This window comes from Triticum aestivum, chromosome 5B (assembly GCF_018294505.1).
Source record: "Triticum aestivum cultivar Chinese Spring chromosome 5B, IWGSC CS RefSeq v2.1, whole genome shotgun sequence".
Taxonomy (NCBI): Eukaryota; Viridiplantae; Streptophyta; class Magnoliopsida; order Poales; family Poaceae; genus Triticum; species Triticum aestivum.
The window spans coordinates 120,734,612-120,806,700 of record NC_057807.1 but is presented as its reverse complement, the minus strand read 5'-3'; the positions used below and the strand labels follow the sequence as shown (position 1 = coordinate 120,806,700).

Here is a 72,089-nt window from a genome sequence, read left to right as displayed (position 1 = left end):
GTCCAGAAACGCTTCCTTCTCAAACGAGCAGAGTCATATGGGTTATGGTCAGTGAAGAACACATGCTCATTGAAGAAGGCATCAACCTTGAAGTTTGGAGTCTTGGAGAAGGGATTCTTTGGTTTTGGCTGAGGAGTATCAGTCAATTGCAGCACGACCTCAGGAATCTCAATCCCTGGAGCCGCAGGCTGAGGAATTTCAGCTTCTGCTTCAGTTGCAGCCTGGGCCTCCATTTCTTTAGTAGCTTTTTCATCGGCACTAGTGGCTGGAATTTCTTCATGAATGGAAGGGGCAATATGAATTTCTTCAGAGCCCATCTAAACTTCAGTTGGTGCTGGAGACTGAGGAATTTGTTGGAGTGGGGTGAACAGAGGGGAGTTAGGGTGCTGACTATCCCAAAAATCATCATTCATCACAGGTGTGATGCTCCCAATATCCACATCCTCATCCTCTTCCATTTCTTCAACGCCGGCCTCTTCAGCTATGAACTGAGGCGTTGGCGATGATACCTGGAGAGTTGAAGTGAGAGTATCAACTTCAATTTCTTCATCCATCTGCTATGTGGAAGCAGCAGAGGGATCTTCTTCAGCAAATTCTTCAGGAATCTGATATTTTTCACCAAAAGGAATAATTTCCTTTGATGGCATGCTTGAGAGAGGAACAGCATCAATGGGATTCTCAAGAGAGCTTGTGAAAATCTTCGCCTTCTTGGGTGCAAAAGATTCTGAGGCAGATGATGCTTTCCTCTTCTTCAGAGCAGCTCGCTCCGCAGCTTTTGTTTTCTTCACTTCCAGAGCAGAAGGAAGAACTGGGCTTGGTGTTGGTGTAGGAGGAGCAGAGGAAATTGGAGCAATTTCTTCAGGCACAACTGATGTAGTTGCCCTGTCTTGTTTAATTTCTTCAGGCGCAGCAGCCGATGCTTCAGCTGGCCTCACAGGTTCTTCAGGCGCAACAGTAGTGGTTGCCCTAGCAGTTTCTTCATAGGCTGGAATTTCTTCAACAGCCCTAGTGCTAGCAGTTTCACCAACAGCCTGATTTTCATCAGCGGTGCTGGCATTTCCTTCAGTGGCTTGTGCAGATGCTTCAGCCGGAGTAACTTCAATGTGCGCAGGATCAACAACATTGGAAGTGAATTTCTTCGCCATTTTGACGACTCTGACTTTGGCTCCCGGCCATTCTGCCTTGTAGGCGTCAGATTCATCACTAAGCTTCTTGATCTCAGATTGCATAGCAATGAGTTGCTCAGGCGATAACCTCAGAACGTTATCCTTCAGATATCGTTGCTTTTTGTACTGGGCTTTCTTGGCAGCTCTTGCTTGATCATACTTCCATTTTTCTTCAGCTATGAATGCCGTCACCATGTGACTTTGTCCAGGAGTGAGGCCCAGCTCTGGCATTGGAGCGTTCGGATCTTTGTGCCAGAGGTCGATGAAATCTAGGATCTTCTTCGGATCCAATAGAAGGGGCACAACACTCCCTTTGGCTCTAGCGGCCCACTACTGTCTGTCCTTGATGATATCAGCTAATTCATCATCATCAGCCTCATCATCAAATGGAATTTGGAAAACCACCTGCTTCGTGTGAGGACTTGGTCTAGTGCCTCGTCCAGCAGTGGCCTTGGTCTTCAGCAGAGTGGGACCAGTTGAACAAGGATGACCAGAAGAACTTGCAGAAGCTCCTGGGGCAATTGATATGCAGTGGTCCTTTGGCAAGTGGCAAGATGCACAGGTGCCGAGGATTTTGTCGGAGGAGCTGAGGGTTTTGAAACCCGAAGAATTTGTGTAGCTTGAGGAACTAGGGCAGTCTGAGGAATTTGCCTTGATGTCACAGAGGAGCTTGGCCTTGAGGGCATTGAAGAAGAACTTGGCCGTGAGGGCATTGTTGAGCCTGGAGGTTTGTGGGCAGGCTTCTTGGGCATAGCGTTCTTGCTTGAAGAAGCCTCGGCAGTGGCAGCAACAAAATCTTCGTTGAATTTCTTCACTGCTTCTTTGGCTTGCTTGGCCAACTTAGCTTGCCGCCTGGCCCATTCATCAGCATAATCCTCACCATGTTTAAGGCTTGTTGGATCAGCTCTTTGGCCAGGTGCCAAAGGAGGTATTGAGCATGGAGGGTGAAGAGCGAATTTCTTCATGTATTTAGGAGTGACATATTTGTACTCCCTCCATTCTCGTGCCCATCTTCGTTCAATCCTCTGCATGCGCACTTTGCGCTCGTTCTTGGTCTCCTTCATGTGAGTTGCCTCATCAGGCGTGCAGTACCCTGCGTAAATGTCAGCAGGGATCTTTCGAGGACAAACAATCCTCACTGTATTCTCCTTGACCTAAGATCACACAGACCTTGCTAATAGTAGTGGTAAGTCTTCACATGTGATTTCCAAACCTTCACAGACTTGGTCACTCGGTAATCAACAATTCCTCTTGGATGCTCAGACCATGACGCCTAACCGTTTGGAGGATACACAATCCTCAAAGGTAACAAGCGTTGGTTCCACACAGGAACAATCTCTTCAGTGATGCTCAATCACTTTGGGGTTTATAGCTTTGGGTTTCGGATTTGGGTGTTCCTCACTTGATGATTTTCGCTCAAAGTCCTCGAAGGATGGGATGCTCTCAAATGACAAGTGTCAGTTTCTCTCCGAGCAGCCAACCAGCTAGTGGTTGTAGGAGCGGCTATTTATAGCCTTGGGAGCAGCCCGACATGATAAGACATAAATCCCCTTGGCTGATATGACCGTTAGGTGGTAGGATATTTTTGGACAGCTGGCGCGCGGCATAGCAACGGTCGGATTTGAGGTTCGAATTCCTCAGGGCTATCATGTTCCTCACAGTGTAGGCAATTCGCACTGGCGAATTCCTAACTCCTCAGTCAGAACAAATTCCTCAGAGACCAGAAGATCTTCGTCTTTGTCACTGAATAAATTGACTGAACTGATATGAGATTTCCAACGGCTTCACTCGAAGGATTGGGTAGGTGTAGGATTTTGAGATGAGAATCACTTGGAAATCAGTTTCCTTAGTATTACCTCGACCCCCTTTAACAGTACGGTGTTTCCTATGACTCAAGAAAGAGAAAATGAAACTACGAAAACAAAAGTCTTCACGCTTCGTAATCCTTGCATGAATATCCAAGTCTTCAAGGTCACACCAATTTCTTCACTTTCAAAGTCTTCAGGAGAACCAAAGTCTTTAGCCGAAGACATTCATTTTTAGGGGTCGACTTTCATTGTCAATATCAAACTCCTCATCGACTTATAGAGCCTGTGTACACTCACAAACATATTAGTCCCTTAACCTATAAGTCTTTAATACACCAAAATCACTAAGGGGCACTAGATGCACTTACAATATCAAAGGTATTTGTAGTTTCCTCGGTCATGCAGGTTTCTATAGGAGGTTCGTTAAAGACTTCTCTAAAATTTCTAGGCCTCTTACAATCTTTTACAAAAGGATGTTCCATTTGTTATTGATGATGACAGTGTAGAAGCCTTTGAAACACTTAAGAAATCCTTAATTTCTGCACCTGTTGTTCAACCACCTCATTGGAACTTGCCTTTTGAAATTATGTATGATGCTAGTGATTATGCTGTTGGTGCTGTTCTAGGACAAAGAGTTGATAAGAAACTAAATGTTATTCATTATGCTAGTAAAACTCTAGACAGTGCCCAACACAATTATGCTACTACTGAAAAAGATTTTTTAGCAGTGGTGTTTGCTTGTGATAAATTTAGATCTTACATTGTTGACTCTAAAGTTACTGTTCACATCGATCATGCTGCTATAAAATATCTTATGGAAAAGAAAGATGCTAAACCTAGACTCATTAGGTGGGTTCTCTAGCTACAAGAATTTGACCTACATATCACTGATAGAAAGGGAGCTGAGAACCCTGTGGCTAATAACTTGTCTAGGCTAGAAAATATTCTTGATGACCCACAACCTATTAATGATAGTTTTCCTGATGAACAATTAACTGCAATAAATGTTTCTCATAACAGTCCTTGGTATGCTGACTATGCTAATTATATTTTTGCTAAATATATACCACCTAGCTTCACATACCAACAAAACAAAAAAAATCTTTTATGATTTAAGACATTACTTTTGGGATGATCCACATCTTTATAAAGGAGTAGATGGTATTATTAGACGTTGTGTACCTGAGCATGAACAGGGACAAATCCTACGAAAATGTCACTCCGAAGCTTATGGAGGGCATCATGCGGGAGATAGAACTGCTCGCAAGGTATTGCAATATGGTTTTTATTGGCCTACTCTCTTCAAGGATGCCCGTAAGTTTGTTTTATCTTGTTATGAATGTCAAAGAATTGGTAATATTGGTAAGCATCAGGAAATGCCTATGAATTATTCTCTTGCAGTTGAACCATGTGACGCCCCGAGACCGAAGCTTCAATTGCCTTCCATTTATTTTAGTTGTTCTCGTGTGTTTATTATGTTTGTTGCATTATCATAATCGTTTTGCATATTTCATTCCTATATGTTTATGCCATGATCATGTTGAGTGCCTTGTCATATATCTTTGCTTCTTGCACCATGCTCTTTTCGCTTGTTATGCCATGTGTTTGCATTGTGCCTCTTGCCATTATATTGCATTGTGCCATCCCATGTTGTTGGCAAAATCATCTCATATGCATTGTGGTATTCATCTTGTTGTACTTGCACAATGCTTGTCAATGTTGCTTGCCCTATGCATATGTCCCATGCATCGTCACCTCCTTCCTTCTTCTTTCTTTCATTTTGGCAAGTGACCTTTTCCCTTCCTCCATAAACGTTCATTCTTTCCCTATTAATCTTAGGCCATGCCAAGACCTACTCCTAAATGTTTTAGCTCATTTGGGTTTGATTTGGTTGGGTTAAAAATAGCTCAAGTTTGAATTTAATTCAAACTTGAATTATTTTCCTATCTATAAAGATTGCCAAGTCCATTTATTCAAATTGTGCATAATGCAAGGACTCCAGATATTTTCTCATATCTCTCACGCCTTACCTTTATCTCTAAGCTTTTCTCTCTTATTCTCTGTTTGAGGAAATTGAGAAAAGGAAGAATAAGAGGGAGAGAGAGAGAGAGAGAGAGAGCCCAGCTCCAGCAGCAGGAATGCAACCCAGCTCCAGCAGCAGCAGCCCATCTCCACAGCCATCCAGCCCAAGCCCACCTATGCTCCTTCTTCAACCTACTTCACCTCTGTACGACCAAACAGTAGCCATCAGATCGCCATGGCACCGCTCGATGGGCTACCGTACAGCTCCCTAGCGCCCTATATACCACCCCTCGACGTTTGTGCCCTACCCTAGCTTCTCCTCCTCCCTTCAACGCCGCCAGAACCCCTCTCCTTCTCTAGTTGTTCTTCTTCCTCAAGAAAAGAGCACCCGAGAGAAGAAAACCACCGGCGTCCGTCGTCGTCCTCGCGTCCGGTCTGTGCCAGGATCCTCTCCGTCATGTCGTCCTGCGCCCCGTCACCCTCCTCGATCGATCCCGGGAGTTAGTTGGGTGGGAGCCTCCCGCACGCGCCTCCCTGTCGTCGCCGTTGCCATGACCGTGGTCGGGCCGAGTTGATGCTCGAGCCCGGTGTAGAAGCCGATGTCCCCAACCTTCTTCCTTCGTGGCAAGTCCCACGACTCCGGCAACACCTTCCCGCACCTCTCCGAGCCCCGGATCGCCAAGTCCAGCTTCTTCCCTGTCGTCCTCTTCCTCCCCTACTTCCTTTTCTTCACGGAACCGAGGACGCTGCCCCGATCAGCGCACCTTCTCGCTGATAACCCACAAGTATAGGGGATCGCAACAGTTTTCGAGGGTAGAGTATTCAACCCAAATTTATTGATTCGACACAAGGGGAGCCAAAGAATATTCTCAAGTATTAGCAGTTGAGTTGTCAATTCAACCACACCTAGATAACTTAGTATCTGCAGCAAAGTATTTAGTAGCAAAGTAGTATGATAGTAATGGTAACAGTGGCAAAAGTAAAGATATCAGTTTTGTAGTAATTGTAACAGTAGCAACGGAAAAGTAAATAAGCAAAGCACAATATGTGAAAAGCTCATAGGCATTGGATCAGTGATGGATAATTATGTCGGATGCGATTCCTCATGTAATAGTTATAACATAGGGTGACACAGAACTAGCTCCAATTCATCAATGTAATGTAGGCATGTATTCTGAATATAGTCATACGTGCTTATGGAAAAGAACTTGCATGACATCTTTTGTCCTACCCTCCTGTGGTAGCGGGGTGCTAGTGGAAACTAAGGGATATTAAGGCCTCTTTTTAATAGAGTATTGGACCAAAGCATTAACACATAGTGAATACATGAACTCCTCAAACTACGGTCATCACCGAGAAGTATCCCGATTATTGTCACTTCGGGGTTGTCAGATCATAACACATAATAGGTGACTATAGACTTGCAAGATAGGATCAAGAACTCACATATATTCATGAAAACATAATAGGTTCAGATCTGAAATCATGGCACTCGGGCCCTAGTGACAAGCATTAAGCATAGCAAAGTCATAGCAACATCAATCTCAGAACATAGTGGATACTAGGGATCAAACCCTAACAAAACTAACTTGATTACATGGTAAATCTCATCCAACCCATCACCGTCCAGCAAGCCTACGATAGAATTACTCACGCACGGCGGTGAGCATCATGAAATTGGTGATGGAGGATGGTTGATGATGACGACGGCGACGAATCCCCCTCTCCAGAGCCCCGAACGGACTCCAGATCAGCCCTCCCGAGAGAGATTAGGGCTTGGCGGCGCCTCCGTATCGTAAAACGTGATGACACTTTCTCTCTGATTTTTCTCCGCGAAACAGAATATATAGAGTTGGAGTTGAGGTCGGTGGAGCAACATGGGGCCCACGAGACAGGGGGGCGCGCCCAGGGGGAGGGGGCGCGCCCCCCACCCTCATGGACAGGGTGTGGGCCCCCTGGCCTTGATTCTTTAGCCAGTATTTTTTATATTTTCCAAAAGTTATCTCCGTGGATTTTCAGGTCATTCCGAGAACTTTTGTTTTCTGCACAATAAACAACACCATGGCAGTTCTGCTGAAAATAGCGTCAGTCCGAGTTAGTGTCATTCAAATCATGCAAATTAGATTCCAAAACAAGGGCAAAAGTGTTTGGAAAAGTAGATACGTTGGAGACGTATCAACTCCCCCAAGCTTAAACATTTGCTTGTCATCAAGCAATTCAGTTGATAAACTGAAAGTGGTAAAGAAAAACTTTTACAAACTCTATTTGCTCTTGTTGTTGTAAATATGTAAAGCCAGCATTCAAGTTTTCAGCAAAAATTATGAACTAACCATATTCACAATAACACTTAGGTCTCATGTTTACTCATATCAATAGCATAATTATCTAGTGAGCAATAATAATAAAACTCGGATGACAACACTTTCTCAAAACAATCATAATATGATATAACAAGATGGTATCTCGCTAGCCCTTTATGAGACCGCAAAACATAAATGCAGAGCACCTTTAAAGACCAAGGACTGACTAAACATTGTAATTCATGGTAAAAGAGATCCAGTTAAGTCATATCTAATATAAACTAATAGTAATACATGCAAATGACAGTGTGCTCTCCAGCGGGTGCTTTTTAATAAGAAGGTGATGACTCAACATAAAAGTAAATAGATAGTCCCTTCGCAGAGGGAAGCAGGGATTTGTAGAGGTGCCAAAGCTCGATTTTAAAATAGAGATGAATAACATTTTGAGCGGCATACTTTCACTGTCAACGCAACAACTATGAGATGGCGATATCTTCCATGCTACATACATTATAGGCGGTTCCAAAACAGAATGGTAAAAGTTTATACTCCCCCACCACCAACAAGCATGAATCCATGGCTTTCTCGAAACAACAAGTGCCTCCAACAAGCAACAGCCCTGGGGGAGTTTTGTTTTAATTATTTTGATTTGCTTTGATCTTTTTGATCATGGGACTGGGCATCCCGGTTACTAGCCATTTTCTCGTGAATGAGGAGCGGAGTCCACTCCTCTCGAGAATAACCCACCTAGCATGGAAGATACATACAACCCTAGTTGAAACATGAGTTGCTCGAGCATACAAAAAGGAATTTCATTTGAAGGTTTGGAGTTTGGTACATACAAATTTACTTGGAACGGCAAGGTAAATACCGCATATAGGAAGGTACGGTGGACTCATATGGAACAACTTTGGGGTTTATGGAGTTTGGATGCACACGCAGTATCCCCACTTAGTACAGGTGAAGGCTAGCAAAAGACTGGGAAGCGACCAACCGAGAGAGCGATAACAGTCATGAACGTGCATTAAAATTAATTTACACCAAGTGCAAGCATGAGTAGGATATAATCCACCATGAACATAAATATCGTGAAGGCTATGTTGATTTGTTTTCAACTACATGCGTGAACATGTGCCAAGTCAAGTCACTCGAATCATTCAAAGGAGGATACCATCCCATCATACCACATCACAATCATTTTAATAGCATGTTGGCACACAAGGTAAACCATTATAAGCTCCTAGCTAATTAAGCATGGCATAAGCAACTATAATTTCCAAATGTCATTGCTAACATGTTTACTCATAATAGGCTGAATCAGGAATGATGAACTCATCTTATTTACAAAAACAAAAGAGGTCGAGTTCATACCAGGTTCTCTCATCTCAACCAGTCCATCATATATCGTCATTATTGCCTTTCACTTGCACGACTGAACGGTGTGTATAATAATAATAGTGCACGTGTATTGGACTAAGCTGGAATCTGCAAGCATTCAATTCAAGAGAGAGGACAAGGTAATATGGGCTCTCAGTTTAAATCAACAATCATGCATATGAGAGCCACTAAACATTTTCAATATGGTACACGGGAAAGCTCCCAACAAGTAAAAGAAGAACGAGAAATCTTTTTGGGTTTTCATTTTAATTACTACTACAAGCATGGAAATTAAGCTAACTATTTTTTTGGTTTTTCTTAAGGTTTAACAAACACACAAGAAGAAAGCTAGAAAAAAGAAATTTAAACTAGCATGGATAATACAATGAAAGAGTATGAGCACTGACGACTAGAATAGTGGGTGAACATGAATGTAAACTCGGTGAGAAATACGTAGGCTTTTGGCCTAAGTTGGTCTAATGCCAAGGACCGCGGCTACTCTCCCCGGTGTACTGAGGAGTGTCATCAGGATACCACTGGCTAGTGATCTCCTCCGGATCCCACTGATAAGATGATGGACGATAAGGGTCTAGTGGAGGTTCCGGTTCAGGTTCTGGAGCGGATGTATGGCCTCGATGAGCATACACCGCTTCCGGCAAGACAAGATAATTAACTGCAGTCAAATCAAACAACAGAGGCGCAAGCAGGGTAATAATCTCATTGTGTTTCTTATTAAATCTTAGGTTATACAAGAGCATTTTATCATCATTGTGAACAATAAACTCATGCGCTACCATGCTCCTATAATCTAAAAGGGAAAGAGGCAATATTGTCTCCTCTTTCTCATAGTGCCTAATAGGTATCTCAAAATGTTTAGGAAGGCGTGTAGCATAGATACCTCCAAAGATGGGGCCCTTTGTACGGTTCAGGCTTAGCCGTTTAGCAATAACGGCACCCATACTAAAACTGTTATCACCAAACAAGGCATGGGACAGAATAATAATATCAGGAACACTGAAGTTTCCACTATTTCCACGACCAATTAAGCATCGACTAGCAAATATGGCAAAGTAGCATAAAATAGGAAAGTGTATGCTAGTGATTCTCGCATCGGAACCCTTCTTCGGATCCCCTAAAGTAATGGTGTTAACAAAACCATCCACATCTTTACGATGTGGTTCATCTAAACTGCCCTCAAAGGGTATTCTACATACCATGCAAAAACTACGTAAATCAATTTCCTTGAATTCATCATATAAATGAAATGATACTGATGGAGGTGAATTCTTGGGATGATAATAAAAGTTTTGCACGAAAGTATTGGTGAGTAAGAGATACTGATCGATCCGGTCGTGGAGGAAGTCGGTGAGGCCCGCATTTTCAATCAAAGAATAAAAGTCTTCATAAATCCCGGCTTCTCTCAAGAAATTATCACAAGGCCATTCACACGGCCGCACTTCCGCTATGCGAGGAAGATTATACTTGGCCTTTTCCTTCTCTTTAGTTTGGTTATCCTTGGAGCCTTGGCTAGACGAGGCCCTCAAAAATCTCCTTATCATTTTCTGAAAATTTCTAAAAAATTTAGTAACTTCAAAATAAAAGTGAATCAAACTAAACAAGATTGGTAGCAACTACTCCCACAAGTGCCTAGAGCCTATATCATGCATTATAATTACTTGGGACCTCATAAATTTGACATGCAAGCTCAAGAACAGGGTCACCTATGCAGCAAAAATTTGCAATGAATAAAGAACTAGAACAAAAACTAATTGGACCAATGGAGGAGTCACATACCAAGCAACAATCTCCCAAAGCAGTTTTGTGAATGAAGCTTTGAGCAAGGAGATAGAAAATCGCAGGAAAATGAGCTAGAACTCGTGCTTGAGCTGGATGGGGATTTTTTTGGGAGGAAGAAAGAGTGTGTCGGTGCAGGAATAAGTGGAGGGGGCCACCGTGGGCCCACGAGACAGGGGGCGCACCTAGGGGGTGTGGGCGCGCCCTCCACCCTCGTGGCCAGGTGCTTGCCCCCCTGCAGTGTTCTCAGTGCCTAAAATCCTCAAATATTCCATAAAAATCATACCAAATTTGCAGGGCATTTGAAGCACTTTTATTTTTGGGATATTTTTTATTGCACAGATAATTCAGAAAATAGATAGATAATACTATTTTTTGCTTTATTAATTCTAAATAACAGAAAGTAAAAAGAGGGTACAGAAGGTTGTGCCTTCTAGTTTCATCCATCTCATGCTCATCAAAATGAATCCACTAACAAGGTTGATCAAGTCTTGTTAACAAACTCATTCCGAATAACATGGAACCAAAGAAATTTTGAATAACACTAGGTTACCTCAACAGGGATATGCACATCCCAAACAATAAGAATATCATACTTTTTCTTGACAGTAGGAAGAGAAAATTCAAAACCTCCAATAATGATAGTTGAAACTTTTCCAATAGAATTGATGCTATGAACTTGAGGTTGTTTCCTCGGAAAGTGTACCGTATGCTCATTACCATTAACATGAAAAGTGACTTTGCCTTTGTTGCAATCAATAATAGCCCCTGCAGTATTCAAAAAGGGTCTACCAAGGATAATCGACATACTATCGTCCTCGGGAATATCAAGAATAACAAAGTCCGTTAAGATAGTGACATTTGCAACCATAACAGGCACATCCTCACAAATACCGACAGGTATAGCAGTTGATTTATCAGCCATTTGCAAAGATATTTCAGTAGGTGTCAACTTATTCAATTCAAGTCTACGATATAAAGAGAGAGGCGTAACACTAACACCGGCTCCAAGATCACAGAAAGCAGTTTTAACATAGTTTCTTTTAATGGAGCAAGGTATAGTTGGTACCCCTGGATCTCCAAGTTTCTTTGGTATTCCACCTTTAAAAGTATAATTAGCAAGCATGATGGAAATTTCAGCTTCCGATATCTTTCTTTTATTTCTAATAATATCCTTCATGTATTTAGCATAAGGATTTAATTCAAGCATATCAGTTAAGCGCATACGTAAGAAGATAGGTCTAATCATTTCAGCAAAGCGCTCAAAATCCTCATCATCCTTTGTCTTGGATGGTTTAGGAGGAAAGGGCATGGGTTTCTGAACCCATGGTTCTCTTTCTTTACCGTGCTTCCTAGCAACAAAGTCTCTTTTATCATAACGTTGATTCTTTGATTGTGGGTTATCAAGATCAACAGCAGGTTCAATCTTATTTTTGCTAGGTTGAGTTTCAACATGAACATTATCGTTAACATTATCACTAGGCTCGTGTTCATCACCTGATTGTGTTTCAGCATCAGAAATAGAAATATCATTGGGATTCTCATGTGTTTGTATAACAGGTTCACTAGAAGCATGCAAAGTCCTATCATTGTTCTTTTTCTTCTTTTTAGAAGAACTAGGTGCCTATAAATTATTTCTCTAAGAATCCTGCTCGATTCTCTTAGGGTGGCCTTCAGGATACAAAGGTTCCTGAGTCATTCTACCAGTTCTAGTAGCCACTCTAACAGAAAAATCATGTTTACTATTTAATTCATCGAGCAAATCACTTTGAGCTTTAAGTACTTGCTTTGCTTGAGTGGTAACCATAGAAGCATATTTGCTAATGAGTTTAAGTTCACCTTTAACTCTAGCCATATAATCACTCAAGCATCCTATCTCGAAAGCATTATTCTTTAATTCTCTACCAACATAAGCATTAAAACTTTCTTGTCTATCCATAAAGTCATCAAATTCATCTAAACATGGGCTATGAAGTTTAGTAGACGGGATTTCAACTTTATCATATCTATAGAGAGAATTTACCTTTACTACCTGTGTCGGGTTATCAAGACAATGTGTTTCTTCAACAGGCGGTATATTAAGGCCATGTATTTCTTCAATAGGGGGTAAATTCTTAACATCTTCAGCTTTAATACCTTTTTCTTTCATTGATTTCTTTGCCTCCTGCATATCTTCAAGACTGAGAAATAGAACGTCCCTCTTCTTCGGAGTTGGTTTAGGAATAGGCTCAGGAATTGGCTTAATTGGCTCAGGAATTGCCTCAAGAATTGGCTCAGGAAAAGTCCAATTATTTTCATTAGTCAACATATTATTCAATAGTAATTCAGCTTGGTCGACTGTTCTTTCCCTGAAAAAATAGCCAGCACAACTATCCAAGTAGTCCTTATAAGCATCGATTAGTCCATTATAAAAGATATCAAGTATTTCATTTTTCTTAAGAGGATGATCAGGCAAAGTGTCGGATGTTGGGTTCCGGCAGACCCTTAAGGTTCGAACTCTGGGGTGCGGGCGAAGATCTTCCCCCTACCAATCCACGTCCAATCGCCTTGGGAGAATCTAAGCTAAACAATGAACAACACGAGGGACACAAGATTTATACTGGTTCGGGCCACCGTTGTGGTGTAATACCCTACTCCAGTGTGTGGTGTGGTGGATTGCCTCTGGGGCTGATGATGAACAGTACAAGGGGGAGAACAGCCTCACGAGAGGTGTTCTTGGGCTGGTGCGATGAACTAATTGGGAGAGTTCGATCGCCTCTCGATCTGGTGGGGACTCTCTCTTCTCTACTGTGGTGGCTAGCTCTATATATAGAGGCCCTGGCCCTCTTCCCAAATATTGAGTGGGAAGGGCGCCAACAACGGCCATTTTGAAGGGGAACATCTAGTACAGGCTATCCTGACTAAAGTTGGTCTTCGGCTGCCAAAGGCACTGGCGATGACGCTGCCTTGGGCTCCACGGTGACCTCCATCCTGCCGCTCTGCTGGTCTTGGTCTCGTTGCACCGAAATGGTAACCTTTGCCTGATGCCTCGGTACTCCACACCTGTGCTTGCCCCCTTTGCACCAAAGAGGAAACAAGGACACTGCGCAGGCCGGCGCCCGCCTGGTCTTGATCGTCACGGCTTGCGTCACGAGCACCTCACGAGGTACCCTTGCCTTGATCTCTACGCCTCCTCGCAAGTCTGCCTGGCGAGGCCGCTCCTGAGGAAGCCTTGCGTCGTACGCCCTACGAGGCTTGGCCCCTCGCGAGGGTCTTGAGTTTGCGTTGATGAAGATGGGTCGTACTGGGCCACCACTCGAGCCATGCCGCAGGCCGCTGGCAGGCAAGTCTGTGGACCCCCATTCCCACAACGCCGACAGTAGCCCCCGGGCCCAAGGCGCGCTCGGACTTGGCTTAGCAGAGAAGCGAAGGGGCAACTGTTGAGCGTCGCGCGCCCCAACAGCCTGCGGCCTTGGGCACCGCGTGGCGGTTGATTGGACATGGGCGTCTCCACTTCCCCATGCTCCCTCATTATGCGCCTAGCTAGGCGGCCACGAGGCTTGTACATAGTTATTCTCCCCTTGCTGCCTCCGTGCTTCTTGTTCCCCTCTCCTCCTTGAGCCTCTGCTTCCGCCTCCAATCCATCTTGAGTTCTTCCCCCTTTCCATTGCCATGGCGCCAACGAAGAAGGAGAAGGGGAAGAAACCTGCGCCTTCGTCCAGCTCGCCTCCGGCAGCTACTCTCGTCGTCGACCAGTCGCTCATACTCAATCTGGAAGCCTTGGAGAAGGTTCGCTCCGCGCTCGCCTCCAGCTTCAACGAGTGCGGGAGGACGACGGTCTAGCCCGCGTCCCATGCCTCCTTCGACAGGATCGTCATGGAGGTCTGATTCTTTGCTGACGCCCTATGGGCGGGCCTGGTTCCCCCCTTCTCCGCTTTCTTCAATGCGGTGCTTTCCCATTACCAGATCCATATGATGCATCTCAGTCCCCAATCTATTACTCTGCTTGCTGTCTTCGCCTTTGTCTGCGAGGCCATGGTGAGGATTCCTCCTTCCGTTGCTCTTCTGCGCCACTTCTTCTCTCTGCGCGTGACTGACCCTTCCCAATGTTCGGGATGCATGAGCTTCCAGTCCGTGCTGGAGACGGCCGCCTTGGGGATCGATTTTGGCCTCCCATCTTCTGCGAGCGGGTTCCGGGAGCGATGGTTGTATGTGGATGTTGGGGTGCCCAGCCCCCTGCTCGCGCACCTGACATTGCCTGCTATTCCCAATCCTGGCTGGGGTCACGAGGAGCTCACGAGCCCCCAGCTTGCTTTCGCCTGGCATCACTTCAAGAGGCTGAGGACGCTTAGCGTGACGGCGCCTCGGGTGGTGAAGGAGTTCCTCCAGCGCCGCATCGCTCCTGTCCAGCGCCATTCCCGTCCGATGTGGGCCTTTTTCGGGCGTCAGGACCGCATGAGGCTCCAGGAAGGGGATCTTGCGCCTGAAATGCTGAAGAAGGTGTTGAAAGTCCTGACTAGCGACCCCTCTCCAGGCAGCGTCCGACATGGAGGCGCCCTCTTGTATCTCTGCTCAAACAGGGTTGAGTTTGTGAGGCAGATGCCCTGCTTCAACGAATGGGGGCTGCATCCGGCTGGACTTGTGGGGCCCCACGAGAATCCAGTTGTTGTGGCTCCTCCCCCGGTCGCCCGTGCCGGTCTTGCCTCAGGAGTCGGTGCCGGGAGGCAAGCATCAAAAAGAGCTGGGGGGCTGACATTGAGGTGCTGATGTCGCGCGGGGCTCCTGAGGCATCATCCTTCGGAGCTTACGGAGCCCATCTCTAGGTGGTGGCTGATGAGGGGGCGCGACCTGCGGCTCCCGAGGCCGAAGCCCCCGAGGCCTCGGTAGGCCACCAAGAGGTGGCACCTGATCACTCCCCTCAGACTGGCGCCCTTGATGTAGGTTGTCCTGATGCTTCCGCTCCTATGCCACGCACCGGCCCTCAAATCGCGAGCTTGGGCCGCTTCCGCATAGATTTTGAGGCCCTCCGCAAGAGGAAGGAGGCTTCGGGTGGTGATCATCGCCCGTGCCGCCCATTGAAGCACTTGAAGTACTTTGCCATGGACGAGTGAGTCCCTCCTTCTCATAATTCCTTGTTTGTCGTTCCCTTCACTGACCGTGGCCCTTCAGGATCCCTCCTGCCGAGCCCGTGGAGCCAGCCAAGGAGCCGCCTCCTCAGGCTTCACCTCCACCGCCGACCTTGACCGCCCCGAGCCGGCACGCTGTAACGCCCCGGATCCGATGCGCCAGGTGTCCGCCAGTTATTTGCCGTTGTTGCCTTGTCATTTGCTTGCGTGTTGCATTTTGCCATGTCATCATCTGCATTTCATCTGCATGTTTTTCAAAACTTGCATCCGTTTAGGTTCTCCCGGTTCTCTCCGTTGTCCGTTCGGAGTCCGGACCATTCGCGCGCGCCCGTCGCCCCCCTCTCAGACCTTGTTTCATGTGCGGGTGTTAAAGGTTCTCGGAATGGACCGAGTCTTGCCAAGCGGCCTTGGTATAGCACCGGTAGACCGCTTGTCAAGTTTCGTGCCATTTGGAGGTCGTTTGATACTTCAACGGTTAACTGGGTAACCGCAACCCCCCTTTCTCTTTGCAGCCCAACGCCCTTCCAAAGTGGCCCAAAACCCATCTAACTCCCCTCCATGCTCTCGGTCGTTCGATCATGATCGCGTGGCCGAAAACCGCTCCTCATTTGGACTCTCCTAGCTCCCTCTATCTATAAATATGCCCTTCCCCCAAAATTTTCGCGCAGTCCAAACCCTAGCCCCGCTCCTTCTCCGTCGCCGGATGTGTCCGCCCCGGCCGGACACGTCCAGCCGCCGTCCCGCGCCCAATCGGAAGCTGCCACGTGGGTACCGCCGACTCCCCGCACCGCCGGCCCGCCCGGGCCCGTGGCTGGCCCCCGTGGCCCAGATCCCGTGCCGCTTGGGCCGCCTCGCCCCGCCGCCCGTCCCGCGCCGCCGCGCCGGGATCCCGCCGCCGCGCCACTCCGGCGTCCCCCGCGCCCGGCCTTCACCGCCGGTGCCCGTCCGCCGCCAGCGCGCCGCTCCTCGCCGGCCTCGCCATCCGCGGCCCCGCCGCCGTTCCCCGCTCCCCACCGCCTCGGGCGCCGCCGTCCGCCGCCGGCGCGGCCCGGCCAGCTCGCCGGCGCCGCCATCTCCTCCGCGCCGAAGCGCCCGCCTCCGACCCTGCTTCCGCCGCCTCCGCCACGGGCCGCGCCGCCCCGCGCCCCGCCGGCTCCCTCGCCCCGGCGCGCTTCGCCCCGCGTCCCCCCGGCCAGATCCGGCCTGGCCGCGACCGGATCCGCCGCCCCCGCCTCGTCCCCGACCTCTCCGGTGCCTCTCCGGCCTCCTTCCTCAGCTCTGGCGAGAACCCCGGCCGTCCTCGTCATCCGCGCCCGGGTCAACTCTCAGATCCGGAGGTGAAATTCGTCTAAGTCCCCGACATTTTGACATTATCATGCCTTGTTCAACGCATCATATCTCTGCATCCGTAGCTCCGTTTTGTGCGTGTAATATGTCAAATTGTTCACCTCGACGAGTACTTCATTTCATTCCATTGCGTCATGTTCATTTGAGTCCATCTTGATGCCTCAATCATCGTTGCAAGAGTGCTTCATGATGTTTTCTGCTGTCTGTTAACAGAACATGCTCATTTGTCATTTTTGCCATGTTTGATGTGTGCATCCTATGAGGTTGATGTCTACACGTGTTTTGAACTATGCCATGTCTTCTTTACAGAGGTGCTTACCATGTATTTTTGTGATCAATGTGGTGACTAGCACAAGCATGCAAACTAGGCATCATGATGTTGCTGATTTTAGTCCCTGTTCTGCTGTTATTTTGATGCCATGTAAACTTGATGCTATGGAGAGATCCATGCATATTTTGAGATACTTAAATAAGGGTGTTTTGAACATGTGGTTGTCGTCTATCCATTAATGCCTCTGTTTGCAATTATGGAGTAGTCTAGCATGTCATTTTCGTGCTCTACTTTTGCTTCAAAATGTTTCCTGGCAATTGTTTACATGTTATTCAATTTTGCCAAGGTTGTTGTAGTTGATCCTTGCATGCTATGAACTTGTTCTTGCCTTGGTTTGTTTCACAAACATGTCTTCTTGGTGATGCTATGCTTATCTTGTCATGCAATGACTTGTGGTGAGTGGATCGAGCTTGTTAAGTAGGGTACTTGCTGTTACTGTTTTGCTAGGCTGAATCTGTTATTTCGTGATGCTATGTAAACCTGCTGCTTCTAGTCATTCTATGCATAATCTAGAGATGTTCACTAAATATGTTTTGTTCTACATGTTATGCTCTATCCATCCATGCCCCTGGTTATATTTATAGCTTGTTGTAGCTTGTTCATATCTTGCTCCAAAGTTGCTTCATAATGTTGTTGTCAGCCTGTTAACATTAAGTTCAGTTGTTGCCATGTGTTTTGCTAGTGTTCCATGCACCCTATGAACTTGCTATTGCCATGCCTAGCTTATTAAACATGCCTTATTACTGTTGGTTGCCTTGCCATGCCATGTTTTGCTCTGTAGTGAGTTGCACAAGCTCACCAACATGCCTTCATAATTCTGTTCCTGCCATGTATGAATCTGTATTATAACTTGCTATGTTTACATGGGTGCCATCATATCTTCTGATCCTTTTTGGCTTATGGTCAGTAAAGGACTTTTGATCTATGCAATTAGTAGATTCATGCCATGCCTTTGTTTGCCATGATAAGTTCCTGTAACATGTTGTTTGATAGCTGTAAACATTGCAACCTGATTTTATTTTCTGCAAAGTCTGAATTGTCATTACTTGCAATCTTGACATGTGTGTTTGAGCATGACCTAGTGATTTCTGGAGATAGTTCAGTGTTCATCTTTTGTAATGCTTTACCTGTACATCATGTCTATACCTTTTATTATCATGTTGAGGTGTTGTAGCATGTTGTTTTGATGCTTGCAATATGCCTAGTTGCTGTTTTGGGCAGCTTGTCCTTTAAACTTGTATAGAGTGCATGTGTTGAACCGTTGCTCCGTTTTGAGTGTGCTCTATATGAAACTTGCTTAGAATTGCATGTAGCTTCATATTATCATGTTGCATCCTTGTTGTGAGGTGTTTGCTTGATGTTTGGGTGCATTTTGCATCAATGCCATGTTTAACTTGTTTTGCTCATATCTTCTAGGTCGTAGCTCCAAACTAAATAAACTTTATATGTAACTTGAGTAGAATCTCGTGTAGATCATCTTGGTGCATTTTAAATTGCTGTTTAACAACTTCAACATAAGGTTTATTCAGATCTGGACCAATTTCGAAATTTGCATATGAGGACTTACCGGAATTGTTATATGTTGTTCCCGGCCTCTTTTGAACTTGCTTTGATGTGTTGCTCTTGTTTGCATCTTCTCTTGCCATGAGTAGCTTCATGTAACCCTGTCATGCATCATGCTTGTTGCGCATCATGTCATGTTCTTGTGTGGTGTGTTTACCATGTTGTGTGCTTCTTTTCGATAGTTCCCGTTTCGTTGCGATCGTGAGGATTCGTTCGTCTACGCTTGGTTCGGCTTCATCCGTTCGTCTTCTTCATGGATTCGTTCTTCTTCCTTGCGGGATTTCAGGCAAGATGACCGCTACCCTGGATCTCACTACTATCATTGCTATGCTAGTTGCTTCGTTCTATCGCTTTGCTGTGCTACCTATCACCTGTTTATCAAGCCTCCCATTTTGCCATGAACCTCTAACCTTTGACACCTTTCCTATGCAAACCGTTGTTTGGTTATGTTACCGCTTTTACTCAGCCCCTCTTATAGCGTTGCTAGTTGCAGGTGAAGTTGAAGATTTCTCCATGGTGGACAGGATTATGTTGGGATATCACAATATCTCTTATATTATTAATGCATCTATATACTTGGTAAAGGGTGGAAGACTCGGCCTTATGCCTGGTGTTTTGTTCCACTCTTGCCGCCCTAGTTTCCGTCATACCGGTGTTATGTTCCCGGATTTTGCGTTCCTTACGCGGTCGGGTGATTTATGGGACCCCCTTGACAGTTCGCTTTGAATAAAACTCCTCCAGCAAGGCCCAACCTTGGTTTTACATTTGCCTCACCTAGCCCTTTTTCCCTTGGGAGTCGCGCTCTCGAGGGTCATCTTTATTTTATCCCCCCCCCCCTCGGGCCAGTGCTCGTCGTGAGTGTTGGTCCAACCTGTCAGCCGCCGGTGGCCACCAGGGGCAACTCTGGGCTGGCCTACCGGAAGTTTGGACAATCCGGTGTGCCCTGAGAACGAGATATGTGCAGCTCCTATCAGGATTTGTCGGCACATTCGGGGGGCTTTGCTGGTCTTGTTTTACCATTGTCGAAATGTCTTGTAAACCGGGATTCCGAGTCTGATCGGGTCTTCCTGGGAGAAGGTATATCCTTCGTTGATCGTGAGAGCTTGTCATGGGCTAAGTTGGGACACCCCTTCAGGGTATAATCTTTCGAAAGCCGTACCTGCGGTTATAGGCAGATGGGAATTTGTTAATGTCCGGTTGTAGATAACTTGACACCAGATCCGAATTAAAATGCATCAACCGTGTGTGTAGCCGTGATGGTCTCTTTTCGGCGGAGTCCGGGAAGTGAACACGGTCTTTGGGTTATGTTTGATGTAAGTAGGAGTTCAGGATCACTTCTTGATCATTGCTAGCTTCACGACCGTTCTGCTTGCTCTCTTCTCGCTCTTATTTGCGTATGTTAGCCACCATATATGCTTAGTCGCTGTTGCAGCCTCACCACCTTACCCCTTTCTTTCCCTTTAAGCTTTGCTAGTCTTGATACCCATGGTAATGGGATTGCTGAGTCCCCGTGGCTCATAGATTACTACAACAACAGTTGCAGGTACAGGTTATGCGATGATCATGACGCGAGAGCGATGTTTGCTTGTTTGGAGTTCTTCTTCTGCTTCTTCTTCGATCAGGGGATAGGTTCCAGGTCGGCAGCCTGGGCTAGCAGGGTGGATGTCGTTTGAGTTTCTGTTTGTGTTTCATCCGTAGTCGGATGTTGATCTTATGTATGATAGTGTTGTATTCGTGTGGCATTGTATGCCTTATGTATGTATCCCCATCTATTATGTAATGTTGATGTAATGATATCCACCTTGCAAAAGTGTTTCAATATGCGGGTCTATCCTTGGTGGGACCTTCGAGTTCCTTTTGGATAGGGTCGCATATTGGGCATGACAAGTTGGTATCAGAGCCTCGACCGACCTTAGGAGCCCCGCTTGATTGATCGTGTAGTTTGGCCGTTGTTGAGTCTAGAAGAAAACTATTTTTTAGAGTCTAGTTATATCGGAGAGTAGGAATTCTTTTTACTCCTCAGCCCCTTCGTCGCTCGGGTAAGGAATCTTGACGTAGGTGTTTTGAATTACTCCTCTTCCCCTTCAAATTTTTCTTTAGGTTCATGCAGTTGGTTCTCCGATCGTTGTTCCTCAGCTCTTTGCATCCAGTGCATTTCTCGTCAAGTCGACTCGAGCCTCTTCATCATTGAGTTCAATCCTCAGTTCAATCTCAACGAAGTTGTTTTTCTGTCCTCATTTGTTTTCTTTTCCCACCCGCCCTCCCTTCTTCTTCTCGGAACCGGAGTCCGTAATCGAGTATCCTTCCTACTCGTGCGAAGTCTTTGCTTTCTCTCCTCAATGATTTCAACCGGTGTTTTCCTCTTCAAGATATTCGTCGTTTCCCCTTCCAAGTTGCTTTTGTTTTCCCGCCCTCCCACCCTCTTCTTCCCGGAGCTTGAATCTCTTTCGAGCATCAATTCCATTCGTGCGGAGTCTCTTCAATCTTACCTCAATTATCTCAACCGGTGAATTCTCGTCTTGTTCGTCATTCTTCATCTCTGAAAGCTGAAGGCGGCTGTTGGTCTTGCACGCCACCAGCGTGATCTCAAAAATGCCAAGGCCGAGGCATCTCTGGCGGCCTCTCGGGAGGCCTGCTCCCGAGCCATTGAGGAGGCTTAGGAGGCGGATCAGCGACCCGAAGCTGCGGAAGAGCACGCGTGGGAGCTCCAAGACTGGTGCAATTCTCTGGAGCAGCAAGTGGAGTTGCACGGAGCTGCCCTTGCATCGCTGAAAGGGGCGCCCGCCGAAGAGGAGGAGCTCTGGAGGCGCGAGGAAGCGCTGACATTGGAGGCTGCCGAGCGCAACCTTGATCTTGAGCGGTTGGAGACGAGGGAGCGCCAGGTCACCCAGGCGGAGGACGACGTCGGTGCGAGGGAGGCTCAGATCCAATAAGAGATCGACTGTCGCGTGGCGGAAGCTCGCGCGGGTATTGAGCACGAGTATGAAGAGAGGCTGGAGCTGATCAAGGCCGAAGCCGCGGGGCAAGACTGCTCCTCTCAGAACTAGGCTGACCGAAGCCACGCAGCAAGCTGAGGCCACCGTAGCCGCCCTAGGCACGGCGCAGGCTGAGCTGGCCTCCTCCCGCGCCGAGTTGGTTCTTCTTCAGCGACGGGTCGATGATGCCGAGGCTGTTGCGCGGCGAAATGAGGATGAGATTCGCCAGCAACAAACGCTGGAGCACATGCATGGCCCCATGCTCCGAACACTCAGGGAGAGAGCCAAGCGGCCTTGGGCAACATCTGCGAGGCAGCCGCTAAGGAGCCGCGTGTGACAAACTACGCCGGCAATCTCCGGTTCCTCACTGACGTGGTGACGCATCTGGAGAGCCGCTCTGAGAGGTCTCACCAGCTGGTAGAGGAACGGAGCCGCGGCCTGCTTGCACGGGCATTCTCTCGTGTCTTCAGCCATCTCCAGAACATCGACCCCCTCTTCGACTTCGACGCTGCTATCGCCCCGGTGCCTAAGGTTGTCCGAGGCGACCTAGCGCGATGGGTGGAGGACAATGTAGATGCACTTGTCCGGGCCTTCACTTTTGATGACGACGGGGTGATCGTTGCTGCTGACAAAGGCCACGTGGTAAACGGTGGTGAAGATGGTGCCAACGGCGGCGATGGGGAGGCCAGCGACAGCGACAGTGGTGCCAGCGATGCTTCTGGGGACGCCCTGGGGGACGCGGTGAGCGACATGTCTGATTGATCCCACGCTCCCCCCCTGCTGTTTATCCTGCGCAGGAAGAGACTCAGGCATGGCCTTGAAGGTTGGAAGAGCATTTTGGGAGGGGAAGGCCCTCATGTAAAAAAAGATTGTTGCATATGTGTTGCTGAGGTCGGCGCCGGATGGGCGCCTGTATGATTGCATGATTTTCGTGAGAGTTGGTTGTCGTGGTCTTACCTTTGTCTTGGCGAGCTTTGAGTGGGCTTGCAGCGTCCATCCGAGGGTCTCATGAAGGTCCCATTTGACCACGTGGCGAGAGCCTGGCGAGAGCGGACGCCGGCCACGGGACGGCGGGCGCACATGCTGGGCCCTGCCCTACTCGTGAGGGGCTCGCGAGAGGGAGGCAGCTGGTGTGAATTCCACTTGAACAGAAATCGGAACACGAGAAAGCACACGAATAAGACAAGACACCCCTCCCCACATACGCAAACACAAATTCGACTTCAACTTAGATCCGGAATGAGAAAGCTTGTTCGCAAAAAGGAAGCAAAAGCAAAAGGCCGCGTCTGGCACCTAGTCTAGTCTTCGACGTCTTCTCACCAGCGCGGAGCTAAGTGCTGCCACTGGGTGTGGGAGGGAGCCACTAAGGCCCGAGGGCAGCTCTCCGGAGACTCCGGGGCGTGTACAGCCCCAACTCATTATTACGTGAGAGTGTCACGGGCGGCGAGCTTCACAGGCACTGGGCCTTCTTCACAAGTACCGGCCTTGCTTCATATCGCCAGATGAAGGCCCCGCCTTGCGCCACCCTTGACCACCATTAACGGCGACCGGAAACCAGGACGACGCCAATGGGGAAAAGGGGACGCCAGCGGTTCCCCTGAAGACCACGGGTCCTCTGCCGGGGGCAGGCCTTGGGGCACCTCCCCGGCAGAGGGCCTACCTCCGAAGAACACGTTGCTCTGTGTGCCGTGGGAAGGAGCCTGGCTCCCGGCCCCTCTCCTGCTGCCCCAAGTGTCCTCCTCCTGAGGGGAGGGAGGCTGCTGCACTGGGGCAACCATCCGCTGTAGCGACCTGAACCTCCTGTGACCCATGGTTAGCATAAGCTTGCTCCTGAGGAACTAGCGGTACCCGATAATTGCTGCCGCTGGCACGGCTGTCAAGGCTTCCATGAGGCTCCTGAAAGAGCTCAACTTCTGGCGCCTCTTCCTCCCAGCCTGTCCCGAGGAATGAGTCGTGGTCTTCTTCCAGTGCGTACTCTCGATCCACCATGTGGGGCACATAGGCCTCCGGGGTCACCGCCCCAAAGGCCTCGCCGTAGTGCCCCGCGCGCCATGCAATTCGACTTGAAGCTCCATCTTGGGGGCGGTAGGGCTGTGGCCCGCCCAGGCCGTAGGCAGTGATGCGCATGCCCTCGCTTACCAGGGGCGGTGCCGGCGCAGCTTGTCGCCCGGTGCTGGCAGCCAGGCTGGTGTTGATGAAGCCTTGAGGTGCGCCCGGGGGCGCGTGGGCACGGATAGGCCCGTAGTGTGATCCGCCCAGGCTTGGGGTGGAAGCTGGATGCAGAACGGGGGTGCCCCTGAAGCAGCGGCATCCAGGAGCTCGGCGACGCGCTCCAGCAGCACGTCGTGGCCGCTTTCTTGCAGTCTGCACCATAACAGTTCTCGCGCCACTGTGAGCGCGGCCTTCATGTTCGCCTGCTCCCGTCGGGTGTGTGGTGCTGTGGCCGCAGCGTTGCTCGAGGCCCTCGCTGCCGATCGCACCTGCCGCGGAGTGAGGGTAGGTGATGCTTGTCAGCGTCACCCACGCCCTGCAGCGCTCTGCGAAGCGCGGGCTGCCTGAGGTGCGGGGTTGGTGTCACCTTGGGCAGGCGGCACGACATGGGCAGGCCATGCCGCCCAGCGGTCGGAATTGGTTGTCGGGTCGCCGGACATGGAGTCGGTGAAGCGGCGGAACGTAGGACGGAAGAAGGAAGATTTCGGCGCACCCCTACCTGGCGCGCTAAATGTCGGATGTTGGGTTCCGGCGGACCCTTAAGGTTCGAACTCTGCGGTGCGCGCGAAGATCTTCCCCCTACCAATCCACGTCTGATCGCCTCGCGAGAATCTAAGCTAAACGATGAACAACATGAGGGACACAAGATTTATACTGGTTCGGGCCACCGTTGTGGTGTAGTACCCTACTCCAGTGTGTGGTGTGGTGGATTGACTCTGAGGCTGATGATGAACAGTACAAGGGGAAGAACAGCCTCACGAGAGGTGTTCTTGTGCTAGTGCGATGAACTACTTGGGAGAGTTCGATCGCCTCTCGATCTGGTGGGGACTCTCTCTTCTCTACGGTGGTGGCTAGCTCTATATATAAAGGCCCTGACCCTCTTCCCAAATATTGAGTGGGAAGGGCGCCAACAACGGCCATTTTGAAGGGGAACATCTAGTACAAGCTATCCTGACTAAAGTTGGTCTTCGGCTGCCAAAGGCACTGGCGATGACGCTGCCTTGGGCTCCACGGTGACCTCCATCCTGTCGCTCTGCTGGTCTTGGTGTCGTTGCACCGAAATGGTAACCTTTGCCTGATGCCTCAGTACTCCACGCATGTGCTTGCCCCCTTTGCACCAAAGAGGAAACAAGGACACTGCGTAGGTCGGCGCCCGCCTGGCGCCTGCCTGGTCTTGATCGTCACGGCTTGCGTCATGTGCACCTCGCGAGGTACCCTTGCCTTGATCTCTCTACCTCCTCGCGAGTCTGCCTGGTGAGGCCGCTCCTGAGGAATCCTTGCGTCGTCCGCCCCGCGAGGCTTGGCCCCTCGTGAGGGTCTTGAGTTTGCGTTGACGAAGATGGGCCGTACTGGGCCACCACTCGAGCCACGCCGCAGGCCACAGGCAGGCAAGTCTGGGGACCCCTGTTCCCAGAACGCCGACACAAAGCATTAAGTAATCGGAGAAGCCTCCCCCAAGCTTGTGGGAGACTCTCTTCTTTGATTTGCACAAAATTATATATTTCCCGCAAGGCAGCTTGTTTCTTATGAGCAGGGAAATATTTAGCAGAGAAGTAATAAATCATATCCTGGGGACTACGCACACAACCAGGATCAAGAGAATTAAACCAAGTTTTAGCATCACCCTTTAATGAGAATGGAAATATCTTAAGGATATAATAATAGCGAGACTTCTCATCATTAGTAAACAGGGTGGCTATATTATTCAACTTGGTAAGATGTGCCACAACAGTTTCAGATTCATAGCCATAAAAAGGATCAGATTCAACCAAAGTAATAATCTCAGGATCAACAGAGAATTCATAATCCTTATCAGTAACACAGATAGGTGAAGTAGCAAAAGCGGAGTCATGTTTCATTCTAGCATTAAGGGATTGCTGCTTTCATTTAGCTAATAATTTCTTAAGATCATATCTATCATTGCAAGCAAAAATAGCTCTAGCAGCTTCTTCATCCATAACATAACCCTCAGGAACAACAGGCAATTCATAATCAAGGGGAGAACCTTCATCATCACTATCATCAATAATTTCATTATCTCTAACCCTAGCAAGTTGTTCATCAAGAACTTCACCTAATGGCGCAGTAGTATCACGCACAGAAGTAGTTTCATCATAAGTATCATGCATAGCAGAAGTGGCATCATCAATAACATGCAACATATCAGAATTCATAGCAGTAGCAGGTTTAGGTGTTGCAAACTTACTCAAAACAGAAGGGGGATCTAGTGCAGAGTTAGATGGCAGTCCCTTACCTCCCCTCGTAGTTGAGGGAAAAATCTTAGTTCTTTCGTCTTTCAAGTTCCTCATAGTGATCAGCAGATATAAATCCCAAGTGACTCGAAGAATAGAGTTATGCTCCCGGCAACGGCGCCAGAAATTAGTCTTGATAACCCACAAGTATAGGGGATCGCAACAGTTTTCGAGGGTAGAGTATTCAACCCAAATTTATTGCTTTGACATAGGAGAGCCAAAGAATATTCTCAAGTATTAGCAGTTGAGTTGTCAATTCAACCACACCTTGATAACTTAGTATCTGCAGCAAAGAATTTAGTAGCAAAGTAGTATGATAGTAATGGTAACAGTGGCAAAAGTAAAGATAGCAGTTTTGTAGTAATTGTAACAGTAGCAACGGAAAAGTAAATAAGCAAAGCATAATATGTGAAAAGCTCATAGGCATTGGATCAGTGATGGATAATTATGTCGGATGTGATTCCTCATGTAATAGTTATAACATAGGGTGACACAGAACTAGCTCCAATTCATCAATGTAATGTAGGCATGTATTCCGAATATAGGCATACGTGCTTATGGAAAAGAACTTGCATGCCATCTTTTGTCCTACCCTCCTGTGGCAGCGGGGTCCTAGTGGAAACTAAGGGATATTAAGGCCTCCTTTTAATAGAGTACCAGACCAAAGCATTAACATATAGTGAATACATGAACTCCTCAAACTACGGTCATCACCGAGAAGTATCCCGATTGTTGTCACTTTGGGGTTGTCGGATCATAACACATAATAGGTATCAACATAGCAACATCAATCTCAGAACATAGTGGATACTAGGGATCAAACCCTAATAAAACTAACTTGATTACATGGTAAATCTCATCCAACCCATCACCGTCCAGCAAGCCTACGATGGAATTACTCACGCACTGCAGTGAGCATCATGAAATTGGTGATGGAGGATGGTTGATGATGACGACAGCGATGAATCCCCCTCTCCGGAGCCCCGAACGAACTCCACATCAGCCCTCCCGAGAGAGATTAGGGCTTGGCGGCGGCTCCGTATCGTAAAATGTGATGAAACTTTTTCTCTAATTTTTTTCTCCATGAAACGGAATATATAGAGTTGGAGTTGAGGTCGGTGGAGCAGCAGGGGGCCCACGAGACAGGGGGCGCGCCCAGGGGGAGGGGGCGCGCCCCCACCCTCGTGGACAGGGTGTGGGGCCCCTGGCCTTGATTCTTTCGCCAGTATTTTTATATTTTCCAAAAGTTATCTCCATGGATTTTCAGGTCATTCTGAGAACTTTTGTTTTCTGCACAATAAACAACACCATGGCAGTTCTGCTGAAAACAGCGTCAATCCGGGTTAGTTTCATTCAAATCATGCAAAGAGAGTCCAAAACAAGGGCAAAAATGTTTGGAAAAATAGATACGTTGGAGACGTATCACTCGCCGTCTCCGGTCTCTACCGACCTCGTACAATTCCAGCAGCACCCCCTCGGTGAGCAGTCGCTCCTCCCAGCCCCTCTCTTGTTCAATACTGTCGCAGTAGTCGTCTTCTCGAGCCGCCAACTCCATATCCGCCATGGATGAGTTCCTGGAACTCACCTCGCTGCTCCTGCACACTCCCGCCCATGCTCAAGCCTCTCTGCTCGTGCACACCTACAATCCCAATGCGTTGGACGTGCAACAGCCGCAATGCTTCAACCCGCAGACCTGGTCGTAGTCTTCTCCATGACCGGGACGAGCTGCTCGTGCACGAGTACCTGCATGCACAACACCACCCCGCAAGCAGCAACTGCTCACTCACGCTCCCCCCGCATGGTTCCGCACCCCCGCCATTGGTCGGTGGTCCCTACGGTCGTTGCCTGGCTCACCGGCGCCGTCTCAGAGTTCCACCATGCGCCACGGAGAAGAAGGCCTAGCCTTTGGTTAGGTTCAACTAGAGCCACGACCTTGTTATGCACGGAAAAAATTCTATGCGACCGGGTCGTACAAAGCTGATCGTGTGACCCTCTCCCCAAGGCGACACCTGGCGATATGAATCGTAAAGCAGCTGTCGTCTCATTCCCCACCTCCCCATCTCCAAATCCTGATTTCTATCCAGCTCAATCTCTCCATATGGTTGCCACAAGGCAATTGCATCCCTCTGGACAAGGGGAAATTTCCCTCTAATTACTACAGTCTAATTAATCACAACACATTGTGTCCTGAAGGTCACCCTAAGAGAATTGAACAAGACTGTCAAAGAATTAATACAGATACACCTAGTCCTTCTAAAAAAAATAGAACTTTGCATGCTTCTAGTGAACCTACTGTAGACGCACCTAAGAATTTAAATGATACTTCTATTTATGATGCTGAAACACAATCTGATGATGAACATGAACCTAGTAACAATGATAATGATGATGTTCATGTAGATGCTCAACCTAATAATGATAATGGGTGGAAATAGAATATGTTGCTGATCTTGATAACCCACAACCTAAGAGTAAAAGGTATGATAAGAGAGATTTCATTATCAGAAAAATGGTAAAGAAAGAAAACCATGGGTTCGGAAATTCATGCTTTTTCCTCCTAAAGTTTTAAAAAATAATGTTAATGAAGAATTTAAGGGCTTTGTTGAAATGTTTAGACATGTCTTTTTGCGTCTTTGTTTGACTGATATTCTGAAAACAAGGGGAGCTCCGCGCCGCCGCACCTCCTTGTTGTTGCAGGCGATAGCCGGGTGGACCGCCCCGTCGTCTCTGGCATCCTCCGGAGCTCCAACTTGCGTGGTACGTGCGTACGTAATCAATCCACAAGATCACATCCCGTTTCGATCTCTTGTTGTTATTTTTGTCGTATGTGGTTTTGTGACGAGTGGTGTCCGTGCATGCGTGCGGTGACCGGCGTGGACAGCGGGAAGAGGGCGCTGGAGCTTCTTGCCTCCGTGTGCATGTGATCTTACTCAACCTTTTTTTCGCGAAAAAATCTTACTCAACCTTTTTGGTCTGTCCTTTTCTATTTCAGATGTTTTTGTGCTTTGCATGTGTTATACCAAACTAGATGACCCGTTGCGCCAATGACGCAAAGGCCGAGTGCAAGCCAAATATTGAAAGCGTGTGCATTAAAATATGTAGACACAGAATGAAACATATGAAAATAAGTACGAATTGATGATAGATAGATGGTTCGTGATGATACATGTTTTCTAAGACGCAAAAAACTGATCCAAACCAAGAGTTATCTGCAAACAAAATTTTGAAATAGTTTGACACGTCTAGGTCATACTCCATGCAATATCACGGAGTCGTGTGTTATTTACAAACACTAGTAAAAGATTAATGAATTTCAGAATTTCATATCACTGGCTTACAGTTCAAACCCAAACTCAGGGCATATTTGAATTCAAATCTAAAAAAGGGCTCTCCTGAAAAATCTTGGACATTTTGAGAGAGTTATATTATATAAGTAGTAGCATATGTGAAATTTTCCAACATATTTCTGATGAGTTTTGAGCCCTGAAATTAATTCCGAGTAGATTATGAGCGAGTAGAGGAGGAAGAGATATTCCAGCCATTTTCATTTTTTTTATTTTTATTTATGTTTCTTTCAACCTCTCTCTTTGCTACCGACCAATGGGTCCCTCTAGTGAACCCGCCAGACAGGCTGGCACCGCCAGCTCGCGGGACACGCGCCCGCAACTTCGTGCCCCTTCACGTTTTGCCCCTACTCCACTCCACTACCTCCCTCCTCAATCCATTTCCTCTTCCTCTTGGATCCTCCTTCTGGTCGACCCCGTCGCGGACGCCGCTGCTCACAGCTGCAGCTGCAACTCCAGCCGTAGGAACAGGCGGGATCCATCAGCCCTCTGTTCGGCTCGACGTCCACGCTCGGGGTCCAACATGCAGGCCCGCTAGACGCCGCCGTGAATCGCCTCATTTTTTCAGTGAGTCCTTGATTCTAGGTAGTTTCCCTAACTCTGTTCACCTCCGGTTGTCATTCTGATTCGATTCCTGGACACCGAGCATGTATCAAACTTTTGGACCGAGGCCGCCTTCATGTGTTCCGTCAGCTGTCGTTGCGACGCCACCCGTGTCTCCTTTGGACCAAGGATTTGAAGCCGTGGGTCTCTCGTACTTCTTCCTCGACACTAACCGCCATTGCTGCCATCCTGAATTCGCTGTCATTCGTCCCCGTGCCGTCCGGCGTCGGCACGAACAGCAGGGTGAGAAGCCGCCACTACCTTATCGTGCCTTCTTTTCTTTGTCAGTGTTGTTTTTTCTCATTCAGGCCGTCGCTGGAGATGGTTGTGGCGATGCCTCCTGAGACCACTTTGGTCCGGGCCATGGTTTCAGTTTCAGTTTCAGTTTCAACAAAATTTCAGCACCAACTGAAATCACTGAAATTCAATGAAATTCAGTTATTTCAGTTTGCATCTCAGCCAAAAGGCCGAAATATTCATTTGAATTTAATTAAATATTTGAAATTTTCAAAAAATATTTTGAAAAATATTTGATTTCCTGTGTACTACTGAATTTGCTGAAATATTTTGACCGAAATCTAATATTTCAATGTCTACTGAAATTAATGGAATTCAGTGAATTTCAGTGAAATCTCACTGAAAGTGAAAACCACTCCGGGCCAACATGGTTAGGCCAGGAGCTTGTTGCTGCTCGCTTTTGCTGTTTACTGCTGCTTGCCTCTGCTACTTCTGTTGTTCGCTGTTGTTGTTTGTTGGCTGCTCGCTATTGCTCTGCTTGCTGCTGCGCGTGGGCTTCCTGTACTTGAAAGAAATTGAGCGAGAGAGCCTTTTGCTATACAGAGTAGGAGTACTATACTGTTCATCAATGCAACAGTTTGCTTGTGTGCTTGTCTAGCTAGCTTGCACTCACTTAGCTTTCCTGGGTGATTTGATCTACCAAGTTCAGAAACAAACATATTATGCTAAGTCAAGTTGTCGCTTAGTACGAAAGTTTACTCTAATATTTGATTTACCATGAAAATCACAAAAAAAATGCTCAACCTGCTGAATTTGTAAAATCCATAAAATATATATATTCATTCCAGTTCTGTTTGGAGTAGCACTGCTATGGAGTTGGGATGGTTTAACTTGTACTATGGCTATAGAAATGAGCATACCCAATATTCCTTTAGAAATAAAAGATGATATACTCTAAAAAAGTAAATGTATTTAAATTTTTAAAAGCATATTTAACTTGTACTGGTGAATAAGTGCTTTAAGCTCATCCAACTTAGTTTTGAAAATGAAGAAATCCCTCTCATGACATAATATAATACATCATATTTATGCAGACATAGCCAATTCAATTCTCTCGTACACAATAGTTAAAAAATAGGAACTGCTAGTACATCTACATCTATATCTATATCTATATCTATATCTATATCTATATCTATATCTATATCTATATCTATACCTATAGCTACTATTAAAGTAAGGTGATATTCTTAGTTTGGTCCCGCGATTAGTTTTTTTTCTACTGTAAGTTTTGGTCACGTACGAGGTAGCGAGGTGGTACTAACGTCATGTACGAGGTGGTGAGGAGGTGGTTCGTAACTTCGTATCGCTGTTTTAAGATCGATCGCTCCATCGGTACGTACTGGGCCAGGAGCCAAGCAAGCAAGTGGGCCTTCTAATAATTTTTCTCTTGTGGGCTACGAGTATATGGGTGGTCTTTCAGAATATATATATAGAAAAATACTACTGCTTGCATGGTTGTTCGATCTCACGGCCATCTAACTATGCGATACGTTTCTGAAAAAACTAACTAACTATACCAAGCAAAAGAACAATGTAGCCAAAGCTAGCTGACGATTATGCTTGTCTAAAAATAAGCTGATGACTATGCGAGAAACAGGTTTGTTTCCTAATAAAATAGTCCCACCTCACTTTTTAACACAAAATCTGACTAATTTATATACTTGCGTGAGGTGCTTGTACAAACAACCAGCCACTTGGAGAAGCAACAAACAAACGGTAATCCGCAAGAATTAACTTGGATTGGGGGCTGCATGAGATAAATAGAGGAGGACACAAAAAGCCTAGGGTTTCCGCTGCCTCCTACTGTGTAGCCGCCATGCCGCCTCGTCTCCTATGGATCACGGTCCTTGCCGGCAGGAGGGCTTTGTTTTTAGGTATTTTTTCGTTTTGGTAGGGTTCATGTCCTACTTAGAAAGACGAGACGGTGGCGGCTCCCTGAAGATCCCCGCCATGATGATGCTTCTAGCATCATCGAAGGACGTGTGTAGTTCTTCGATAGATATCGTGGGATTTGGTCGGTGTTTGTCTTCCGTGGATCATCTTGGATCCGCTCTTTCTTTGTCTATGTCGGTGTGCCTATAAGTTGAATTCTTCCAATCTACGCTTTTCTTTATCAGCGGCAGTTGTTGTTTCAGTGCTTGTAGTCGATGCTAGATGGTCTACGGACCTGGATATATATTTAAATGGGATTGTGGGTTGTGTCTGAGAAACAATATTTCATGGGATTGTAACAGAGAGTAATATTTAAAGATGCCCTCGTGCCACTTTGGTGAACTTTTCGATGGAAACATATTAATTTACTTTACCGTTGCAACGCACGGGCATTTGTGCTAGTCATACATATGCGTAGTATATCAAAAAGCATGGCTAGAGTTATTTCGTTATTAACTCCCTCTTGTGAGTTTAATAGCAGCTTAGGATAAAATCCTGGATCGCTAGAGTTCTTTTGTTAATAGTAGTTTTGGTAGAAAATAGAAGCTCCGGCTAGCACCAAGTCTTAAACTGACAGTAGATAACTCCAAGAAGAAGTAGGTTATCAGTCCGTCGTGGAGTCTTCTCATAAACAATGCTACCATGCTCTGAAGCTTCTCTGTACTTTACCGATCTATACTTCTGGTGGACAAATGCAAAGTGCCTCTCTTCATTAACAGCTACAGCCGCTCCTTCAGCTGCAGCCATGGAAATGGCAGCCCAAACAAACAAACCCTAAGTAATACTAAGAAATTGGTTAGGAATGATACAACGTATATATAAAATAACCAAGAGACACGGAAATTCATATACAGATTTTATTTGCTAATAGTTCTTTATCTAAGAAGATAAAGAATTCCATGTAACCACATTTCCTACCACCATATGACAGATTATGGTGCCATTTTTATAATGAACAACCTTCTTAACTAATGGTCTACAAAAAAATCAGCTAGACAGTAAGCATCACAGAATTTTCAATAGCACAGAGAAATACCAAATGAGTGGACTCATCCAAGAAACACACATTTAAGAAGTCACAAAAACAAATTTTTTTACCTGCTATTTTTCTTGGTACTCCAGAGGAAAAAGCCATTAATACAAGTGTCAGACAAGACTACCAGGTAGATAATAAGAGCAGCACACATGAACTTGTTAATCTGGAGGATATTATCCATTGGCATATTTCCACATAAAGCAGTTACCTGAAGCTGAAGATGGCAAAATGGACAACAAATGCAAGAGCGTCCATCACAAGAAAACAACACATCAGATTAGTAATGAGCACACATCACTGGATAAGAAATATATGGTTCATTATGTGCACAGTTCCTTGAATACAAAAAAAATCCCATATAGCATCAACATTAGCTAACTAAAATCACAAGCATCATCTCTGTTGCAAGCAGTTTTTATTTTACGAAAAGATCAAGTGTAGTATCATGTTCCTAAATATACAGAAAAGCACAAGGATTGAGGGCAGTAATGTATCAGTTCTCATCTGCCACATAAATTCAGTTAAAAGAATTGTAGGCATCAACATCGTATCTAAAATCTGGCATGGCAAAATGTAAACGAAATGCACCCGTTTCTATCACAGGAAATGCAAACAAAATGCACCACGGACAATGCTAATATCCATCTCTTTTAGTGGGGCAAAATACTGTAATTGAACTTTTGCCGATACAAACTGTTATCTTCCATTTGCTTAGAATTGTAGGCATCAACATCGTATCTAAAATCTGGCATGGCAAAATGTAAACGAAATGCACCCGTTTCTATCACAGGAAATGCAAACAAAATGCACCACGGACAATGCTAATATCCATCTCTTTTAGTGGGGCAAAATACTGTAATTGAACTTTTGCCGATACAAACTGTTATCTTCCATTTGCTTAGCATTGCATCTCACCACAATTTAGGGATTGTAACTATGGAGTAAGAGTTTATGTTACTATGGTAGCATGACCAAGGAAAAATGTGTTCCCTCTTAAGGATACAGAACCAAATTGCAGAGCTCACCTAATTGTCCAAATAGGTGAGGCGATGGTAAGAATTTTTTACATAAACAAAAAATTGGACAAGAGCGCCACAGGAGGAGGTGTCCCTCGGCAACCCAAATGAGAGCATGCACAACGGACGGATGATCCAGAGGGTTGAGGGCTTGAGGCCACCGAAATATCTGTTGCATGTCAAATCAAAATTTAGGTGCATAGTACATTGAAATCTCCACCCGGAGCACGAATAGAGGAATCTGCTGAAATATGTTCCATCTCGAAAATGTATATAACGTGACGTCATTGACATGCCATTAAAAGCTAAGCATCTTGTGTCATTTATGACACTTGGATCAACATTTAATGGAATAAGAACAGAAATGTCAAGTGGGAATGTTTTACTGAATTTCAACTTGTATGATTAAATTATTATGCAAGCTTTGAAAATAAGTTTATAAGCTTTTGGAATCCTATCCCCAAACACATGAATATAATAGAAGAAATTGACTTAATTTCATGATCACGATAGGCAGATAAAGGAAATAATTCTAGGATAGAAGAACATCATAACAATATACAATTTTATATTTGTGCATTAACAAATAATCATGAAGAGGATGGAAGAAGAAAAAACATCAACCACACGAACGGAGCAGAGGAAGCAACCCCATTGCTGTAGACATAATGAAACAACCGCCCACTGAGAGGAACAAAGAACTGGCGCACCCGCTCTGAACCAGAAACAAAGTAAGCATAGGCTTTTCTTTCTCTTTGCTAATTAACCATGTGATCCAGCCTAGTTATGCCCTGAAACACAGGGACACTTTTCTTGGAGATGCAACTAACGTGTGCGTTCCAGAGATCAACAAAATAGGAAATGAACCCTACAACTAACCTGCATGCAGCAGCCACCGGAGGCTAAAACCACAGGGCAACAAACACACCAAACCGGTTACCAAAAACAAAGGCCATCGCACAGGCATTTCGTGAATCTAAACGAACACACGCAGGCCTCCCAAAGCAATAAGCGGGACCTAAGAACCAGGATCAGTACAAGCATACAAGGCCGTTTCCCCCCCACAAATAACCGACAGAACGAACACATAGTAGGCAGCAAGACATGCATGGGCCAGTAACTGCTAGCGCGTGTAAAAAAAACAGACAACCCAACAACCGATAGAGAGGCAAAGGAAGCAACAGTAAAATGATCGAACAGTGGTAATTGATAGCACACGTAGATGGTAAAGAAAAAAATCGTGTCTCGTCCGTCGAGCCTTTCTCAAGGATTGTTAAACAGATTGGGAATGTAGGAAACACAGCATGAAGGTTTCTCATTTAGACCCAAGAATGATTAAGAAATAATGGTCATTGTATTACTCGATTGAGTTTACAAACAAATAAGAAATTGTTTGATATTCTGACATAAGCATCAGAAATTCTGAGGTGGGCTAGGGCAATAAAAATTGTTGAGTAGCAAGCTAGAAATTTTCAAAACCACGGAATAAAAGCAATTTCATACTCTACTTGAGAAAGTAAGAAGAGAAGAGAGAGCACCTGATTGCCTCTTCAGGACATGCCATGGCACATCTCCCTGCGATTGGTCTTCTTGCCGAGGCATCACTGAGTGGCAGCACTATAGTGGGGAGGAAAATGGCGAATAGCAAGACCGGCAGAGTGTTGTTCTATGAATGGTAAACAAAATTGGAGTAGCAATTCTGAAAATCACAATATAATCACATCACTTTGAACCAATGGAAAACTATTACATCCTTTAGGTACTGTATAGACCCATATCCAGTGCATCTTATTTTTTAATTCATCATTGGCATTTGAGTAGCAAAAGGGGGCAAGTATAATTGGCAAATGGCAAAAGAAAACACTCATACCCGATGGAGACATCATTTGCAAAAAATATGGACTACACTTACTAACAAAGACATCAAGGGCTAGAAGGTGCATCAGGTTTAACATGGCATTAAAAGAAACAAAGGTAACAACTTCACTTCCAAGAAAAAATAACAACTCCAATTTACAAAGGAGATAATGCTAGTAATGATGATGGTGCTACTGCATCAGTAGAAGAGAGAGAAGTTCCCTATTTTCCTTGCATGTTACTCAGAAACAGTCAAATTCTGGCCAATTTAAAAAAATGCTTAAACGCGCTTACGCTTAAGCACCCATTGCTCTGAGTTGTGGCCTTCCGCTCTGCTTAAGCTTTCTGTTTTTTTGAACATTGAGAAGCACCATGGATAACGAAACAATTATTTGGATTTGTAGCAGCAGCAACCTGAAAAGTGAAGACGGTTCTTGGCCTAGAAAAGTGGAGAAATGGAAGTGAAGAAATAAAAAAGATAAAAAGTTCACATGGGCTTGGGAACACAACGACCATGGAGAAGAGACCTAGTGGATGCAGCTCTTCCTCGTCATCTACACTTTGCAGGCACCACTGCCTCACACTGTGATGTAAAGCCTCCATTGTCAACACGCAAGGGGGGAGCAGAGGAACGTGGAGCAAGGGTAACCAAGAAGATAAATTAGATATGGGGACACTGAACATTCCTAACTTGAAGGATGTTGACTAATATCCAACTGAGAAGTTAAAATTACCTCACATGAGAGTGACTCGGTACCCGTGACCGACAATTCGTTGGCATTGTCTCTGAAAAAAACAAGACATGGGAACGGAGATGAGCACATGGATCAGAAGCAAGCTACATAATTTGGTACTGAAAGGACAAAACAAAACAAAAGATGATAATGTAAAAGACATAAGTAGATGGAGAGAGTAGAACTACGAACTGTCAAAATAATAGCCTCGAGCACTTCTTTTTCACAAGTTCAAGGTCCAAATTGCTAGGAGCTGCTTAGTAGATGCTGGATAGAGAACATGAGACGTACCACGAATCCATGGTTAGGGAAGACGAGGCGGAGGAGGGCGAGCAGCTGTTTCTCCATGATGAACCAGAGCCGGCAACTTCTTTTCTTCTGTCACCGGCTTCCTTCCTCTCCCTGCAGCTCCACTCCACTACAGCAGGAGCCCGGTCCCTGCTGCTTCTTGTCCCCGACTCTGAACAGAGAATGGCCTATGCCCACAATGAGCAGGTGAGACTTATTATCTTTCATCGTCGTTATATCCCATGTATTGCATATAACTATAGAAATTATTCTTGTACAAACAATATAAGAGAAGCACTACTCTGTTTTTTCCTGCCTCTGTGACCTATGTTTTCTTATCAGAGAAGAGAATCACAGAATTTTAAGAGGCAAAGATCTCAAGACTAATAGTTTCATTTATCATTTTTGGCATAATCAACTGAGAATCTGGCAGCACCAAATTTCACGCGCAGAGACTTATTAATGTTGTAGTAGATTGACAGTTTAATGACCAACATGTACTTCTACATCTCACATTGCTTTCCAACACCGTATCTCAATCATAAACAGGCTTGTAGAATAAATTAAAAGAATCTGGCTTACTTGGACAATGATGAGCTAAATGTTTGCTTTGCTCCCACGATTCAGGATATGGTACTACTCCACCATGAAGTCGAGGTGGAGTACCCCGACGAGCAACCCACCGAGAAGCACCAAGCGACGAAGCTGGAGTTCTGAAAGATTGAGAACAGCAGGTCGACCAGCGCCATGGCCCTCACTGTCGGGGTACTGGCAGCGATAGGAGCCCTGGTACTACTGCACACCAAGCACAACACATCACACACAGACATCCTTCACCTGCATCAGAAAGAAACATGTGTTAATTCATCCCATCTTCTGTTGCAGCTCTTGCTCCAGAACAAGGTTCAGAGGAAAGGGGTGATCCGGCCTCTGGAACCAGAGATCTACATCCCAGGTGAGTGCCCAAGCAAATTAACAATTCTGGTGCTTCCTTCCTCTCCCTGCAGCTCCACTCCACTGCAGCGGAAGCCCGGTCCCTGCTGCTTCTTGTCCCTGACTCGGCTCTCCGCAGCTCCCGTCTCGCTGCTCCTTCTGACCGAACGAGGAGAGAAGTGATAGATCCACCATTTTGCTTTTATCGAACACCTTGTAGGCATAGAACAAACAAAGATGAGATTTTGGGGATTAAATCAAGAGAATGAGAATGGAGGAAGGGAATGAGAGGCTCCAGGACCTATGGTCGTTTCAGTTGTAGTGTTGTTGATTCATCTTGGCTTGACCTTCTGCCGGAAGACGACGGCGACGGCGACGGCACGGACCACCGCGTCCTTCAGTGGCTGCTGCTCCTCGCGTTCACCAGCACCGCGCTTGAGCATGGGGCCGCCGCATCTGGCCACCACGCGACACGGGCCGCTCCTCGGCTCGAGCTCAAGGTGGTCAGTGCGACGAGGCGGAGAACAAGGTCTGGGAGGTCGACGGTGCACTTGAGGGCGAGGCGAGGCCCTGGCGCGGCGGGGGCAACAGGAGAGGCAGAGATGAGAGGAGGCAGCTGCGGTGGCGCGGCGGGGGCAGCAGGAGAGAAGGCAGAGATGAGAGGAGGTGGCTGTGGTGGCGCGGCGGCGGCAGCAGGAGAGGAGGCGGCGGCGGGGTCGTGGGGGAGTGAAAGGAATCGAGGAGGGCTTGAGATATTTTCATCTCCGTCGGTAATCCGATCGCACCGAAACGAAGCGAAACTCACCTTGTTCTTTCGATGGAACAGGTAACCAGGTCCACCCGCGATCGACTGTTGAAGCAACCACGAACGTAAAAAAAAAACGACGGCTGACCAGACGCCAGCAGCCAAAAAATACACTGTCGCTACACCAGTAACTGGATCGTGCGGTCAAAAACATCAGGCGCGCTCGATGCCTCTGGTTATGCGGGTTGTCTAGCTAGGTTTATATGTTCAAATTATGCGGGTTGTCTAGCTAGATTTATATGTTCAAATGTTCAACTAGCTAGGTTTATATGTTCAATGTTCAATGGCCTGCGTGTTCTTGTGAGCATGATACTCACTGACTACTCGATGCCGGACATGACCGGCTACGAGCTCCTCAAGAAGGTCAAGGTAATACAGACTTTTTTTTCCTTTGTCAAGTTTCATAGTAAGTCATGCATGTACAAAAAATCTTTATTAGAGTAGTTCTTGCATAGCTTTGGGATGACAATGGAGAAAATGTGATGGATGGATGCATGCAGGGGTCATCCAAGCTGAGGGAGATCCCCGTGGTGATCATGTCCTCGAAGAACGTGCCGGCAAGGATCAACAGGTGTACTATTCCATTTCCACGCATGACTAAGAGCAACTCTAGCAGACCCCACAAAAGCCTCCGACCCGCAAAATAATCGTCAAAATGCGCGCTGACGAGGAAAAACCCGTCCGAATGGACGCCGTAAACGCGGCTGGCCCGTAAAAAAATTTGAGGGGCACGACAAAAGTTCGGTCCCAACCCGCGTATTCGCCACCCCCCCCCCCCCCGCGGCCCGTCGGTGCCCTGCATATAGCGGGAGCGGTTGGTGGGGGGACATTTCAGCCCGCGCTTTTCCCCCACCAACCACCTCCCCTCTCCCCCTCGCCCCGCCGCCGCCCAAGATTCCAGCGAAAGTGGCCGGCGGGAGCACGTGGGAAGGCCTCCAGACGCACAAGGTAGCCCTCCGCACCCCCTTCTGCGTCGGCGGGTCGGGACCTTGCGGATCTGCGGCGTTTTCATCGCGGGCGGCCAGATTTGGCTTTCCCGGCTGCCAGCGGCTGCGCCAAGCTATGGAATTGTCGGGAAGCACCTCGCGCAGCCCCGGCAAAGGCTCATCGGCGCATGCGGGTGCGGGTTCGTCTGCTTGCCGCCGCCGACGGTTTGCCGGCATGGATTCGGCCGGCCATCTGCCGGGCTCGGCCCTCGCGCAGCGGCTCTGTGGCTCGCCGATGCCGCTCATACAGTGCGACGACTGCCCGCGGACAATGCTGCGGCTGACTTCAGACACGCCGAAGCACCCCGGATGGGTGTTCTTCAAATGCGAAAACGACGGGGTACGTGTTGTTTTGCATTCGGCTCATTTGGATAGCTCATTATGTTTACTCATTTGGAACATCATCATGTATGTAGAAAAATGGATGCTCATTTTGGTTTTGGGAAGGCGAATACATTGATCTATTGATAGAAAGAAAATTGATAGATGTTCATGCACTCCTTAATGCAATCGAAGGCAATGAACCGCATGCATGCGCAACTAAAGGGGAAGCAACGGCTACATCTTTACCAAAGAAGAACAATGAAGAAGTAAAGATCAAGAATCCGCAGATCAACAATGAGTGCATGGAGAAGATATTGCTTCAACTCGTGGGAGCAGTTATGGAAGTTGGAAAAATCTTCTAAAATGCATACTTGTGGTTCTTGTTTTCTTTGGGCTTGCTTTTCTAGCAAAAATTTGGTGACGTCCTATGTATCCAATGTGGTTGAAAATGCAAAGAAATGCAAATTGAGTGCAAATTTACATTTGGCGGGTTAGGGGGAGGTCGGCCGCACAGGCAGACCCCGCAAAGCGATCCATAAAACATGATGCGGGTCGGCTTTGCGGGGTCTGCCTCTGCGGCTTTTCGCTGCGGACTGCAAAACAGTTTTTTCACGAACTGCAAACGTGAAATGCGGGTCGGCGGGATGCGGGGTCTGCTAGAGATGCTCTAAGCACCTTGGCCTGCAAAGATTCTTTTTCAGTATTCATCAGTGGTGACAGCTCTAGCATGCATGAAGACATGAAGTTCATGTTCTTGTTGTTGACACGTACCTTCCGTTTCAAAATAGATGACTCAAGTGTGTATTAACTTTAGTATAAGGTTAAGTTAGTATAAAGTGACGCATTTCTGCTCCGTCGGGTGCCTCGAGGAAGGAGCGGGGGATTTCCTGCTCAAGCCCGTCCAGCCGTCCGATGTGTCGCGCCTCTGCAGCCGTGTCCTCCGCTGAGCGCTGCGTCCTCAAGTTGCACCGTTGACGGCATCACAAGCTACTGCATGGCGAATGGATTCTGTTATGAATGAATTACTTAATCCTGTCATCCCCGCTTTGTAACTAACGGACGGTTAGCATATATTGCTAACCGGCGCATCCCCTACTCACGCCTCTTGTAAACGTCCGTGACGGACACATCCCTATCAGTAATGAAGAGTCACTGTTCGTTCATTTTGCAATGGACTCTGCCAAGAACAACAAGGCCGGAAGAAACCGCAAAAGGCCATAAAAAGTTGCCATTCATCACATCTACCGAGGAGACGACGGCAAGAATAACGGATTCATCTCTTCTATTGAGCAAACGTTCGTCAACAAGAACAAGAACTTCTTCTAGACAATACAAGGATTAAGATGATGGCTTTGAATTAACGAAGCCATCAATTGACCAGGATTACAGTCAACATCAACACCTTGCTAAAACGGAAAGAAAAGCCAACGGCCAAAAGATACAAAGGTGCCTAGCACACAAGCTGAAAGAAAACAAAGAAGCTCCGCTTGTCGAAGAAGACGGCTTTGCTTGCTCGAATGACATGAGCAGCAGCAGGGAAACACCAGCTGCCCTTCAAAACGATCTCGCCATCGGCTGCAACGGGGGCCGAGTACAACGCACACACACCTATTCCTCGCCGAAGAGGGACCCTACACCATCGTCTTGGCTCGAAAGGCGTCACACCGTTGAACTTGTTCACCCTAGAATGAAGACAGGACAATCGCACACACTCCTATTCCTCGCCGAAGAGGGACCCTACACCATCGTCTTGGCTCGAAAGGCGTCACACCGTTGAACTTGTTCACCCTAGAATAAAGACAGGACAATCGCACACACACCTATTCCTCGCCGAAGAGGGACCCTACACCATCGTCTTGGCTCGAAAGGCGTCACACCGTTGAACTTGTTCACCCTAGAATGAAGACAGGACAATCGCACGCCGGTGGCCAAACAAGCGAAGGGCAAGCTGAGGAAGGACGCGCAGCAGCCAGAGAAAGAGAGAGCTCAAGGGAAGTCGGTCCATACTGCTGCTTAGACTCGTAAATTGCCTTTTCTTGTGTGCGAGTAAACTGGAAGGAAGAGAGGCACTACTCAACTACTCCCTCTCATCTAAATGATCTTATATTTCTTTACAGAGGGAGTAGATCGGAGAGCAGACAAAATAGCTAAGTTTTGTTTTTTCTTACTAATAAAAGAAATAAAAGTAGAAGTACAGTAGCAGCTTCGGTTGATTTGTGCTGGGATTCGGAATTCCCGCCCAAAAAAAATGAAGAGCAGAAAAAGGCAAGGAAAAAAAAAACAAGCATGAATCTTACAAGGTTCTTGATGATTGGCAGCTCGTGTACAATTTGTCATCAGAACAATGAACAATCTACAAAGCAACACCGTCCTCTCCGTGTTACAAATGCAAGCCCGATCAATCCGATCGCGTGTTAGTCGCGCATCACCACGGAATGTAGAACCCCAAAAGCGCCAGCCTCGGCTCCCTACTCTAATCTTTGATGCCAGAAATTGCAGTCGGAGGAAGTTCAGGCATATCCTCACACGAATTCAGAGGACGCCTCATCTGCACAATCTTCAGCCTCGGCTGTTCCATGAAACAATCACACAGGAGGCACGAATCTTTTCTTGGGTTAAAACGTCGCTCCATCGCCGACCGACAATATTCCCTCCTCACTCACACACCCACCGCCTTAGCAAGAGGTTGGAATCTTCATTCCTCGATGATGCTATTCTTCGCAGCGGCAGATGCATTTCGCTGCACCTGATTCTGGACAGCGTACTTCCTTTGTAGTTCCCTGAGCTTCTCCAGAAGTTCTTGGAACGACGGACGGCTTTGTGGGTCACTGCTTGCGCCAAGGACAATGGTAGTAAGAAAACACGACATGTAAGAAAACCAGCACAGTTCAAAATTTATAAGTCTGAAAAGGCAAGTCTTTAAGAAGAGCGAGAAAAAAAAAGGGATGGCAGAGATAGTACATACGTTTCCCAACAACTGAGTATAAGTGATGTCCAGTAAGGATCTGTTTCACTGGGAATCTCCAACCTTTGGTTCATGAAACCTACTGCACCAATGACCTACATAGGAAAGAGTTTCAGGAATTAATGTACAAATAGGCAAGGGTTTTCAACAATTAATGTACATTCTACCAAGCTTGTCAAATTCTGAGAAAACTACAGGTGATCTAGAAAAGAATTAATGAAATAGAGTTGTATTCTGCAATACTGAGCACCTATGCTGCTACCATAAGAAAATGTCACACTAATCCCGAGACAACTCAAGAACATGAAAACCAGTAAAATATGCTGCTTCTGGTAACTCCAGTTGTTGAATTCCTAGGTGACTAATAATACTAGAAATTGCAATCGCAATTAATGACTAACTTAGAAGCCCATCAACTGTACATTCATATGTCAACCAGCACATAAGTGTCACCTTTCTCATGTTGCTGTGCCAAATTGAAAGAAGCGACATAACCAATCCAAAAGGTATATATTATTCTGAAATTTAAGTCATTGCTTATTGTGAAGCTGCTGAAACAAATACTCCCTCCGTCCCAAAATAAGTGTCTCAACTTTGTACTAACTTTGCTTAGACACTTGTTTTGGGACGGAGGAGTATTACTCTTAAGTTCAAATCATGGCAATCTGTAACCAATATATGACCAAAACGTGAGGATATTGTCACAGATAAACTACATACAAGCAAAACATACCTGCATTGAATTGAGATTTTCCCAGGGTATCTTCTGAGTGACAAGCTCCCATAGGATCACCCCATAGCTATATACATCAGACCTATATATGTAGCATCACTGAAGTCATTAGCAATTATATACTTTGGCAGATGTGACTACGGGAACTTTGTTGATTAAAATATCTTGTGCTTACTTTTCATCTGAAGGTTCATTGCGCAATACCTCCGGAGCCATCCATTGTGGCTGCATTGGAAAGCGACATCAATAGAGTTAGGAAAACAAGATAATATTTATGCCAACCCCATGAATTTAAAGGATCCATGCTGTGTATATCAAATTATCAATCAACCAAATAGATTTTGTTTGTACTTACCGTTCCTTTTCCTGTTTTTGTTGTCAGATAAGTTTCACGCTTGAGACGTGAAAGACCAAAATCTGCAACCTGATTGAGCAAGATGAAATGAGATGCAAGTAGGAACGTATTAAAAGGTTTGAAGAGCAAATGATTGTACTGACCTTAACAGTCCAGTTCTTATCAACCAGTAGATTTGACGATTTTAAATCTCGATGAATGATAGGTGGGCTATAGTGATGAAGATAATTCATGCCCCTTGCCTGCAGAAATGTTAATAAGAAAACGTTATGGAACTTCTTATTGTCCAGGAGATTGGGAGGTTCCTTACTTGAAATGAAATGCAAACTAGCCAAAACTATTCACAGAATCGGTATGTGCTCACTAGCATAATAATAATTCGAAACTTCAGTAGAATCCAGTCACCCAATGGGGGGAATGAATTAATATATTGAAGATACAAGATTCCATGGCCTTTTGCTTTTCAAATATGTTTCTTTCTTGCACTGAAACTACCCGATGTGGCCTTTTTACCTGGAATTCAACTTCTACACATGCCCATTTGCAACAAATACAAAATCAGGCGTCTAACATTTTACATTTTGTACGCAATCTAAGAATAATTCTCTGTTTTTTCCTTCATTAACTGCATTTCCTTTTGGACTAGTAGAAAGTAATCTGATATCTGTGGGAAAATCCACATTCTGCTATTAAAAGAAATGCACTTACAACATCTAAAGCCATGTGAACACGTCGTCTCCAATCCAACTTGGTAGTGCTTCTTTGAAGTAAGCGAAATAAACTTCCACTGCATTTGAGAAATAATGAACGATAATGAGACACAGCCTGTTTTTTCTGTAGGTAAAAAACCATGAAATCTGGGTAGTACGTAGTCATATTCTGTTATAAAAATTGAACAAAACCAATCTTGACGTGCCAGTGAGTACTGAAGCATAAATTCAAAAACTATCTTGATGTACTAGCATGGATAAAAATATACAACTGAACAGCCTACTAAACGGTATGGCCCCACAATTTTTTATCCACCTCTGTCAACAAGTATGGATACGCCATAAGAGAAAAGGAGAAATGTCTAAGTTAAACGAAGGCCAATAACTTCTGTTTAGCATCAAATACACACATTGTTGTACAGTTGCAGACATTCAACTTTAGCTTTTATTAGAATTTACATTGATCATTAATGGTCCTAGAAAATATTATGCAAACTATATGGAACATGTTGGTCTTTATATGCATGTGAGAGAAATCTAGAGAAAGGAGGTGTGATCTTAAGTACTCCCTTTGTAAACTAATATAAGAGCGTTTAGATAACTAAACTAGTGATCTAAAAACTCTTATATTAGTTTACGGAGGGAGTATTTACTTACCAGTGTATAGTATCCGCTATATTTTATAAATACAGAGTGCTTTCTTAGGTTGTGATAGGCTTGGCGAGCCAACGTAAAAACTAGCCAGTCCCATAGGTTTGAAACCCATTTGAGCGAGAGTAGTACTAGGATGGGTGACCTCCTGGGAAGTCCTCGTGAAAGGGTTTCATATCTAAGGGTTGTGATAGGCTTGGCGAGCCAATGTAAAAACTAGCCAGTCTTTTGGATATGAAACCCATTTGGGCAAGAGTAGTACTAGGATGGGTGACCTCCTGGGAAGTCCTCGTGAAAGGGTTTCATATCTAGCCTACCCCAACTTGTTTGGGATAAAAGGCTTCGTAAGTAAGTAAGTACTGAGTGCTTTCTTAGGTATAATTTTCAATTTTATTCATAGAATTTGAATTAAACAGTAGAAAGAAAATGGAGTGACATGGCACTTGCTTGTGCCATCCTCTGTAATTAATTTGATAAAGATGAGATTTACCATGCCTTAATGTAATTGTGTTTGTAAAAATCAAACCATTCAACAGGTTTTGTACAAATAGCTCTGGTCATTGTCTCATACGAGTACATTTGAAAAAGAGAGCAACAACCAAAGAATAGATACTTTCAAATATATAGGGTAGTAGCACGCAAGTAGAAGGTAGGGAACATACCGTGGGAGGAACTCGGTAACAATACAGAGGCGGTGTGGAGATGTAACCGCACCCATGAAGAGCAGTATATTAGGATGACGTAATTTCTTCATAAGGGATACCTTCACATACGAATAGTGACAATTTATTATAAAAGAAATAAATCTAAAACGATGTCACGAGACCTCAAGTTAGTGAATACTTTATTTCTATTTCCTGGAATTAACCTTTTTAAAAATATGTGAAGATCTGTGACCATGTTATTTTCATATTTATTCACATCAAAATGTTTGGCAACCATGGCAATGATAGGTTTTTATGGGCGTCCTGTGAACACAAATTTTCAGAGCAAGTTATTTTGAAAGGCCCAAACTATCAATAGAACATCACAGGTTTGATGCTAGCTGATCATAATCAGGCTAAGAAACTACTGAAAGCCACTCCGCTGATTAGAGAGGCATCGTCTTCTCTTATATATTTCATGAATCAACTAACAAAAGTTGTGCTGAATATGGAAATTTTACCTCTTGTCGAAAGGCCTGTATCACTTCCTCGGAATATTCCTGCCTGGAGAAAACTTTCACACCCACATCCTGCAGCAAAATGCCACACAAAAAGATGAAACTAACAACCAAAAGTGAACAGAGATAAGTCACTCATGCAACAAAGAAACAACTGAACATACCGAGCCATACCACAAGGCATGATATACTGTCCCACAGGAGCCTGTGCAGATCAAAATTGAAAGGGACGCGATTAGAAGACACTTAATATAATAGAAAGCAGTACACTTCATTGTCCCTTTAACATTTTTCTCATGCTTGTACTCTTCTAAAAATATCAAACCCAATATAGCAACTAAATTCACACAGAGTATTTGAAATTTGAGAAGTGTTTGAGCATAAATGCAAGGGAAAGTGTCAGGACCACCCTTCTTGATGTTCTAAGCTCTCTAAATGTTCAGGTCCTAGGGATACACACACTTGAAGTAGGGCAAATTCATATCAAACCAAGATAGCATATTAAGAACTTGAAAGTAGAAATTTCAATCACAAATTTGAAAGCAAACTTAAGCTACCCATGTGAAAGCCCAGAGGTTCTAGGTCTCATTAGGAGTTAGAGCTAGTGAGCTACGTAACCCCACTTGTAATAAAGTTAGAACCAAAGCTTGGCTAAACTGGTGGCAAAATGGATTATTATTTATTCCAACTACATATCCAGTTGTAATATTATCTAGGTTATGCAACAAGCATAGATTCTATAAAACAAATAGGACAGGAAAGGAGCTATTCCAAAGTAATGTCATGCAGACAAAGCCAATTACAATAACCAAATAGTCAATTCTAAAACCGCTGATAGAAACTATGAAACAGCACAGAAACTTCAATGTGATAAAAAATATATACACATAAAAATTCACAAAAGGAGAAGCAGCTACCTTGGCCTACTTGTTCTCCAATTACAAGATCTTCCCACAGGATTTCATAATCCAGACAGTCTGCTTCATGGTCTATTTTGTATAGAGCACTACTATTGGTGCTTCCAGTGCTGCTTGCACTACTTGAGCTGTTATTGTTGAAAGAAGACCAGGAACCTGATGCCTCATTTTTATTAGGTTGGTTGAATTCGGCCACTTGAGTGTCAGAGATTTTCGGATGATTCTGGCCATTCTCTTGCTCACCATGCAATGATGGCCAGGTCACTTGATTTCTGCAATCAGGCCCGTCATTCTCCCGCCCTTTCCAAGGCCATGTTATCCCTTTCTTGTTCAACAATGCCTCTGCTTTTGAGCTCAAGATCTTGTGGAGACCTATTTTCGCTTCTGATTCATCACCATTTGTTTTGGTTGATTTTCCAGGGGAATTCTCTTCGGTGCCGAAGGCGCCATGTGGTGCATCTCCTCTTGGTGTACTTGGTCCACTAGATGGACCTTCCTTGTTATCACGATCAGAGCACTGACTCTCACCACTGCCACCTTCCCGTAGCATGCCATTCTCATCCATCTTGACCCTCGAACGAACTTTATTTGTAACCTTGTTAGCCTGTGTTATTCTAAATATCAGAAAGGAATACAGTAGCAAATAATAAAGAAAACATGCTATAGAGAAACAATGTTTCATTGCTACTCAATGGCATGCATATTTCTACTTTTTATATTACTCCCTCCGTCCGAAAATCCGTCCGAAAAAACTTGTCCCTCAAATGGATGTGTCTACCACCAAGTTAGTGCTAGATACAGCCATTCGAGGGACAGGCTTGGGACAAGCTTTTTCGGATGGAGGGAGTAATAAAGTAGTAACAGAACTCACCAAATTTGTTATCTTGGAGGCTATAGTAGACTGCTGGGGATCAAACGGATTTCTGTTCAACAAACTGGTTTTTCGATTACTGTTGCTGCAACTGCCATCACAACAGGAGGGGCTAGATGATTCTGAATGGGACCTGGCAGAGGTTGAAGGTCCACTGAGTATCTCCTCCAATGCGCGTGAATCACTTGAAACACAAATAATGCCCACCAAACTGCCATCCTCATCATAAAATGGAGTGTTGGTGCCAACAGCTAAAAACCTATCCCCTGCCTTGTTCTTAACTGGAAACTTCCCAGTCCAACTCTCACCCAAAGAAATGCGTCGAAACATATCATTTACCACACTGAGGTCACGGGAATCAACCAGCAGCATGAGTGCATCCTGACCAAGTACTTCTGATGCAGGATAACCATAGAGATTCTCTGCAGACCGATTCCTACATCATGGCAAATGAAAGGCTTTGGTGATAAGAAAGCATTAACAAGAACAAAAGAGAAGCAAAAGTCCATGCAGAACTGCAGACTAAAAAAAAATGTGATGTTTGTTTAGCACAGGTGGGAAGTAGGTACACGACTATCAAACTGTGTTGCTGAATCGATAAGCAATGCGACTCACACAAAAATGAAGACCCAAAACTTTGACCCATGTGCATCACTCAACTCTTGAAACAACAACGGCACAAGTGCCATGAAACCTTATTGTGTTATTTTACTATTACCAATCTGTTTCAATCATGCAAAAAAGCTTCACCTCAAATCAATATAAACTGTGACATAGCATGGACGATACGTAACTTGTACAGCCTGGGGTTGTACAAAGCTCTGACAAAATACCAGATTTCACCAAGTAGTAAGTTCCATCATCGCACGCATACATGGTTAAAATGCCACTAAAAGCACAACTCCCATTGGATGCATGGTCACTTCATTGCAGTATAACAAGAACAGTTGAACCGATGCCATCATTATCACCGCAGCAGCTCCTCGAGCATTTACAAGCTCACACAAAACAGGTCAGCAAACATTCAAGAAGTAGAAAGCTCACCAGTATATGATCCTTCCATCGAGGTCAAGAATGTGGACGGACTGCCCCAGCGACTGGAGCACCCTGCGGTACTGCCGCTCCGCCAGCCCAGCGCCCGTGGCGCCGCCTTCGGCCGCGGCACGGCCTTCCCGCTGCAGCGGCGACGAGTGCGAGAAGGACGCGGAGCCACGGCCCCACCCCCGCGGGCCTCCATCAAGTCCCCCGGAGAGCCGCCTCGAGGGCGCCGGCGCCGGCGCAGGATGAGGCGGCGCGCCGCGGCTGGGCGAGACGGACTGCGAGCGCCGGCGCTCCCCTCCGCCGCCGGTCGGTGGCAGCGCGAACTTGGACATCTCCTGCTTGAGCTGCGCCTGGCCCACCTCCAGCTGCCGGATCTTCTTCAGGAGCTCCTCCCCGCTGGATTCCATCCCCAGCAGCAGCGTGAACCAGAATCAAACCAGCGGCATCGCCGCCTTCCCGAGCGCTCGGAGGCCGCCTCGCTCACCCTCCGCGGCTCCTGGGAGCTCGAAAGGCCGCTCGCCTGTCGCCTGTCCCGAGGCAGGATGATTCGGGCTCAAAATGGAGCAAGAACCGGCATCAAATCCTCCTCCCGGAGATCCAGCCGCCGGCAGCCCAAGATTTCCCGAACAGAACCGGGCCAAATCCAGGAAAAGAAAAAGATCCTTCCTTGGGAGGGAGCTGTTCTTGGCTTCTGCTTGGAGCAAACAAGTAGCAGCTAGCTGGGGTTGGAAACTTGGAATCTATCTATCCATCCATCACACACACCCAAATGGGCGAACACCTAAACAATTAAATAATCAAGAAACCAGCGAGAGGGAGAGGAAGAAGATAAAAAAAGAAGCAAGCGTACAAGAGGGAGGGAGGGAGGAAATGATATAGGTGACCTGGTGGTGAGTTCCTCCTCCGGCGATTGGTCAGCCGGGCTATAAAAAACACGGCGGCTGCTCGCTGGCCTTGCGCAAGGTGATGATGGAAAGCTCCGGTCTTAGTTTTTATTTGGGCTTTGGAATTTTCCTGAAAAATTCATTTACTTGTCAATCTGCTTTGTTTTATTTATCTATCTTTTGATCCACACAGTAGGAGAGTAGAGGGGAGGGGGGCTGGCTGTCCTTGTCTCTATCCATCTACCTTGCTGCCAATGCCAACCTGTGGCGTCATCTGTCTAGAGAGAGCAGGGAGAAATGGGCGAATTGGTTGGTCCATTTTATCATTGGCCTTTCCCACTGGCGTTGCCACAATTGGGTTAGGGTTTGGCTTCTAACTGCCTCTTTGGTGTTTTGTGCTGCGTGATGTGCTCTCCCTTTTTTGTGCTACATGTTTGTGGGTGCATGTGGATCTCTTTCATGTTGATTGACTACATTGTTGCTATACAATTTTCCCTTCTTCCCTCACCCATAAGAATTTTATTGTTTCTTATTTTCTGCCAAGCAATTTGGATGAGAAAACACGACAAGATATGATAAATAAGTGTATTATTATTGGATACGCAAGAGCCATACAATATTGAAAGTCAACCATTTGTGTATTTTAAAATAATGTTGAAAACAAGATAAGCTGATTAACTTGCGGTTTGCCTTAAATCGGAATTTTTCCCTTCTAAGATAAGCAATTCATATATTTTGTAATATTTCTTTTCTTTTTTCTGGCAGGGAGAAAAAGAGTTTATAGATAAGCACCAAACATGTCTGCATTACATAATCATGTGCCTCACCAGGCCCTAGTCGAAGCCACAGTGTGCTTCTCCTTTCTACCGGAATTTGCTAAATAATGACTCATGGAGTTCTGCTCTCGCCTAACGTGCTTGATTACCAGCTATCTTTCTTCCTGAAGATATGTGTTGATTTCACGAACCATCATAGAATGCAAAGATCTATCATCATCGGCAACTTGTATCATGTGTGTCAACTAAAGGCGGTCGGATTGCACCACAATAGGCACCGACGTCCACTAGATAGCTAGAGCTAAGACCTCCATGCATGCAGTAGCTAGAGCGAGGAGTATTGATGCAGCTCTCGACGGGATAAGAATATGAGCGCCCCAGATTCGTCATGCAAGATCATCCATGCACCTGCCTCGTTTTCTCGTTCACAAAAGGAACCATCAATGTTCAAAGTAGTCCAGACCGACGACGGTGATTCTCAGCGTAATGCTGGGATGTTGCCTTGTTCCACATGTGGAAGCACTCTTTGAGGGAGAGGAACACCAACTGACATCTTGCCCTTAACTTGGCCCGCATTAGGGTGGTTCTTGATGGACACCGGCGATTTGACATAGCTCAATAGGAATCGCTTCGATGCCTCCACCTCCGATGGTTGCTTGTGATGCGCAATCGCGCAACTGATGTGCCAGTTGCACCATAATGTCATCACCAATGTTAACTGCCCCCTCTCCGGTAGATTAGCAAGGGTGTGGAGCAACCATTCAGGCCCTAAGTTCACTAGTTGATGAAGCTCCGGAGTTTCCAGTGTTGCACCATTGCTTGCCAAAGCGCCACCATTCATGGACATCTGCAGAGGGCATGAAAAGTATCCTCCAACTCGGTCGCAGAGAGAAGGAATAAGTTGGAAACCTCAAATGTATGATGTTCTTCATTCACCGACCCAAGTAGGCAGAGAATCAGTTGCAACACACTCCTTAGGAGGGACCGATCTCATCTCCATAATAAAGCCCAGAGGGCTCATCGCCCGTTCGATGCCTTGCTTGCTATGATTGAAGAAGGACGAAGAGGTTCATCGAGCACCAACTAGTACGCGCTCCAGACGGTGAACGCACCACTCAGTTCTGCTTCCCACGCCAGCACATCCTCCCCGAGGCAAGGGGATGATCTGATTTTGACTATCTACTCAATGTCGACTGGAAGGAAGTATTGCTGCAATAAACCAACTCCCCAGTTGCAATGATCGTCCAATAATTCAGATATACCCTCAGCAACCTACATCGTCCTGTGGGCAAATTGGCCTACCAGAGCCTACATTTTGGGATCAATCTTTTTGCGCCAGATTTGAACCGATCATCCATTTCCCACTATCCAAACTAAGACTTTTTGAGAAGTTAAAGGCCATGTTGAACTGCTTGCCAAGTAGGTGAAGAAGCATCAGAAAAATTGATGTCCTCCATGTTGTCGTTGAGGAAGTATCGCGCCTTGAGAAAACTTGAGCATAAGGTGTCAGGGGCGGAAAGCACTCCCCCAAGCTCATCATGCGAGCAGCGCTTGGTCAAAAAGGCGGACCCCATGAATCCGAGGCTGCCATGTGACTTTGGTCGCATCAGAGCCTCCCAGGCACACTAGTGCTTCCCTCCCCTTCTCGACTCCCCATCGGTAATTCCGAACCATGCATGTGAGGTCATCACATGTGGTTGCATGTAATCAGAAGACGCTCATCAAGTAACTTGGGAGTGCTTGGGCTATGACCTTATTAACACCTCCTTGTTGCTTTGAACCATTTGAGAGTCACATCGAAGGATAAGCCTCTTTGTATTCTTAAACGGCCTTTAGGCAAGCGCTAATTAGGGGTCGACAATCCCAAGTACTTCTATTCGAGGTTAACATTCTCCACTTCTGGAACTTGAGTAACATCGGTCTTTTCACCTGCTTGTTAGTGCTCTCCAAACAAAATAGAGTTTCTTTCAGTATTATTCAATTGCCTAGTAGCTCTTGCATAATTCTCCAAGACTCCTTTAATTTAGACAGTCTCAGCCTCGGTTGCCCGGAAGAATAGCAGCATGTCATTGATACATCTCCAACGTACCTATAATTTTTTATTGTTCCATGATATTATAGTATCAATCTTGGATGTTTTATATATATTTACAAGCAACTATATATCATTTTTTGGTACTAACCTACTAACTTAGTGCCCAGTGCTAGCCGCTATGTTTTGCTTGTTTTTGACTTTGCAGAATATCAATACCAAACGAAAGTCCAAATGCCACAAATTTTTTTGGAGATTTTTCTGGCAATAAGAGACTCTGGAAGCTTTTGGAGGGGACGAGAAGATGGAGTAGTGGCCCACAAGGCACTAGGGCATGCCCCGGTAGCTTGTGGGGCCCACGTGGCTTCGTTCGACCTAACTCCGCCTCTATAAATTCTCAAAAATTAGGAAACCAACCAGCAGGGAGTCCATGAAATACCTTTTCCACCATCGCAAGCCTCTATTGTCGAGAGATCCCATCTGGGGACCTTTTCTAGCACTCCGCCAGAGGGGGATTCAATCACGGAGGAGCTCTACATCAACCTTGCCACCCTTCGATGATGCGTGAGTACTTTACCATAGACATACTCATGGAAATATGCCCTAGAGGCAATAATAAAATGGTTATTATTATATTTTCTTAATCATGATAAAGGTTTATTATTCATGCTAGAATTATATTGACCAGGAACTTAAATACATGTGTGGATACATAAACAAATACCGTGTCCCTATTGGGCCTCTACTAGACTAGCTCGTTGATCAAAAGATGGTTAAGGTTTCCTAACCATAGACATGAGTTGTCATCTGATAATGGGATCACATCATTAGGAGAATGATGTGATGGACAATACCCATCCGTTAGCTTAGCATATTGATCATTCAGTTTATTGCTATTGCTTTCTTGATGACAAATACATAGTCCTTCGATTATGAGATTATGCAACTCCCGGATACCGAAGGAATACCTTGTGTGCTATCAAACGTCACTATGTAACTAGGTGATCATAAAGATGCTCTAAAGGTATCTCCGAAGGTGTTTGTTGAGTTGGCATAGATCGAGATTAGGAGTTGTCACTCCGAGTATCGGAGAGGTATCTCTGGGCCCTCTCGGTAATACACATCATAAGAAGCCTTGCAAGCAAAGTGACTAAGGAGTTAGTTGCAAGATGACGTATTACAGAACGAGTAAAGAGACTTGCCGGTAACGAGATTGAATTGGTATGAAGATACCGACGATCGAATCTTGGGCAAGTAGCATACCGATGGACAAAGCGAATTACATATGTTGTCATAAGGTTCGACCGATAAAGACCTTTGTAGAATATGTAGGAGCAAATATGGACATCTAGGTTCGGCTATTTGTTATTGACCGGAGAGGTGTCTCGGTCATGTCTACATAGTTCTCGAACCCATAGGGTTCGCACGCTTAACGTTCGTTGACGATATAGTGTTATATGAGTTATAGATTTGGTGACCTAATGTTGTTCGGAGTCCCATATGATATCACGGACATGACGAGGAGCTCTGGAATGGTCCGGAGGTAAATATTGATATATAGGACGATGATATTTGGACACCGAAAGAGTTTCGAGATGTACCAGATAGAAATCGGGTCACTGGAAGGGGTTCCGGACAACCCCGGGAGGTTAATGGGCCATATGGGCCAAAAGGGGGGAACACACCAGCCCACAAGGGGATGGCGCGCCCCTCCTAGGCCGCAGCTGAAAGCACAAGTGCTCCCTGGGTGATTTTGGTAATTAATGTCAACATATCTCGTGTTGGACTAATACTTTCATCTAGTATAGTTCATATAAGTTCAACATTGGAGTGACAGGACAAGAGGATGTGGAACCCCTTCAAGATGTTAAGGACAAACATTGGAAAAATCTCAAGACTCTTCATTTTCATTTTAGTGATCCAAGATCACATTGAGTCCATAGGAAAGCCAATACTATTAAAAGGGGATGAGGTGTTGCTTAATGGCTTGCTTGCTCAGAGTGCTTAGTGATATGCTCCAAATCCCTCAACCACTTTCTCATTTCCACATATGTCCTAAACCCAAAGTCAAACTCGGCCCCACTGATTTGATCTATTCGGCGCCACAGAGTTCACTTGACATAGCCACTGCTAGAAACCCTAATCAGTTCGGTCTCACCGATGGGATCTCGGTCTCACCGAGATGGCCCTGCAAACTCTTTGTTGCCTATTGCAATTATTTTGGTCCCACCGAGTTTGCTTGACTAAGTCTCTGTTTGCTTATTGCTAAAATTGGTCTCACCGGGTTAATGCAATTGGTCTCACCGAGATGAGGTTTTGCCCTAACCCTAGCACATCGGTCCCATCGAGTTGACCTTGTCGGTCCCACCAAAAACTCTAACATTCACATTTTGAACCAGAACGGTCTGACCAGTTTCACTATTCGGTCCCACCGAGTTTGGTAAATTATGTGTAATGGCTAGATTTTGTGTGGAGGCTATATATACCCCTCCACCCCTTCTCCATTTGAGAGGGAGCCATCAGAACGTGCCTACACTTCCACTACTCATTTTCTGAGAGAGAACCACCTACTCATGTGTTGAGACCAAGATATTCCAATCCTACCACAAGATTCTTGATCTCTAGCCTTCCCCAAGTTGCTTTCCACTCAAATTATCTTTCCACCATATCCAAATCTGTGTGAGAGAGTTGAGTGTTGGGGAGACTATCATTTGAAGCACAAGAGCAAGGAGTTCATCATCAACACACCATCTATTACCTTTTGGAGAGTGGTGTCTCGTAGATTTGTTAGATGTCACTTGGGAGCCTCCCTCAAGATTGTGGAGTTGAACCAAGGAGTTTGTAAGGGCAAGGAGATCGCCTACTTCGTGAAAATCTACCCAAGTGAGGCAAGTCCTTTGGGGGCGATGGCCATGGTGGGATAGACAAGGTTGCTTCTTCATGGACCCTCCGTGGGTGGAGCCTTCCATGGACTCGCGCAACCGTTACCCTGTGCGGGTTGAAGTCTCCATTAATGTGGATGTACGATAGCACCACCTATCGGAACCACGCCAAAAATCTCCATGTCTACATTGTGTTTGCTCCGTCCAAACTCCTTCCTTCTACCTTCATATGCAATGATTTACATTCCACTGCTATACTCTTAGAATTGCATGTGTAGGTTGATTGTTTGACTTGTGTTAAGTTGCTAAAATAGGCCAAGACTTAAAATTGGGGAAAAGGCTAGATTTTTATTTGGTCAAGTAGTCTAATCACCCCCCTCTACACATACTTTCGATCCTACAACACCCTTTAGCGAGAGAAGGAAAGGGGGGAGTCGGCCTCCCCTTCCTTTCCTCTCCCTCCTTTCCTTCCCTCCTCCGGAAAATTAGGAAGGGGGCGCGGCCAGGGCAGGAGCCTAAGTAGGATTTGGACCTACTTGGGGCGCCTCCTGGCTGCTACCCTCTCCCCCGCCTATATAGATGTGGGAGGGGGGCGCCACACATAACCACGACAATCTCTTAGTCGTGCGTGGCGCCCCCCTCCACCGTTTACACCCTCGGTTATATTTTCGTAGTGCTTAGGCGAAGCCCTGTGAAGATAGCTTCACCATCACCATCACCATGCCATCGTGTTGCCGGAACTCATCCACTAATTTGTCGTCTTGCTGGATCAAGAAGGTGAGGACGTCACCGAGCTGAACGTGTGCTGAACGCGGAGGTGACGTACGTTCGGTACTCGATCGGTTGGATCGCGAAGAAGTTCAACTACATCAACCGCGTTAATAAACGCTTCTGCTTACGGTCTACGAGGGTACATAGGCACACTCCTCCCTCTCATTGCTATGCATCTCCATGGATAGATCTTGTGTGTGCATAGATTTTTTTCGTTTTTCATGCAACATTTCCCAACAACGGCATCCGAGCCAGGTCTATGCATACATGATATGCATGAGTAGAACACAAAGAGTTGTGGGCAGTGATAGTCATACTTCTTACCACCAACGTCTTATTTTGATTTAGCGGTATTGTGGGATGAAGCGGCCCGGACCAACCTTACATGTCCACGTACATGAGACCGGTTCCACTGACATACATGCAACTTGTTTTGCATAAAGGTGGTTGGTGGGTGTTTGTTTCTCCTACTTTAGTTGAATTGAATTTGACTACAGCCGGTCCTTGAAGAAGTTTAAAACATCAAACTTGATGAATCACCGTTGTGGTTTTTGCGTAGGTAAGAACGGTTCTTGCTAGAAGCCCGTATCAGCCACGTAAAACTTGCAACAACAAAGTAGAGGACGTCTAACTTGCTTTTGCAGGGCATGTTGTGATGTGATATGATCAAAATATGATGTGATATATTTTGATGTATGAGATGATCATGTTTTGTAATATAGACAACCGGCAGGAGCCTTAGGGTTGTCTCTTTAGTGTATGAAATGCAAGCTCCATGTAATTGCATTACTTTATCGCTATGCGTTAGTAATAGTTGTAGAAGTAATAGTTGGCGAGATGACCCGACGCAACAATGGAGATCAAGGTGTCAAGCCGGTGATGATGGAGATCATGACGATGCTTTGGATATGGAGATCAGAAACACAAGATGATGATGGCCATATCATGTCACATATTTTAATTGCATGTGATGTTTATCCTTTATACATCTTATTTTGCTTAGAACGGTGGTAGCATTATAAGATGATCCCTTCACTAAATTTGAAGATAAAAGTGTTCTCCCCGAGTATGCACCGTTGCCCAAGTTCGTTGTTTCGAAGCACCTCGTGATGATCGGGTATGATAGACTCTACCTTCACATACAACGGATGTAAGCCAGATTTACACACGCAGAATACTTGGGTTAAACTTGACGAGCCTAGCATGTACAGACATGGTCTCAGAACACTGGAGACCGAAAGGTCGAACGTGAGTCATATAGTAGATATGATCAACATAAAGATGTTCAGCATTCATGACTACCCCATCTCACGTGATGATCGGACATGGGTTAGTTGATTTGGATCATGTATCACTTAGACAACTTCAGGGATGTTGATTTAAGTGGGAGTTCATTAGTAATTTGATTAATTGAACTAAGATTTATCATGAACATAGTCAAAATGTCTTTGCAAATTATGTTATAGTTCAATAGCTCGCGATGTAGCTTCCCTATTTTTTTGATATGCTCCTAGAGAAAACAAAGTTGAAAGATGATGGTAGCAATAATTCGGACTGGGTCCATGATCTGAGGATTATCCTCATTGCTGCACAGAAGAATTATGTCCTTGATGCACAGCTAGGTGATAGACCTTTTGGAGGAGCAGATGTAGACGTTCTGAACTTTTGGCAAGCATGATATTACAGGAGCATCAAGCAGTTTTAGGGCAATTTCAGGGCCTTCTTTGTGGTTGCCTGTTGATTATTATTTAGAGATTGGGAGAGATGGGGTGAGCAAAGTTCTATCAGTATTTAGATTTGGGACTTCAGAACTTGAAGAGCATCAGGTGTGTGCCACTATGCAAGGCACTGGAAGAGAAGTTTTGCCCCGCTATGATGGTATCATGATCTAGATCCTAAAGGAGTTATCCAGCAGTCAGTTGCATAGACCTGGAAAAACTACCAATATTCTCATGCTTTGGTGATATTGCACTTTCAATTGGAGAGAATTTTTAGAAGCATTTGATCTATGCAATGTCAATACTACAAAAGGCAGCAGATTTGTCGGTGCCCACAAATGCAACCGATAATGAAATGCTTAACTACATCAATCAACAGAGAAATGGTGTCTTGGAGGCCTGTTTTGTGGCTAAATCACCGTTGAAATTTCTTGGGGGTATCCACAAGATCATCTATCATCCGGATGAATCAGGTGATATCCATCTAAATCTATTAGCACATATTGTTTTCATTAAAGAACAATTACTCTGGCTTGCGAATTTTTTTGATGCAGGACAATTGTTCACTGCAAGGGTGATGGTCGTGTCATGGATATATAGCTCGCGTCACCATTATCATGCGCTGCATCTACCCGTGCCATAATGCTCAGCGGACGTATGTGCAAACCGCAGCCTCGGCGGCCCAGTCTACATCAACATGACGCGGCTGACTCGCCAACCGGGTTAGATTTCATACTTTCTTGACCAGGCGTGAGCACCAAACGGCTGTTGCTGCCTTTAAAGCAATCATGTGGCCTGAGTGCCAAATGGTTGTTGCTTCCTTTAAAGCAATCATGTGGCCTAAGTGCCAAACGGCTGTTGCGGACTTGAAAGCAATCATGTGGCCTAAGTGCCAAATGGTTGTTGCTGCCTTTTAAAGCAATCATGTGGCCTAAGTGTCAAATGACTATTGCAGCCTTGAAAGCAATCATGTGGCCTGAGTGCCAAACGGCTATTGCTGCCTCTAAAGCAATCATGTGGCCTAAATGCCAAACGGCTGTTGCGGCCTTGAAAGCAAACATAAGGCCTGAGTGTCGAATGACTATTGCGGCCTTCAAAGCAAATATGCGGCTTGTACACCAACTTTTTCGGTCATGTCTCGAAAGCTGGTCTAACGAATATTTGAGATTTGCATATTTTCTGTTTTGGTTTTCAGATATTTTATGCTCTCAATTATTTGCTTTTTATGAATCCCCTGGTTATACCAACTCCGGGTTATCTGGCTTATATTTGAGTCTTTGGGTTATCACCCGTCCTGGCTTTTGACTTTAAGTCGCTAGTATAATTTTGGCTATAATCCACCATCATAATCTTTTCAAATGATTGTTTATGACCATGAGTCTCTGGGTTATAACCCGCCTTGGATTCGAGCCTTAAAAGTTGACTTATGAATTATATTATTATGCATATTTGCAATTTTTATAACATCTCTGTTTGCAGGGATTATTAGTTCTTGATGTTTACAAAGGCTATAAGCAGCGGGGTTACAAAGATCCCCGATTACAATGAATGCACATTAAGTCGCCATCGGCCAAGAGCCACTGAGTATTTAACTCTGGATTTGCTTGTCAACGGACAAATCTTGTGATTGTTTTCATACCAGATTATATTATTCCAATCTTGAATAGCCAACATGACTGGATTTTCATTATGGTTGTTAACCAGTATTTATTGATTGAGGGTTTCATACCGGATTATATTTTTCAAATCTTTAATAGCCAAACATGGCTGGAATTTCATTATGGTTATCATAACCAGTATTGGATGATTGAGGTTTTTGAAAGCCCCTTCAGAGTAATGGCTATTATTCCTTCATCCAAAAATACCAGCTCACAGCAGAGAGCGTGGTTCAATATTGATATGCAAGGCTTTCAACAACATCATCTGGACAGTGGATATGATTTATTCTACAATGGAAGGAATAGTTCCGAGTCGATGCAAGCACACAACCCAACACTTGGGGGCTACATTATTAAATCAAGATTACATCAAGTATGTAAGTCCCATGTCACCGCAAGCATGTACCATGGCACTTGGGGGCTAATGCAAGTTGCTCTTCAAATCATTACATTGTCAACAGACTCGGTTATCTCAAGAAGATGAGCCGGCCTTATATCTTTTTTCTAAGTCCCAGCACAGTATTTTCTTACTGAGCCGGCCCTTGGGGGCTACACATTGCTTATCAAGTCTATTAAATCAGATATGTATAAGTCCTTGCTTATTATTGCATAATGACCTGGCCTTGGGGGCTACACTGGTTGAAGTTTTATGAGCATAAGAAATTTTCAAGTCCCAGGTTGCTGCAGGCAAGACAACCCGGTACTTGGGGGCTACATATGTGGAACATTCAACTTATGGCTGGTGACTCAGATGAACAATCCGGATTTCTCTAGAGTTGCAGTATTTATATTGAAGCAAGTCTTAAAGATATCACTATGTTCCCCTCTAAAGACTTGGGGGCTATAGAAGTTTGCAAAGGTTATCTCCTCCGAGCAATTCAAACAACTTAAACATCATAGGGATTTTTTCGTTGAATTCTGAAGTATTGAAAGTTTGCACAACATTAGACGAATTTTATCAAGACAAGGTAGTTGAAGATAATAAGGGTTAATTTTTCTCCAAGGAGCCAGCATCAGTTATTGATATGATAGAGATTCAAAAAAAATTGGAGCTGGTCAACTAGTATTTTTTGAGTGAGCCGGTCCCTTTACATATTCTTATTTTAAGGGTTTAGCATGAATAAATTCAAAACTAAACTGGGGGCTAATGTTGGGGATATTCCCCACGACCAAGACCCGGCTCATAAGGATAAGCCGCCCTAAGGCTTAAGTCATCTCTGGGTTTAAGTTGCCATGACGTTAAGTCATCTTAGATCCTGACCCGGCTGGTGAGACCCGTCAGACAGTCTTTAACCCAGTAGATAGTTGTAAGCCGACAGATAGTCTCTAACCGGACAGACAGTTATGACCTGGCAGACAGTCTTTAACCCAGCAGACAGTTGTAAGCCGGCAGACAGTCTCTAACCCGACAGACAGTTATGACCCGACAGACAATTATGGCCCGGTAGACAGTTATGACCCGATAGACAGATTGTGACTCGGCAGATGCATGGAGTCACAGAGATGAGTCGCCTGGGGTTAAGAAGCCCAAGACGTTAAGAAGCCCACGGTGAGAGGTCAGAATAATTTAAGTCTTAATCCGACTTGGACTCTACATGTAACCCGCCCCTTCAACTTATATAAGGAGGGGCAGGGCGCCCCAAGAGGTCAAGTTTTTCTAGACGTCTCAATAGACAGGTCTCAATCGACAAGTCTTAGACAAGATAAAAGTAGATGCTCTTGAGATAGAGGTAGCAAAACTTCATCCTTGTAACCAAGATCGTCATCATTATCAATATCAATCAAGCAGGATGTAGGCTTTTACCTCCATCATGAGGGGCCGAACCTGGGTAAAATCTCGCGTCTCTCGTCCCACTCAACCCCTCTCAAGCTACCAGTTAGATGCGTTGGCCTCATGACTAAGTCCTTTTCATGAGGACATCTGCCATGACAAATCCAAGGCATTAATAGTTTTTAAGGCACCATGCTTTATGGCTTAGAACCGGGACTTCAAAACCGTTTTGAACGCCACGGAGCATATGAGATGTTCCAAGAGCTGAAATTGGTATTTCAGACTCATGCCCATGTCGAGAGATATGAGACCTCTGACAAGTACTTTGCCTACAATACGGAGGAGAATAGCTCAGCTAGTGAGCACGTGCTTAGAATGTCTGAGTACTACAATCGCTTCAATCAAGTGGGAGTTAATCTCCCATATAAGATAGTGATTGACTGCGTTCTCTAGTCACTATCACCAAGCTACTAGAACTTCATGATGAACTATAATATGCAAGGGATGACGAAAATGATTCCCGGGCACTTTGCGATGCTCGATAAGGTAGAAATCAAGAAAGAGCATCAAGTGTTGATGGTTAACAAGACCACTAGTTTCAAGAAAAAAGGGCAAGGGAAAGAAAGGGAACTTCAAGAAGAATGGCAAGCAAGTTGACACTCCCGTGAAGAAGCCCTAAGCTGGACTTAAGCCTGAAACTGAGTGCTTCTACTACAAAGGGAATGGTCACTAAAAGTAGACCTGCCCCAAATATTTGGTGGACAAGAAGGATGGCAAAGTGAACAGAGGTATATTTGATATACATGTTATTGATGTGTACCTTACTAGTATTCGTAGTAGCCCCTGGGTATTTGATACTGAAGGAAATATGCCCTAGAGGCAATAATAAAGTTGTTATTTTATATTTCCTTATTCATGATAAAGGTTTATTATTCATGCTAAAATTGTATTGATCAGAAACTTAAATACATGTGTGAATACATAAACAAATATCGTGTCCCTAGTAAGCCTTTACTAGACTAGCTCGTTGATCAAAGATGGTTAAGGTTTCCTAACCATAGACATATGTTGTCATTTGATAACGGGATCACATCATTAGGAGAATGATGTGATGGACAAGACCCATCTGCTAGCTTAGCATACTGATCGTTCAGTTTATCGCTATTGCTTTCTTGATGACAAATACATATTCCTTCGACTATGAGATTATGCAACTCACAGATACCGGAGGAATACCTTGTGTGCTATCAAATGTCACAACATAATTAGGTAATCGTAAATATGCTCTACAGGTATCTCCGAAGGTGTTTGTTGAGTTGTGATACGTCTTCGTCGTATCTATAATTTTTGATTGTTCCATGCCAATATTATTCAACTTTCATATACTTTTGGCAACTTCTTATATTATTTTTGGGACTAACATATTGATCCAGTGCCCAATGCCAGTTCCTGTTTGTTGCATGTTTTATGTTTCGCAGAAACCCAATATCAAATGGAGTCCGAACGGGATAAAAATGGACGGAGCTTATTTTTGGAATATTTATGATTTTGGGAAGTAAAATCAACGCGAGACGGTGCCCGAGGTGGCCACGAGACAGGAGGCGCACCTGCCTTCCCTGGGCGTGCCCCTGACCCTCGTGGGCCCCTCGTAAGGCATTTGATGCCCTTCTTTGGCCGCAAGAAAGCTAATTTTCGAAAAAAATCTGGGCGAAGGTTTCAATCCAATCGGAGTTACGGATCTCCAAATATAAAAGAAACGGTGCCAGGGCAGAATCCAAGAACGCAGAAATAGAGAGAGACAGAGAGACAGATCCAATCTCGAAGGGGCTCTTGCCCCTCCCATGCCATGGGAGCCAAGGACCAGAGGGGAAACCCTTCTCCCATCTAGGGAGGAGGTCAAGGAAAAATAAGAAGATGGGGGCTTCTCTCCCCCTTGCTTCCGGTGGCACCGGAGCGCTGCCGGGGCCATCATCATCAACACGATCTACACCAACACCTCCGCCATCTTCACCAACATCTCCATCAACTTCCCCCTTCTATATTCAGCGGTCCACTCTCCCGCAACCCGTTGTACCCTCTACTTAAACATGATGCTTTATGCTTCATATTAATCCAATGATGTGTTGCCATCCTATGATGTTTGAGTAGATTTTCATTGTCCTATCGGTGATTGATGAATTGCTATGATTGGTTTAATTTGCTTGTGGTTATGTTGCTGTCCTTTGGTGCCCATCATATGAGTGCGCACGTGGATCACACCATAGGGTTAGTTGTATGTTGATAGGACTATGTATTGGAGGGCAAGAGTGACAGAAGCTTCTAGCCAGCATAAAAATTGATGCATACGGGATTGAAGGGGGACCAATATATATTAATGCTATGGTTGGGTTTTACCTTAATGAACGTTAGTAGTTGTGGATGCTTGCTAATAGTTTCAATCATAAGTGCATAGAATTCCAAGTCAGGGATGACATGCTAGCAGTGGCCTCTCCCACATAAAACTTGCTATCGGTCTAGTAAAGTAATCAGTTGCTTAGGGACAATTTCACAACTCCTACCACCACTTTTTCACACTCGCTATATTTAATTTATTGCTTCTTTATCTAAACAGCCCCTACTTTTTATTTACGTGCTTTTTATTATCTTGCAAACCTATCCAACAACACCTACAAAGTACTTCTAGTTTCATACTTGTTCTAGGTAAAGCGAACACTAAGCATGCGTAGAGTCGTATCAGTGGCAGATAGGACTTGAGAGAATATTTGTTCTACCTTTAGCTCCTCATTGGGTTCGACACTCTTACTTATCGAAAGAGGCTACAATTGTCCCCTGTACTTGTGGTTTATCAAGACCTTTTTCTGGCGCTGTTGCCGGGGAGTCATAGCATGGGGTGAATATTCTCGTGTGTTCTTGTTTGCTTTATCACTAAGTAATTTTTATTTGCTATTCTTAGTTGTTCTCTATCTTTAGTTATGGATATGGAACACGAAATACCAAAAAAATTAGGTGTACTTGATACTCATGGAGATGGGGAACCTCCTAAAACCCTCGATGCTCGTTATGTGAAAGACATTATGTACTACTTTAATAATCCTGAGAAAACCCCATTCAATTATGTTATGGGAGACACATTGGATCAACGTGAATACTCTAGGGATTATCGCTTGACACAAAAAGGGAAACTATTATGGGATCAAATTCATATGTTACGTTGGTATGCTAGGCAACTATACTTGAACTATGATATTAATTGTTGCTCCAGGATGAAGGCTCCACACCTTCCCTTTTCATGCAAATTTAATGATGATAAAACCTTGGCTTCCTATGCTAATGGTATATATGATTACTATGATGTTGAACAAATTGAGGAATTTGTTGCTTTTAAAGGTGCTTATGAAATTGAATCTTTGTTTGAAAAGTATGAAGCTTTAGATGATGATGTTTATAGGCCTGAAAATTATGCTATATTGAAATATTGCTATGAAAATTATGAATATAACTACAATATTGATGCGTTTATTGAGAAAGTCTCGCTGTCCAAGAAGAGACTAATATTTTGCAGGAAGCTATGGAAGAAGAAATTGATGAAACTGTAAGCTCATTGGATGAAAAGGATGAGGAGGAGAGCGAAGAACAAAAGGAGGAAGAGCGGATTGATCACCCGTGCCCACCTTCTAATGAGAGTAACTCTTCAACTCATACATTGTTTAATTCCCCTTCGTGCTTACCGAAGGATGATTTCTATGATCCCTTTAATTCATTTGAAATATCCCTTTTTCATGATGCTTGCTATGCTTGTGGCCAAGATGCCAATATGAATAATGCTTATGGAGATGAACTTGCTATAGTCCCTTATGTTAAACATGAAATTGTTGCTATTGCACCCACACATGATAGTCCTGTTATCTTTTTGAATTCTCCAAACTACACTATATCGGAGAAGTTTGTGCTTATTAAGGATTATGTTGATGGGTTGCATTTTACTATTGCACATGATTATTTTGATAGATATAATATGCATGTGCTTGTTGCTCCAACTTGCAATTATTATGAGAGAGGAACTATATCTCCACCACTCTATGTTTCCAATATGATAAAATTGCAAGAAACTGTTTATACTATGCATTGGCCTTTACTTGGTGTGCATGAATTGTTCTTTTATGACATGCCAATGCATAGGAAGAGAGTTAGACTTTGTTGTTGCATGATATATGTTATTTTGTGCTCACTACTAAATTACAAATCATTGTTAATTAAAATTGGCTTTGATATACCTTGGGATCCGGGTGGATTCATTACTTGAGCACTATATGCCTAGCTTAATGGCTTTAAAGAAAGCGCTACTAGGGAGACAACCCGGAAGTTTTAGAGAGTCATTTATTTCTGTTGAGTTCTTTTATATAGTTTAAAAACAAAAAAAAATAAAGAGGGGAACCCAAAACTTTTCAAAAAGGAAAGTGAAAGTGAGAAAGACGAGCATTGTTAAAGTGGGAGCTAGCCTTGAACTTTGTTCATGCTCACGAAAACTTTGTGAATCTTGATTACAAAAACTTTTCATCAAAAATAATTATCCCCTTGTACAATTCCATTGTATTATAAAAATAATGTGCCAAGGTTTGCCTTTATGATGTTTACAATGCTTGTTGGTTTGTGCGGTGCAGGACAATAACTTTGGCTGCAGTTCTCGATTTTACATTTTTTTATGGAACATCAATTGGTTATGATTCCTTTTGCACTGTCTTTCTGTACAAATTGTTTATTTTTCCTAATTTTGGCAGAATTTTTGGGGTACCATAAGTATGGTGAATGTTCAGATTGCTACAGACTATTCTGTTTTTGACAGATTCTGTTTTTGATGCATAGTTTGCTTGTTTTGATGAATCTATCAATTTATCAGTGGATTAAGCCATGGAAAAGCTATATTAAAGTAGACACAATGCAAAAACAAAATATGAATTGGTTTGCTACAGTACTTAGAGTAGTGATTTGCTTTATTATACTAACGGATCTTACCGAGTTTTCTGTTGAAGTTTTGTGTGGATGAAGTGTTTGATCGAGAAGGTCTCGATATGAGGAAAAGGAGGAGAGGAAAGAGCTCAAGTTTGGGGATGCCCAAGGTATCCCAAGTAAATATTCAAGGAGACTCAAGCGTCTAAGCTTGGGGATGCCCCGGAAGGCATCCCCTCTTTCTTCAACAAGTATCGGTATGTTTTCGTATTCGTTTCGTTCATGCGACATGTGCAAGTCTTGGAGCGTCTTTTGCATTTAGTTTTCACTTTTCTTTTATGCGCCATGCTGGTATGAGATAGTCCTTGGTTGATTTATAGAATGCTCATTGCACTTTACTTAAATTTTTTGAGTTATAGAATGCTTCATGTGCTTCGCTTATATCAATTGAAGTTTGGATTGCCTGTTTCTCTTCACATAGAGAACTGCCATTTATAGAATGCTCTTTTGCTTCACTTTTATTTGTTAGAGCATGGACATATCTTTTGTAGAAAGAATTAAATTCTCTTGCTTCACTTATATCTATTTAGAGAGATGCCAGGAATTGGACATTCACATGGTTAGTCATAAAATCCTACATAAACTTGTAGATCGCTGAATATGATATGTTTGATTCCTTGCAATAGTTTTGTGATATAAAGATGGTGATATTAGAGTCATGCTAGTGGGAGACTCTAGATTAGTAGAAATACTTGTGTTGAGGTTTGTGATTCCCGTAGCATGCACGTATGGTGAACCGCTTTGTGATGAAGTTGGAGCACAATTTTATTTATTGATTGTCTTCCTTATGAGTGGCGGCCGGGGACAAGCGATAGTCTTTTCCTACCAATCTATCCCCCTAGGAGCATGCGCGTAGTGCTTTTTTTTCAATGGCTTGTAGATTTTTGCAATAAGTATATGAGTTCTTTATGACTAATGTCGATTCCATGGATTATACGCACTCTCACCCTTCCATCCTTGCTAGCCTCTTCGGTAACGTGCATTGCCCTTTCTCACCTCGAGGGTTGGTGCAAACTTCACCGGTGCATTCAAACCCCGTGATACGATACGCTCTATCACACATAAGCCTCCTTATATCTTCCTCAAAACAGCCACCATACCTACCTATCATGGCATTTCCATAGCCATTCCGAGATATATTGCCATGCAACTTCCATCATCATCATATACATGACTTGAGCATTCATTGTCATATTGCTTTTCATGATCGTAAGATAGCTAGCATGATGTTTTCATGGCTTGCCCGTTTTTTGATGTCATTGCTACACTAGATCATTGCACATCCCGGTACACCGCCGGAGGCATTCATATAGAGTCATATCTTTGTTCTAGATATCGAGTTGTAATATTGAGTTGTAAGTAAATAAAAGTGTGATGATCATCATTATTAGAGCATTGCCCCAGTGAGGAAAGGATGATGGATACTATGATTCCCCCACAAGTCGGGATGAGACTCCAGACTTTATGAAAAATAAAAGAGGCCAAAGAAGCCCAAATAAAAAAAGAGGCCAAAGAAGCCCACCAAAAAAATAAAAAAAGGAAAAAGGGGGAAAATGAGAGAAAAAGAGAGAAGGGGCAATGTTACTATCCTTTTACCACACTTGTGCTTCAGAGTAGCACCATGTTCTTCATAGAGAGAGTATCCTATGCTTTCACTTTCATATACTAGTGGGAATTTTCATTATAGAACTTGGCTTGTATATCTGATGATGGGCTTCCTCAAATGCCCGAGGTCTTCATGAGCAAGCAAATTGGATGCACACCCACTTAGTTTCCAGTTTGAGCTTTCATACACCTATAGCTCTTAGTGCATCCGTTGCATGGCAATCCCTACTCACTCACATTGATATCTATTAATGGGCATCTCCATAGCCCGTTGATACGTCTAGCTGATGTGCGACTTTCTCCTTTTTTGTCTTCTCCACATAACCCCCACCATCATATTCTATTCCACCTATAGTGCTATGTACATGGCTGTATTGCGTGAAAGTTGAAAAAGTTTTAGATTACTAAAGTATGAAACAATTGCTTGTCTTGTCATCAAGGTTGTGCATCATTCAATATTTTGTGTGATGAAGATAGAGCATATCCAGACTATATGATTTTGTAGGGATAACTTTCTTTGGCCATGTTGTTTTGAAAAGACATGATTGCTTTATTAGTATGCTTGAAGTATTATTGTTTTTATGTCAAATGATAGACTATTGCTTTGAATTACTCGTGTCTTAATATTCATGCCATGATTAGACATATGATCAAGATTATGATAGGTAGCATTCCACATCAAAAATTATCTTTTTTATCATTTTCCTACTCGAGGACGAGCAGGAATTAAGCTTTGGGATGCTGATACGTCTCCATCGTATCTATAATTTTTGATTGTTCCATGCCAATATTATTCAACTTTCATATACTTTTGGCAACTTCTTATATTATTTTTGGGACTAACATATTGATCTAGTGCCCAGTGCCAGTTCCTGTTTGTTGCATGTTTTATGTTTCACAGAAACCCAATATCAACGGAGTCCAAACGGGATAAAAACGGGTGGAGCTTATTTTTGGAATATTTATGATTTTTGGGAAGTAAAATTAACGCGAGACGGTGCCCGAGGTGGCCACGAGACAGGGGGCATGCCTGCCTTCCCTGGGCGTGCCCCTGACCCTCATGGGCCCCTCGTAAGACGGTTGATGCCCTTCTTTGGCCGCAAGAAAGCTAATTTTTGGGGAAAAAATCTGGGTGAAGGTTTCAATCCAATCGGAGTTACGGATCTCCAGATATAAAAGAAACGGTGCCAGGGCAGAATCCAAGAACGCAGAAACAGAGAGAGACAGAGAGACAAATCCAATCTCGGAGGGGCTCTCGCCCTTCCCATGCCATGGGAGCCAAGGACCATAGGGGAAACCCTTCTCCCATCTAGGGAGGAGGTCAAGGAAGAAGAAGAAGAATAAGAACAAGGGGGGGCTCTCTCCCCCTTGCTTTCGGTGGCGCCGGAGCGCTGCCGGGGGCCATCATCATCAGCACGATCTACACCAACACCTCCGCCATCTTCACCAACATCTCCATCAACTTCCCCCTTCTATATTCAGCGGTCCACTCTCCCGCAACCCGCTGTACCCTCTACTTAAACATGATGCTTTATGCTTCATATTAATCTAATGATGTGTTGCTATCCTATGATGTTTGAGTAGATTTTCGTTGTCCTATCGGTGATTGATGAATTGCTATGATTGGTTTAATTTGCTTGTGGTTATGTTGCTGTCCTTTGGTGCCCATCATATGAGTGCGCACGTGGATCACACCATAGGGTTAGTTGTATGTTGATAGGACTATGTATTGGAGGGCAAGAGTGACAGAAGCTTCTACCCAGCATAAAAATTGATGCATACGGGATTGAAGGGGGACCAATATATATTAATGCTATGGTTGGGTTTTACCTTAATGAACATTAGTAGTTGCGGATGCTTGCTAATAGTTCCAACCATAAGTGCATAGAATTCCAAGTCAGGGATTACATGCTAGCAGTGGCCTCTCCCACATAAAACTTGCTATCGGTCTAGTAAAGTAATCAATTGCTTAGGGACAATTTCAGAACTCCTACCACCACTTTTCCACACTCACTATATTTACTTTATTGCTTCTTTATCTAAACAACACCTACTTTTTATTTATGTGCTTTTTATTATCTTGCAAACCTATCCAACAACACCTACAAAGTACTTCTAGTTTCATACTTGTTCTAGGTAAAGCGAACACTAAGCGTGCGTAGAGTCGTATCAGTGGCAGATAGGACTTGAGAGAATATTCGTTCTACCTTTAGCTCCTCGTTGGGTTCGACACTCTTACTTATCGAAAGAGGCTACAATTATCCCCTATACTTGTGGGTTATCAAGTTGGCATAGGTCGAAATTAGGATTTGTCACTCCGAGTATCGGAGACGTATCTCTGGGCCCTCTCGGTAATACACATCATAAGAAGCCTTACAAGCAAAGTTACAAAGGAGTTAGTTGCAAGATGATGTATTACAGAACAAGTAAAGATACTTGCCGGTAACGAGATTGAACTAGGTATGAAGATACCGACGATCTAATCTCGGGCAAGTAACGTATAGGTAGACAAAGGGAATTATGTATGTTGTCATGAGGTTCAATCGATAAAGATATTTGTATATGTAGGAGCCAATATGGACATCCAGGTTCCGCTATTGGTTATTGACCGGAGAGGTGTCTCAGTCATGTCTACATAGTTCTCGAACCCTTAGGGTCCGCACGCTAAATGTTCATTGACGATATAGTGTTGTATGAGTTATATGATTTGGTGACCGAATGTTGTTCGGAGTCCTGGATGAGATCACAGACATGACGAGGAGTCTCGAAAAGATCAAGAGGTAAAGATTGATATCAGATGATGGTATTCGGACACCGGAAGAGTTTCGGAGTGCACCGGGTAGTCATCGGGTCGCCGGAAGGGGTTCGGGACACCCCTGGTAAGTGTTTGGGCCTAATGGGCTAAAGAAGGGGACAAACCAGCCCACTAGGGGGCTGGCGCACCCCTCTCTTTGGCAGGCCGACCCTAGGGGAAGTAAAGAGGAGGGGTGGCCCCTCCTGCCTTTCCCTCCTCATGAGAGAAAGGAAAGGGGGAGGGGGGGGCTCCTCCTGCCTTCCTCCCACACTCAAATAACGAAGGGTGGGGGCGCGGCTTGGGGAAGACCCCAAGTAGGGTTTGGCCCTACTTAAGGCACCCCTTGGCCTCTCCCCTCTCCCCCACCTATATATATG

General features: G+C 44.9%; 2 protein-coding genes across 2 annotated transcripts; one reads left to right on the top strand and one right to left on the bottom strand.

Annotated features, from left to right (window-relative positions):
• The first annotated feature begins 27,813 nt into the window (after window positions 1–27,813).
• LOC123114697 (two-component response regulator ORR5-like) lies at window positions 27,814–41,356 on the top strand. Its single transcript, XM_044536133.1, has 7 exons — window positions 27,814–27,912; window positions 28,912–29,006; window positions 29,115–29,163; window positions 34,840–34,853; window positions 39,405–39,468; window positions 39,600–39,672; window positions 41,247–41,356. Exons 1-7 carry the CDS (start codon window positions 27,814–27,816, stop codon window positions 41,354–41,356), a joined length of 504 nt encoding a protein of 167 aa, XP_044392068.1.
• Window positions 41,357–42,692: 1,336 nt separating this feature from the next.
• Window positions 42,693–50,989, bottom strand: LOC123110735 (dual specificity protein kinase shkD). The gene is made up of 14 exons (XM_044531331.1): window positions 50,699–50,989; window positions 49,818–50,595; window positions 48,774–49,209; window positions 47,903–48,506; window positions 47,150–47,190; window positions 46,989–47,057; window positions 46,486–46,586; window positions 45,171–45,249; window positions 44,606–44,704; window positions 44,463–44,531; window positions 44,283–44,332; window positions 44,108–44,189; window positions 43,375–43,469; window positions 42,693–43,237 (listed from the first exon to the last, which is right to left on the bottom strand). The coding sequence occupies exons 2-14, from the start codon at window positions 50,219–50,221 to the stop codon at window positions 43,105–43,107; spliced, it is 2,262 nt and encodes a 753-aa protein (XP_044387266.1). The 5' UTR covers window positions 50,222–50,595; window positions 50,699–50,989; the 3' UTR covers window positions 42,693–43,104.
• Between the last annotated feature and the right edge of the window lie 21,100 nt (window positions 50,990–72,089).

Coding starts and splice junctions, on each gene's coding strand:
- LOC123110735 (XM_044531331.1), bottom strand. CDS start 50,221: ATGGAATCCAGCGGGGAGGAGCTCCTGAAGAAGATCCGGCAGCTGGAG. Junction 47,191..47,902: donor TGGAGAACAAGTAGGCCAAG/GTAGCTGCTTCT, acceptor TGATCTGCACAG/GCTCCTGTGGGACAGTATAT. Junction 43,470..44,107: donor AAAATCTCAATTCAATGCAG/GTATGTTTTGCT, acceptor TTTCCTATGTAG/GTCATTGGTGCAGTAGGTTT.
- LOC123114697 (XM_044536133.1), top strand. CDS start 27,814: ATGGATGAGTTCCTGGAACTCACCTCGCTGCTCCTGCACACTCCCGCC. Junction 27,913..28,911: donor ACAATCCCAATGCGTTGGAC/GTGCAACAGCCG, acceptor TCTGAAAACAAG/GGGAGCTCCGCGCCGCCGCA. Junction 39,469..39,599: donor AGCTCCTCAAGAAGGTCAAG/GTAATACAGACT, acceptor GGATGCATGCAG/GGGTCATCCAAGCTGAGGGA.